Source organism: Silurus aristotelis, assembly GCF_946808225.1.
Source record: "Silurus aristotelis genome assembly, chromosome: 3".
Taxonomy (NCBI): Eukaryota; Metazoa; Chordata; class Actinopteri; order Siluriformes; family Siluridae; genus Silurus; species Silurus aristotelis.
In genome coordinates, this window is record NC_139576.1 from 14,155,347 (window position 1) to 14,227,435 (window position 72,089).

The 72,089-nt window shown below is 36.9% G+C and overlaps 4 protein-coding genes across 8 annotated transcripts in view; 3 read left to right on the top strand and 1 right to left on the bottom strand.

The window, feature by feature from the left end:
- The first annotated feature begins 598 nt into the window (after window positions 1-598).
- nck2a (NCK adaptor protein 2a) lies at window positions 599-43,292 on the top strand. 2 transcript variants are annotated; one of them, XM_083535888.1, is made up of 4 exons: window positions 599-836; window positions 36,382-36,623; window positions 40,845-41,626; window positions 41,886-43,292. In XM_083535888.1, the coding sequence occupies exons 2-4, from the start codon at window positions 36,398-36,400 to the stop codon at window positions 42,078-42,080; spliced, it is 1,203 nt and encodes a 400-aa protein (XP_083392014.1). In that variant the 5' UTR covers window positions 599-836; window positions 36,382-36,397; the 3' UTR covers window positions 42,081-43,292. The 2 variants fall into 2 exon arrangements, with proteins under 2 accessions (XP_083392014.1, XP_083392015.1); XM_083535889.1 differs by lacking the exon at window positions 599-836 and adding an exon at window positions 10,492-10,549.
- Window positions 43,293-50,111: 6,819 nt separating this feature from the next.
- On the top strand, window positions 50,112-53,621 carry LOC310724163 (otospiralin-like). Of its 2 annotated transcripts, none has more exons than XM_083537898.1 (5): window positions 50,112-50,231; window positions 51,390-51,625; window positions 52,390-52,466; window positions 52,930-52,980; window positions 53,079-53,621. In XM_083537898.1, the coding sequence occupies exons 2-5, from the start codon at window positions 51,600-51,602 to the stop codon at window positions 53,291-53,293; spliced, it is 369 nt and encodes a 122-aa protein (XP_083394024.1). In that variant the 5' UTR covers window positions 50,112-50,231; window positions 51,390-51,599; the 3' UTR covers window positions 53,294-53,621. The 2 variants fall into 2 exon arrangements, with proteins under 2 accessions (XP_083394024.1, XP_083394025.1); XM_083537899.1 differs by having other exon boundaries at window positions 50,197-50,280.
- Window positions 53,622-57,722: 4,101 nt separating this feature from the next.
- ecrg4a (ECRG4 augurin precursor a) lies at window positions 57,723-61,177 on the top strand. The gene is made up of 4 exons (XM_083535909.1): window positions 57,723-57,892; window positions 59,651-59,698; window positions 59,869-60,032; window positions 60,430-61,177. Exons 1-4 carry the CDS (start codon window positions 57,820-57,822, stop codon window positions 60,577-60,579), a joined length of 435 nt encoding a protein of 144 aa, XP_083392035.1. The 5' UTR covers window positions 57,723-57,819; the 3' UTR covers window positions 60,580-61,177.
- Window positions 61,178-61,250: 73 nt separating this feature from the next.
- uxs1 (UDP-glucuronate decarboxylase 1) overlaps window positions 61,251-72,089 on the bottom strand; it is a 204,109-nt gene continuing 193,270 nt past the window's right edge. For 2 of the 3 annotated variants that reach the window (XM_083535882.1, XM_083535883.1), the window contains exons 8-16: window positions 71,560-71,664; window positions 70,235-70,294; window positions 69,437-69,558; window positions 66,399-66,518; window positions 66,211-66,254; window positions 65,144-65,204; window positions 64,712-64,769; window positions 64,497-64,600; window positions 61,251-62,006 (exon numbers count right to left, since the gene is read on the bottom strand). In XM_083535882.1, the coding sequence (XP_083392008.1) occupies window positions 61,875-62,006; window positions 64,497-64,600; window positions 64,712-64,769; window positions 65,144-65,204; window positions 66,211-66,254; window positions 66,399-66,518; window positions 69,437-69,558; window positions 70,235-70,294; window positions 71,560-71,664 (806 nt within the window). In that variant the 3' untranslated portion in view covers window positions 61,251-61,874. Of the gene's footprint in view, window positions 63,216-64,075; window positions 64,601-64,711; window positions 64,770-65,143; window positions 65,205-66,210; window positions 66,255-66,398; window positions 66,519-69,436; window positions 69,559-70,234; window positions 70,295-71,559; window positions 71,665-72,089 lie in introns of all 3 variants that reach the window. The other variant, XR_014532592.1, reaches the window with a different exon arrangement.

Consider the following 72,089-nt stretch of genomic DNA (forward strand, 5'->3'; position numbering starts at 1 on the left):
ATTTTCTGGGGTACAGTGTTACACTCAGGTTTAATCGGTTTTTCACATGGTATCATACACACACATATTTATGCCCACGGGCAACCTATTGGTATGCATATTAAAGGTTAAAAGAAACCAGAGAACCTAGTTACCACACACACACACACACACACACACACACCGAAAAAAGATGCATAAAATCCAGAGAAAACGAACGCAGTCCGAACTCAGGATCAAACTGGGTAACTTGAAACTATGAAGCAGCAGCTGTAACTGCTGTAATGACGTTTTGGTCTTGATGCATGCGTGATGACGGATTTTAAATTACAGTTCTCGGATGATTATTACAAGTTTACTAGTGACTCATGACTGTTTGGGAACTCCATGACGGAGGGGTTTATTTTTATTTTTATTGTAATTTTTAGGTGAAGATTCGGTTCTGATGGACATTAGAGGATAATGAGAGTTGTGATGGTTAGTTCCGGGTGGACAGTAGTAGCAGTAGCAGTGTTGGAAGGATAGGGATGTAGATGTACGGATGCTCGTCCCAGTAGCCGGCCCACACTGGGCGCTCGCGCGCCGCCCCTCTTTTGTAGCCCGGCCCTGGTGACGTCAGTGGCGGAGAGTGTCGCGCGCAGGGAGCACTCCTGCCTGCCTGCCTGCTTGGGCCCGCACACACATACACACACACACACACTGTTTCTCACGCGCGGACACCAAAAACCCTGTGAGAAACCGACACCAAACGGATTGACGCTACATTTCCGTGCCAAAAAAACCCCCAAAACCAGGTCACTCGAGTGTTTTCCCGGATCGCCTCTGAGCGCGAGCTGTCTGTCCGGAGTTGCTCGACGGTAAGCGCAGGCGGAGATCTGAACTTGCTGAAGTTGGTCGTACTGCTTTCTTTGGAGGCGAACCGTGGCAGACATGGTGCTCAGTGTCATTTGCTTCAATCGGTTTTATAAGATTTCGTGCATAAATCTTACGAAATAGCTGCGGTTTTATTTCCAGTTTGGGGTTTTTTATATATATATATATATATATATATATATATATATATATATATATATATATATATATAGAGAGAGAGAGAGAGAGAGAGATAGAGAGATATAGATAGATAGATAGATAGATAGATAGATAGATAGATAGATAGATAGATAGATAGATAGATAGATAGATAGATAGATAGATAGATAGATAGGTCTAGGTCTAGGAATAGGAATAGGAATAGGAATAGGACACCTTTTCTACAGGAGCTCCGGAATGATGGTGTGTGTAAAGTGACTTGCATGCCGTATTGTCAGTGCAGGTTTTGTGTGTGTGTGTGTGTGTGTGTGTGTGTGTTTGTGTGTGTGTGTCGCCCTGACTGTGAACACACACGAGATGAGGAATGAAATGATCGTTGGCTGAGAGAGCAGTAAAGCCTTTTGTCACACGCGCTGATTTCTGTTCCAGCTTCTCTCTCTTTCTCTATCTCTCTGTCTTTGTGTGTGTGTGTGTGTGTGTGTGTGTGTGTGTGTGTGTGTGTGTGTGTGTGTGTGTGTGCGCGTGTGTGCGTGCTCGCGTCTTCTTTTTCTCGCTAAACTGTTTGCTCTGTGTGTGGATTAATGAACGGAACTACCCGAGATGCCTGTCTGTAGCACCTTTATGTCTATTAGACAACGTGTTGGTGCTTATTGACAGCGTGGAGAGATTTAACTGCTCTCTCTCTCTCTCTCTCTCTCTCTCTCTCTCTCTCTCTCTCTCTCTCTCTCTCTCTCTCTCTTAACCAGCTGTTCTCCCTAAAATTATTTGAAACTTCAGCACAGGGGTTGTAGGAAATAAATAATAAACAAAGCGTTTCAATAATCTTATATATAGAACAAGAGATTTCCCTGACTGCAGCTTGAGGTCTTAATGTGCAGTGTATTTTGATATGATTGTTTTCACGCCTGTTTTCATGAAGCCTCTGAATTGAACTGTTGCGCCTGAAACGTTAGTGTTGTTTTAAACAAATACTGTATATAAAATATCTTTTCGAAATAATATCAGTTTGGCTTGCAAATGTGTCTGATAAAAGGTTGCATTCACACTGTTAGGAAAATTATTTTACTCATCTTGTAATCTTTAAAAAAGAGAGTATGAATAAAAGAATATGAAAGAAAAATGTGTTTGTATTGAGTTGAATGTGACCGTGACAATGACTGCCACATGACTTAAAAACACAAGTAGTTTTTTAAACATTGCTTTTTCTCTCGGTTCACACTACAGAGAAAAAGACAGCATTTTCAGATGTATCCAGTTGGGAGAACGTTTTTTGACAAAGCTCAGTTTTTCCTACACAGAAACACTGCCTCGGTGTGCAGAGAAAATCTGGGTTTTCATAATATTTGAATTAATGACTGACCAGATTTGGGCATTTCCATTGTCGCAGATTTTTGTATTGGTGGGAATTCATTTAAGATGAATCCTTGTTTGTGAACCTTGAAACTCCCTTCAGAATGGTGTGGCATGTGAATTTTCACATAACTGTTTGCGGGTTTTATTAATACAGTTTTCACGCTACTTGCCAATTACATAGAGCATTTCAACATTATGGAATGTAATGGATGTGGAGTAAACGAGCAGCTTCAGGGAGTGGAGAAATCCAAAATCCTCCAGCTAGCTCACTTGGCAAGTAAAATCCTTCAGAGTGCTCCAATTTTATTTTGTGTTTTCTGAAATCCTAGCTGAATTGTCTGCCAAATGATTTAAAATGTCTAGTAAGATTGCATTAATACAATCTGGTGTTTTGGCTTGATGTAACATTATTTGTATTAGGAATTTTCATTTGATATTGTTATAAATTATATGTCATACATGAATGAAAGCAAAAACTGTCAGTGCTGTAAAGTGCGTAAAGATTATTAGATATTAAACATATCAAATTTCTATTGAAAAGTAAGCGAAACTGTTGACTTTGATATCTTAACGGTTGCTTGATTAAACCAAGCGTACAAATGTGTTTGATTGCAACGTATATAGTTTAATGGTGTAGTTTTTATGCGGTTGGTGCTTACTAATGTTGCAAGTTAATAAATGACTGTTATCACTCTTGTGCACTAAGATTCTTGTCCCTGTTACTTTGGATGTCTTCCTTTTCTTCCTCTCTTCACTAAACACACTCTCAGACCTCCTTGCATTACAGTAATTAAATTGTAAACCAGTTAGGGTACCACCTGCTCAGCTTCTGTGCTGTTAGTGAATCGAATAGTTCACCACTTTGAAGGCTGTAATGCTGTATTCATAGGCTTATAAGGAAACTTAATTGGAGAGTTGATAGATCAAACCTGCTTATCTGTTTCAATGCTCTTGCAAGAATCCTTAGGTCTAATGGTAAGGAAGCTGCCCAGGCAGTGTTCAGTTAAAGTTTAACATATTCTCCTTTTTATGAAGAGTAAATGATGCATTATTCATCAGTATAGAGTTTATCACAGCTTTGCACATTTGTGTCCATTTCGGTTGATGCTCTTGCACAATCTCTTATTTTGTACAAACTCAGGACCATGAGTTACAACAGCAGTACACTGACTAATACTTGTAAGGTTTCCAGTACTTCCCTTAATAGGGAACAAATATCAGTCACACTGCTAGATGACCATTGTATAATGCTGCAATCCAAACATCACTGAACAGAAAGAATTAGTCTTTCTGAACTGAGTAAAAAGTGACTATGAGCCAGTGGGTATAAAGATGCTCAAAGTAAAAGGGTGTTAAGCACCGCATTCCTGCACATCAATTTATGAACAGGTACATAAATTACAGATAGTTTATTTTAAGAGTCGACAATGCTCATTTTTTGCTCATAAAATCACAGTATTACAGGCAGTAATATAGAAACTGTGTGATAACTTCTGATTAAGGCACAGCTATCATGTGCTTGCCTGGGTGCTCTGTTTCTTTGTTAAACTACAGTATGATATGTGGATTATGAACAGACACACAGGTTATAAAGTACTTCTGGTCTTACTTAGCATTTACTCAAATGCTAACCAAGTAACAGCTTGTTTATAACAACTCTGCTGGAGAGGCCGATCAGATCAGAATATGAGTCCATGTATGAATATTGCGAACCCAACATTGATGTCACCTTTCAGTGGGGTTTTATATACTCATATTATATTGTTAGATGTAAAAAAGAAGAATTTTTTTTACTAGTTTGTGGCTACTTGTGATTTTTTTAATGTCCTGTGATCTGCATCAGACATTGTGCACTGCATGATCACTATTGGCTGAAATGAATAGGTGTTAGATTGTTATTGTGCTAGATATATGTAAACTCAAGCCTTTTATTTATATTGATAGATTTCTGAGTAAATTGCTCTCTTCATTGTTTGTTCTGTTTCAGGTGAACAGGGTGTTATCTGGACATTGTTCTTTAAGTCACACGGTCACTGAGAAAGTCTAGTCTGTTTGCTCTGAAATGTCAGATTAGTTCAGTTTCTCCTTGTAAACTGTCCTGACAACATTGAGTTTATATAGGAATTAGGGTCCAGTCAAAGTAGACTTTCAGTATGTGATAATTTCTTCGGATACCTGCTGCGAAAATGACATCACTGACATGATCAAATATTCCATCTGTTCCCGTAGCAGCAACATCGCAAGCCCGACAAGTCTCTTGTTGACAGAATATATATTTTTTAATTCTGTGTTGTAAAAAAACGAGATGGTTTGACACCATATTGAAGTTTTTTTATCTTGGATTTTCTAAAGTGGTCAGGCTGTAATGTTCAGATCTTTTAATTTGTCAATACTGAACTGCAAAATGTCTTTTCATTAAGATGAATCATTTAGCATTCACATGCATATGACTGGAAGTCAATTGTTCAATAGTACACATTGTGTGTCGTGTTACTAAAGAATTTAAGGGGTAGAATTGTTGTTGTTGCCATTTCTATGGACTAGGGATTAAATGAATGTCGACTGTGATGGGCTAAATCCTCCTAAATAAAATTCCAAATCACATTGGTGTAAAAATACAATGAAAATGAAAGGATTGCTGATTTCATAAATGATAACAGTAGGTGAGGGAACTGGACATACAACTTCTCAGCTGTAGACATAGTTTCACATCATACTCACACTCAATAGAGTTTTGAATAACCAAAGCAGCATTTGATTGTGAGTCAGTTTTAAGTACGATTTAATAATAATAATGTAATAACAATTACAGACATTTCTCTTGTTAAGCAATGATAATAGGATGCCTGTGGGTTAAGCAATGTCTGTAATGAGTGTCTTTATGTTAACACCATGTTTATTACATATACACCACTAACAAAATGAGTCAGCGTCTAATATGAGTGAGTGAGCTGATAATTAAAGTGAGAACTTGTTTCAAATTTTACTATTTTTTTTATTTCTTTAGAATTCGGTTGTAAGTGTAGACACGAGCACGGTAGCTTTCATTGAAAATATAATGACATCTTTAAAATCAGTTTTTTTTATTATAATGAATTTCTGAGGTAAGCAAAGCTTTGAATGCTACACAGTGTGCAAATAAGGCAGCAATTTCAGTTCAGGAATGTGTGGAGATTTCAGAATTATATAGAAAATGTCAAAATTAATGTGAAGAGTTTTTTTCAGGCTGAGAGGCATGGGGTCAATTTCTACAGATCCTTTACAGTAGGGAAAATACTGCATAAATTTTTCCATGCACAGGGCTGCTCAGTGTGTAAAAATAACTGACACTGCACAGTCGAACAGGAGATAATCAGCTTCCCATGTGAAATTATTTCAGTGTGAGCAGGGTTTTAGTGAGGTCTTAGGATCTGTTTTTAGAGCTAAAATCCATTGGAAATTTCTTAGTTTTTTTAGACAGAAAAATAACAATTATAACGATAGGATTGACACAATTTTTTTTTCTGGTTAGTAAGGACCCAAAGACGTATGTGCACTCAGGTGTATGCAGCATTCCTATTTTGCAATCATCAGGTTTTCTCGTTTCCAGAACCATTTTTTTTACTTTTCTTTTTAGAATTAATTAGAAATTAATGTCTGCCATAAGCTGTTCAAGAAGAAATAGAATGACTGCTATCTTGTCTCTTTTAGGGACAGAGTCTTTGAAATGCAGGAGATTTTCCAACTTCCCTTTTTTTTATGGTTATTACTATATTACTTTATTAATACTATATTATATATATATATATATATATATATATATATATATATATATATATATATATATATATATATATATATATATATATATATATATTTAGGAAAAGACTTTGATGAATTAATTCAGAAGAATACATTTATCAATTCATTCTTCTGAATGTAGAAATGTAGAATTGTTATTGTTAGCATCTATTAGCTTGTATTTTCATATTTGTGAAAAAAATATATTTTTATCTTTGTAGTTTAGTGATGTTTGGTCTAGTATATGGTCTTGTTATCTTTAGTATTAATGATGAGGCATCCTATTGGGAGGATTTGGCTGTTAAATATAAATGAAATGGTCATCATGATTTTTTTCCATATTCCAAAATGTTATGCAGTGAAATTGCTCTGAATATTTAGGAATTATTTTGGTATTTTGTGTTAATCAGTGAAATTGTATATGAAAATAACTTGTGTTTATTTGCATAAATGTGTGATTTAGAATAAGGCTGATCCACAGTCACAATAGTGAAACGAGTCTTTAGAATACAGTTAGACACGTAACTGCATTCGATTGCAGTATCTTTAAAATAAACCAGAATCTTGCTGTTGGTTTGAACTGTAACCCTGCTGTTATGAGGCTTTGTAAACTTGTGTCTAGGACCTTTGAGTACCAGTCACCGAGTTCAAGACAAAGAGCTTCTCGCTGTTTTCACTTGCTTTGTGTGTGGTTCACCACTCCCTAGCTGATCCCCTGAACCGTCAGCATTGTTTGGATTGGATCCGCCTCACCCATGATATACAAGGTTAATAATACTGAGGACAGGCACATTAACCGTGGTCCTGAATAAAAACAGCCTGCCATAAACGGCCGTCTGAGATCCTGTCTGCTTTCACACCACTTATGTTTATCAAGTGGTCTGGATTTGAGTAAAAGGATGAACAGTTCAAACAAAGAAATACCCAACTTAGGCAAAAAAAAGGTTGAATTAGCATGCCGCTTCAGACATGATTTGTATAAAATTATAGTGTGTGTCCCCTGATAAGCGTATCCAACTGTGAAATTTGCGAAGCTAGTGTTTTGCGTGTCTTGCAGCTAGCTTACTCAAATCTCTCCATGACGAGATCCCTCAGCCCCATGACCTAAATATACTTTCAAGTCTCTAGAAATTGACTTAATTACAGCATTCATAGACTTGGCCATGTTTTAAAAGAATACAGCCAAACCCCAGATATTTTGTGGTTCGGATTTTTTTTTATATATATTGATGTATCACATGTTAGCAGTTTAATGTGCTTTTGCTTTGCTGCATGAAGGATTGTTAAACAAATACAGTTTTAAATAAGCAGACCCTGAGCATTTCTGCACTTTTAAAAAAAATTATTATAACTTTTAGGCTCATGTGTGATTGTCTGGAGCATGATATTTTAATCAGACATTCATCAGACATTTACAATGACTTATCCAGCATGTTTTAGTGTGTATTCTATTTGAAAGGGGTCCGATATTTGTGGTGTGGAAGTGGAAAATTGCTTAATCTTTCAAACAGTGAACTGCCTATGGAATCAGTCCCAAAAGAGTTGGCTTCATTACAATAAGAAGGTTATGATTTCTAGCTTAATCATAAACCATTTCTTCTAACAGATCACTCAAATGATTTGTCAGAGCGTGATTATTTTTTACCTCAGTTTTTGATTAGGCTGCTGACTCATCACATTTCTACTAAGGTCTGCGTAAGGACTTTAAGTTAAAGGAAAGGTTTGATCACATTTATTTTCTACATGGTGCTATTGTAGCCTTTGGAAAGCACATGGTCTGCATTTTCTATACCAATGCTTATTTTCCAGGTTGCACTCATGATTCATTGCCTGATTTGGGAGCCAGTGATGTAACTATAAATGTTCTTGTGTTGTGAGTAATTGTGCAAATAATTGTCACACTGTTCCTGAACCTGTGCATGAATTCTTTAAAATGGCTGACTGTTAAAGGATTTTTATTCCCAGTGCTTTGCTGTTCAACCACATCAGCAGAAAGTATGTTGCTTGTAGAAAAGAACTGCGCTTTCTAAGACCTATGTTCACAGTCTCTTTAGCATTCCCGATACAAGCGATTCTCACGTTCTCTTTCTGGACGTTTACCACTGATTAGCTCTCACTTTACTGAAGGCTAATTGTAAGATATTTGCATTAAAAAGAGCAGTTGTTGCTATTAAAGTGGATGATGAGTGTACATTTGAACTGATAGGTTTTTAAAGTTTAGCGCTTATGTTTATTCATGCAGTTGTAAGCTGCATGATTTCCTTTTTGTCAGTGGGTTGTAGCTCATAAGGGAAATTGCATTTCAATTGGATTTTGATGTAGTATGCAACAATTCCATGTGTATCCATTTATAATCTTTACTCTCTGCTGGCCCTGCTATGATTGTATTAGGCTTAGCGTTGTATAACATTAAGACTGACAGAAGGAGTAGCAAAAAAATCTGCAGTTTAGTGTGAAGCTGTTTTTAGTTTAAGTCCATGGAGGCATGTTTTATAACCTTTTGTAAGATGAAAAGAGAAGAACTCAATTTATATTATGCCGTTCTTTGGTTTTACTTACACTATATGGACAAACGCTTGTATGCACCTAACCATAACCTGTTTAGGAACAAGAGTGTTAGTAAAGCCAGATACTTATGTTGGGGTGAGGAGGCCTAGGGTGCAGTAAGTGTTCCAATTTATCCCAAAAGTTTTCATTAGGGTTGAAGGTGAGAGCTCTGTAGCAGGCCACTTGTGATCCACTCATGTAAACCCTATTTCTATGAAGCGTTATTGTGTGCAGGAGCATTTTCATGCTGGAATGACATTGTGTGCCTCCAACTTTGAGGTAACAGTTAGGGGGGAAAAACACATATGACTGGAAAAGTTAAGTATCTCAGTACTTTTGCTTATTAAGTGTTTATCAGTATGTATGAAATTTTGGGATACCAATAGTGTTGTAGTAGTGTATATGAAACCATTTGGGATTCAGCTTGTGTGAATTATTACAATTAGTCAGGGGATTTTCAATCAATTAAAATTTATTGATGTATTATACATTCTATTATTATAATAAAAAAAATGGACAACATTTATAGTTTGCTGTTAATGTTATAATTGCATTGAATTATGTAACTGCATCTCTATTTGTGACATCTTGCTTAATGAATTTATTTTTTTATTCTTTTACTCCTGCTTCAGCTCATGTACAGCTACACACCCTCATATACATACACTGCCATGTGGTTTTTGGGTGAAAAGTGTTTTCATAAGCTCTGTTTTAGCATTATGTGGTAAGTGAAGATCTCATACTACAGAAAACACCAGACACTTTTTTTTTTACCCTGTAAAGTGACTTGGTCGTTAATTCGTTCAGCTGTTATGAACACTTTAAAAGGGCATATTATAGGGCAATTAAGGGTCTTTCACAGGCTTGCACCCTCTCTTAACTGCATGGCTGGGTTTGAATTTCCTCTCCAAAATGGCTAGAGGATTTGAACTGTGTGGCCTGAGTCAGGGGGATGAAATTCAACACCAGCCCACACATGTCCAGAGACGGCCAGGCAGTTGGAGCTCTGTCTTTCTGCTTCATCTCCCTTGCTGATTGAACACCATTACATAAAGGAATGAATTAAAACATCCTAGCTAGTTTCATATCATATTAAAGCTATACTATACGGACAAGATTGGTACGTGCTTTTTGAATATTTCATTCCTCATTTATTTCCTATTTGCTGTTAAAATATCCTCCACTCTTCAGGTAAGATTTATCAAAACATTTTGTATTGTATTTGTGGAGATTTGTGATTATTCAGCTACAAGGGCGGTGGTAAAGTCAGGTCCAGATGTAGATTGAGGAGGCCTGGGGTTCAGTCAGCATTCCAATTTATCCCAAAGTAGGATTAATGGTGAGAGCTGGAACTGGTTCAATCAAGTGAATCAAGTGAAATTAAGTGAAGGGAATATTTTGGCATCCTTATTCAAATATGTGCCTTCAACTTTGTGGTAACAGATTTGGGAATAAAGCATATCGCTGGTAAGCTAGATATTCCAATACTTCTCTCCCTATAGTGAATGTCCACACATACAGAAATAAAGTGGTCAGGGAATGATCAAAAATAGATTGAATTCTGGCATTAGTGACAAGATAAGGGTATTTTCAAAGACATGACAAAGTTATGAAAAGTTGAACTTTATTTAAATATGGAGCAGCTTGTTGGAACCTCTCCAAATGGAAGTGAATACATTAGAGTGCACGTGATCCGTCTCCTGATTTGCGGAATGCTATTTGCGTCATCCACTGATAAAAGAAATGCCTACTGGTGACTTCATATTGCAATGACTGGCAACATTCAGTGATAAAATCACTGCACATATGAACATACTTAACTCTGTAAATACACATGCTTGAGAGACAGAGATTGAGGGTGAGCTTGTGTTTTGTTCTCTCCTGTAAAATGCTTTTAAACGAAAATATCCAGATTTTATTTTGGGGGAAAAAGCTAAATAGTAAACATATTTCTTTCCAGCTACACAAATCTTTTTTAGGTTTCCATTTAGGATGTAAGCTCTGCTTCATTACAGTAGTAGTGTTACAGTAACACACAAAGTCAGAGGAGATCAAAGTCACAAGACTTAAAGCGAGAGTAAAGGTCACAACCAGCAGTGTGCTGTCGAACTGAGAGAAAAGAGAAAAGCTAGAGTTTGAGGATTTTAAGAACTAAAGAGTAAGGGAAGAATGGGGAAAAGAGTGAGAAATAATAAAATAACCAAAATAACAAGCAATTTGCATATGCAGTGGGATAAATAGCATGTGTAAATATGGGGTGTGCTGCAGGCGATTTACAAACATTTTTTTGAGAAAATCATGTCACTGGCAAAGTGGAAGAGGATTACAGATAAACATTTATCAAAATATACGTTTTTTTCAAACCCTCATTCTAATTCTCTAGGGCAGGGACTTCCATTTTTGGCATTCTGCTTTTTTTTTTTTTTTTTGGGATATTTTATTCAGGGTGCTTGAGCTTGTATGAAGTTTTGTGGATGGGGATGATTTAGATTTGGATTAAGCTTTGCACTTTACTATGTGATTGTAGCATACACATGTGAGTATAAAGAATATCAAAATTACTTGGACTTTTGTAAAACGTCTTTGTTTCTATAAACACAAGCTTTCAGTAATTCAGGGCCTGAAAAAAAAAAAAGGAAAAGGAAGGTAAGGTTGGAAAATCAAATGATGTTTTGTTAGATGTGACGTTTTTTTTGCTGTAGTTTGGTGACAAAAGCTAAAGAGATCTGGTTTTCTGCTTGCTAGATCTGAGCACATTAAAACGGGTTTGACACCAATAAAATACCACTTGAGTGAATTTAATTCTTATTCTCCTGGAGTTCCTCCTCAGGTTTCTTGCTTCTTTGACTTCAGGCACAGGTATATAGTCACACTACAGTAAGTGGAGGTACCAGTTATTTGCGTTGTGCACAGCAAAACTGAAACATAATATAATCTACCTGACTCCAGCCTTCCTTCCCCTTTAAAATAACCTTTGAACATAGGCGAGGTTATGATTACAAGATTACCGTTGCCGTGCAACAGTTTCTAAGGAAACCACTCTATTTCACCCTTGCAGGGGTACTTTCGATGAAGCTATGCCATTGAAACTCACCTTTCTTTGACCTTGAAAATGTGTGACCACCATGTTTCTTACATTCTTCCTTTTAGTAATCATACCCTCCATATATTTCTAACTCCTCTACTGTCTTTACATTGCTAACAGTGTTTTATTATGGTCTGTCGGGTGTGTCATAAACCAGTGTATGTTATGACCTCATCACAGTGATTCAGGGATCTCAAGCTGCAAAGGGCTGAATCAGATTTGCTGGCTCAGACGTAGACATGTCTAAGTGCTAGCAATTATCTTATAAGAGTTGACTGTCAGCAGTCAGCTAATGAGCATGTGCTTACTATTCCTCGCCTGTTATGGTTGCTCATAGAGAGCTGTTGGAAACCGTCTGTGTGTTCTCCGTATTTTGTAATAGATATATGTTTTCGTGGAGGAATGGATGAAAGCTGCATACGCTCTTTTACTATTAGAGTTGCAGAACAAGGGCCAACTGATAATATAAACAGATTAATATTAAGGTTACTGAACAATACATATGTATATGTAGGAGTGGTTTTGTAATTACGGTTTATATTTATGTTTTTTCTGAGACAGTGTTTTATTTTTGAAGCATTAAGTAAAATCCTGTATCTTGGCTCCAGCTTCTCCAACACAACAATACAGGGACGAATCTTTTGTGATGAAATATGCAACTGACCTTATCATTTAACTTTGCGTTTTTTTTTTCTTTTTACTCAAATTACAGTAATCCACTGTTAATCGAGGTGGTTACATTCCAAAACCGCCAGCGATAAATGGACACCCCCCCAAAAATTATTTTATGTATACAGTACTGTATTAACATTTTATACAGGATAGAGGACCATTAGTTTCACCCCAACTCAAGTTCAAAATACCAATGGGAACTATTGTATTTCTGAAATACACTCAACATGCAACCTGTTCAGTTCCTTTTATTTTAATACAAAAATACAGAATGTGTGCACATAATTCGCTTTTTAAATGCTCTCTCTCTCTCTCTCTCTCTCTCTCTATATATATATATATATATATATATATATATATATATATATATATATATATATATATATATATATATATATATATATACAGTGAGGAAAATAAGTATTTGAACACCCTGTTATTTTGCAAGTTCTCCCACTCAGAAATCATGGAGGGGTCTGAAATTGTCATCATAGGTGCATGTATACTGTGAGAGACATAATCTAAAAAAAATCATCCAGAACTCACAATATATGATTTTTAAACTATTTATTTGTATGATACAGCTGCAAATAAGTATTTGAACACCTGTCTATCAGCTAGAATTCTGACCCTCAAAGACCTGTTAGTCTGCCTTTAAAATGTCCACCTCCACTACATTTATTATCCTAAATTAGATGCACCTGTTTGAGGTCGTTAGCTGCATAAAGACACCTGTCCACCCCATACAATCAGTAAGAATCCAACTACTAACATGGCCAAGACCAAAGAGCTGTCCAAAGACACTAGAGACAAAATTGTACACCTCCACAAGGCTGGAAAGGGCTACGGGAAAATTGCCAAGCAGCTTGGTGAAAAAAGGTCCACTGTTGGAGCAATCATTAGAAAATGGAAGAAGCTAAACATGACTGTCAATCTCCCTCGGACTGGGGCTCCATGCAAGATCTCACCTCGTGGGGTCTCAATTATCCTAAGGAAGGTGAGAAATCAGCCCAGAAACACACGGGAGGAGCTGGTCAATGACCTGAAAAGAGACGGGACCACCGTTTCCAAGGTTACTGTTGGTAATACACTAAGACGTCATGGTTTAAAATCATGCATGGCACGGAAGGTTCCCCTGCTTAAAGCAGCACATGTCCAGGCATGTCTTAAGTTTGCCAATGACCATTTGGATGATCCAGAGGAGTCATGGGAGAAAGTCATGTGGTCAGATGAGACCAAAATAGAACTTTTGGGTCATAATTCCACTAAACTTGTTTGGAGGAAGAAGAATGATGAGTACCATCCCAAGAACACCATCCCTACTGTGAAGCATGGGGGTGGTAGCATCATGCTTTGGGGGTGTTTTTCTGCACATGGGACAGGGCGACTGCATTGTATTAAGGAGAGGATGACCAGGGCCATGTATTGCGAGATTTTGGGGAACAACCTCCTTCCCTCAGTTAAAACTGAGGGAAGGAGTCGAGGCTGGGTCTTCCAACATGACAATTACCCGAAGCACACAGCCAGGATAACCAAGAAGTGGCTCTGTAAGAAGCATATCAAGGTTCTGGTGTGGCCTAGCCAGTCTCCAGACCTAAACCCAATAGAGAATCTTTGGAGGGAGCTCAAACCCCGTGTTTCTCAGCAACAGGCCAGAAACCTGACTGATCTAGAGAAGATCTGTGTGGAGGAGTGGGCCAAAATCCCTCCTGCAGTGTGTGCAAACCTGGTGAAAAACTACAGGAAACGTTTGACCTCTGTAATTGCAAACAAAGGCTACTGTACCAAATATTAACATTGACTTTCTCAGGTGTTCAAATACTTATTTGCAGCTGTATCATACAAATAAATAGTTAAAAAATCATACATTGTGATTTCTGGATTTTTTTTTTTAGATTATGTCTCTCACAGTGGACATGCACCTACGATGACAATTTCAGACCCCTCCATGATTTCTAAGTGGGAGAACTTGCAAAATAGCAGAGTGTTCAAATACTTATTTTCCTCACTGTATATATTCTCACAAAAGTGAGTACACCCATCAAATTTCTGCAACAATTTTAGTACTTCTAAAAAGTCAACACTATAGAAATTAAACTTGTATATATTTTTGTCAATGTATATTAGTACAGATTTACTGTCCTCTGAATAATACTTAACAATCAGCCATTATTGTCAAACTAGCTGGCAACAACAAGTGAGTACACCCTCAGTGAACATGTCAAAACTGTGTCCAAAGCACTGCCTTAATCCTCCTGGGAATGGAATTCACTAGAGCTGCACAGGTTGTTGCTGGGATCCTCTTACTTTCCTTCCCAATGATATCACGGAGCTGTTGGACGTTAGACACATAGTGCTTCTCTACCTTTCAATTATGAATGCCCCACAGGTGTTCAATAGGGTTCAGGTCTAGAGACATACTTGGCCATTTCATCACCTTCACCTTCAGCAAGGCAGTTGTTATCTTGGCAGTGTGATTGAGTAATTTTCATGTTGTAAAACTGCCGTTCAGCCCAGTTTCTAAAGGGAGGGCATCATGTTCTGCTTCAGAATGTCACAGTACACGTGGGAACCGCAGCTCCCCTTTACCAGCAGCACTCATGTAGCCCCAGACCATGATGCTACCACCACCATGCTTGACTGTAGGCAAGACACAATTTTCTTTGTACTCCTCACCAGGGCGTCACCACACATGATGGACACCATCTAAGCCAAACACGTTTATCTTAGTTTTATCAGACCACAGGACATGGTTCCAGTAACTCATGCTCTTGGACAGGTTGTCTTCAGCAAACTGTTTGCGGGCTTTCCTGTGAGCCAGCTTCAGAAGAGGCTTCCCTCTGGGACGACAACAATGCAAACAGACTTGTTGCAGTGTGCGGCGTATAGTCTGAGCATCGACAAGTGGACCTTCCGTTTATGCAACCTCTAAAGCAATGCTGGCTGCACTCAGGCATCTGTTTTTTAAAGCCAACTTCAGCACCTGACGCACAGCACGAGGGCTCAACTTCTTCGATAGACCCCGTCTTGGAAAACCTCTGTATGACCCTGGCCACTGTACTGTAACTGAGTTTCAGGGTACCAGATTTTAACTGCTCTAATACAATATACACAAATTTGTATAGTCCTGTCAAGCAGACAAAAACATGAACATGATGAATAGGACATGTGGGTTTGCATGGTTAAGAGATGTAAAGCTGTTATCAAATAGGGTGTACTTACTTTCGTTGGCAGCTGGTTTAACAATAATGGCTGTACAGTATGTTAAGTTACTTTCAGAGGACAGTAAATCTGTACTGCTATACAAGCTGTACATTGACTACTACAATATACGCATATCAGTGGTGGGCGGTCAGGGCCAGCAAAGCTTTCTCTGCTGGCCTTAACACTATCAGAAGCACTGGCCTACATTTACAACCTAAATTCTAATATTTGTTCCATGAAATTGTATTCATTTATTCTGAACAGCTTATTCTCTTCATTTTGTAGTGTTTCTCTTGGCTGCACTACCTACAGTACGTGTTTGTGGATGTTAGATTTTTTTTTCAATCAGATTTCAGCCTCTATGTGCTGCCATGTCAATCTAATCTGCCCAGGGCCTTGAAAGTCAGTACTGCTGGCCTTTTTACTTTAGAGAATATTAGCAATAATTCTGTTTCTTTAACCAATCAGATTTCATATTCGCCTCACAGGGCAGCTAGCTGGCCCAGAATAGCGTCAGCATTTTTCCGTCCTCTGATTGGTTGGTCAAAAGGGGAAACTGTTACAGCCAAGTTTGACTGGCAAAACACGTGTGTAGCGCGCTGCACACATGAATATATCTGAGTTAGTCCTTTTTATGCCTACGGAAGAAGAGAAATTGATTTGGTCTCGGACATACTTAAAAATCCATTTTCAAGAAAAGCTAGACATCACGAGGGGAGGTTGGCCAGTATTTCAGTAATTTAATTTAAAATCTAAAACTCATATAGATTCATTACTCACAGACTGATATATATTTCAAGTGTTTATTTCTTTTAATTTTGATGATTATGGCTTATGACCAATATATTACTGAAGAAAAAAAACATTACCCAAGAAATGTTGGACTAAAAAGTATGAACATGTACAGGACTCAATACTTGGCCGGGGCTTCCTTTTAATGAATTACTGCAGCAATGCAGCATGGTGTGGAGGAGATCAGTCTGAGGCACTGCTGAGGTGTTATGGAAGCCCAGGTTGCTTTGATAGCGGCCTTTAGCTCTTCTGCATTGTTGGGTCTGGTGTCTCGCATCTTACTCTTCACTCTACCCTATAGAATCTTTAGGTGGTTTAGGTTGGGCATGTTTGCTGGCTAATACCCTAAACCAGGTATCAGCACTTTTGGCAGTGTGGGCAGGTGCCAATTCCTGTTGGAAAATGAAATCAGCATCTCCATTAAGCTGGTCAGCAGAGGGAAACATGAAGTGCTATAAAACTTGATGGTAGATGGCTGCGCTGACCTTGGACCTGGTAAAGCACAGTGGACCAACACTATCAGATGGCATGGCCCCCCCAAAACCACCACTGACTGTGCAAAACCTCAAGCAACTTGGATTCTGTGCCTCCAGACTCTGGGACCTTGATTTCCAAATGAAATGCGAAATTTACCTACATCTGAAAAGAGAACTTTGACCCACTGAGCAACAGTCCAGTCCTTTTTGTCCCAGGTAAAACACCTCTGATGTTGTCTCTGGTTCAGGAGTGGCTTTGAACAAGGAATGCGACAGTTGTAGCACATGTTCTGAATACGTCTATGTGTGGTGGCTCTTAAAGTATTGACTCCAGCTGCAGCCCACTCTTTGTGACTCTCCCCCAAATTCTTGAATGGGCTTCAGTTCACCTTTTACTACCACATTTTTTCCTTCCATTCAACTTTCAATTAATGTGCTTAAATACAGCACTCTATTAACAGCGAGCTTCTTTAGCAATAACCTTTTGTGTCTTACCCTCCATGTGCAGGCTGTCAATGATCATCTTCTGGACAACTGTCAAGTCAGCAGTCTTCCCTATGATTGTGTAGCCTGAAACAGACTGAGACACCATTTAAAAGCTTAGGAAAGTTTTGCATATATATATATATATATATATATATATATATATATATATATATATATATATATATATACTGTAACTCTTTCCATAACCCCAAATGATATTTTGCCCATTTAAAACTTTCTTTTCAGCTTCTCCCGTTAGGGGTCGCCACAGCGGATCCTCCGCACATTTGATTTGGCACATGTTTTACGCTGGATGCCCTTCCTAACGCAACCCTCCCCAATTTATCCGGGCTTGGGACCGGCACTAAGAGTGGCTGGGGATGGTTCCCTGACCGGGAATCGAACCCGGGTCGCAGCGGTGGGAGCGCTGCATCTTAACCACTAGACCACCAGGGGACCTTTTTATTTTGCCCATTTAAAACAGCATATATTATTAATTTATTTTTTTTGTGGTGAAATTATCCCTTTAAAATTTCATGCATTAATGCAGAGAAAAAACAAGAAGAGATTAAATTGGGATTCATCTTCAAATCATTTGCACTTTTAAAAATTATAGTGTAATGCAGCATAGAACAAGCACTAAACATACGTTGAGGTGCTGAGTAGCAATAAGTCAGTATTTTCTGTGTATAAGTACAGTTTATTAGTAAGGGAAAGTTATTAGCAAAATAAAATTAAATTCTTGTGGTATTGCTGGGATTTGAATTAGCCATGAGCACACAGAACAAGAGAAAAGTAATACTTTTTTTTTTTTTTGGCAAGGTTGCATTAGATGCTTGTTTAAAAGCTATGCTTACTTATACACAAGTAGTATGTCTTTTTGCATTGTTTATAAGTCTGTAGGCTGAGAAGAGCCTGGAGAGGTGGAGGTACGCACTGGAGAGAAGGGGAATGAAAGTCAGTAGGAGTAAGACAGAGTACATGTGTGTGAATGAGATGGAGGGCAGTGGAGTGATGCGGCTGCAGGTTGAGAAGGTGGAGGAGTTTAGGTACCTGGGGTAAACAGTGCAAAGTAATGGAGAGTGTGTTAGAGAAGTGATGAAAAGAGTGCAGGCAGGGTGGAGTGGGTGGAGAAGAGTGACAGGAGTGATTTGTGATAGAAGAGTATCTGCAAGCGTGAAAGGGAAAGTTTATAGGACTGTGGTGAGACCTGCGATGTTGTATGGATTAGAGACAGTGGCATTGAGTAAAAGACAGGAGGTGGAGCTGGAGGTAGCAGAGATGAAGATGTTGAGGTTTTCGTTGGGAGTGACGAGGATGGACAGGTTTAGAAATGAGTTTATTAGAGGGACAGCACATGTAGGATGTAGGCACATGTAGGATGGAGCCACCAGGAGGGAGGAAAAGAGGAAGATCAAGGAGGAGGCTTATAGATATGGTGAGGGAAGACATGCAGGTACTTGGTTTGAAAAAGGCAAAAGACAGGGGGGTATGGAGACGGATGAGCCGCTGTGGTGATCCCTAAGCCAAAAGAAGAAGAAGAAAAAGATAAGTCTGTTATTTTCTGCCATGGACATTTATATCTGCAGTCATCGGAATAGCCAACATCACAGACTGGTATTAAAAAAAAAACAACTGAAGAGACAGAGGGAGATAAATTAGATTTGTTTCAATAAATTCCCCAGATATCAATATACAACTATTATAGCTGTGTTTTAGAAGGCTTTGAGTTTGTCTGTTCCAAATAGAACATTTACTGTGGCATGTTTATTATACCTAGTGTAAATTCTTCCATTCATTGATTTTATTTTTAGATACAATACATGGGGTGGTGAGGAAGTGTCCTGCTATAAGGAAACCATAGACACCCTGCTGCCAGCCTAACAAAAGCATTGCGTGACAAGGTTTTCATATTGATCAGATGTTATTACACCAGAGTACACTCTTTTCTTCTCCATTAGCATGTGAAGGACAGCATATGCTGATGAGGCTGCCAGCATACGTTGGACTGATGCCATGGTCTTGCACTCAGGGTGTTTTAGCAGGTTTGCCTTGTGTTTATTAAGACAGCGTTTACAGCTTTAATTATCTGCTTGCTTAGTGCTTTAATTTGGCTGTATAAGAAGTTATGCAGTAATTTTTTTATAAGCATCATATCTTTTCTGCGGCACATTTCAATGGACAAATAAATACTAATACTATTGCCAAAGCTGTGAAAGCAAACATCACCTCAGATGATAATTATAGAATAGGGGCTAGACATGGCATGAAGATTATTTTAGTAATTGAGTGTTCTAACGATTATTCCAGCGATTAATCGAGTAATCCGGATAAGAAGTACTTTTTCTTTATTAAAGATCAGTTCAAAATAAGATGGAGAGTGAATCAGACAGGTGTCTTGAAATTAACAAGTAATTTATTTATTTATTTTATTTTTTTATTTTATTGCTAAAATTGCATAAAAGAATATGGGTGAAAATTTAGTGCATTTAATAGCCACATTACATCAAAATACAAATACAGTTGCGTTAAGTTAAAGGGAAATATATTTGTTTAATGAAACAAAATTATTCTCACTCGTATTTATTTATCAATCTTGCACAGTATTGTGATGTTTTCTTTTCTTCGGAAAAACTGCTTGAAATTTCCCACTCACTAAATTTGTGTATTTATCTGCAGCTTTAAAATGTGCTCCACTACCTGCTCTACACGGCCACTGCGGAGGGACTTTTCGGTCTGTATGAAACACAGTGCTCCTTGTTTAGTTAAATAGACTAATCGAAGCATTGCCTTGATGAGTTTTTGTAATCGAATTGCTTGAGTTACTCAAAGAAACGTTACAGCTCTATTTGGGAGTGGTTAAAATGCTGAGAACCAGAAGGGCTGATGGAGTGGCGAGAGCTCTTACATTTCGTCTGTTTGAATGAGCTGACCTCAACCTGCTGTGCTGAGATCAGAGACTTGGGATATTGCCAGATCCGTCTGTTTCTGCTAAGTGAGCCAGTGCTCCACAGCCAGATATAGAAATTTGTACACTTGTCTGGGTTTTCTTTTTGCTCCATTGTATACCTTCAGTGGCAATAAGACTTGATTAAAGTTAATAGCAGTTACTGACTTAGCCGTTAGGCACTATGATTACTGCTTTGCCCTGAGCCTCCATCTTTTTACTCTCACCCTCTCAGCCTCACTCTCACATCTTCGAATCCCTGATGACTGTAATATAGCCATTATTTGCACAGGAAGTGATACACTCTCTGACCTCTCCATTTCCTGCACAAGCATGTGTTTGTCCATTTGGTCAAAAGTCAAATTCCGTGTGGATTTGGCAACTTATGCACATATTGTTTCAGAGCGAGTTGTCTGCTTTCACTCCCTTTGCCTTTCCTGTTCATCTTCCAATATAATCTTTTTGAACTTATTTGGTTACCTAACAACATATTCTTTATGTGGTTTAAGCAACGTTGTAGAACTTAACCTTAGATGGTTTTATACCAAACTATACACTATATATACAAAAGTATGTGGACACCTGAATATCCCCAACATGTTGCCACAAAGTTGAAAACAGAGAGCCATATATGATATGATATACTTCACTAGTACTGAGGGACCCAGACATGTTCCAGCAAGTGAAGACATGATTTGCCAAGAGCCCTAACCTCAACCCCACTGAATACTTTGGGATGAACTAGACCATGAAGTGCACATTCTGCCTCCTCACCTGCCATCAGGGCTTGACTTTTCTAATGCTCTTATAGCTAAAAAAAAAAAATTTAAGTGGGACGGAGTCTGGAGTGCGATATAAATAAAGCACATTTAGGTACACATTTGCCTATTTCAGTTTGCTTCTAAATGGAGTTCTTGTATGCCTTGAAGTCTACATCAGGTTCTTTTAACATATTCAAGGCCACATTCACTTACTCAGGGCTCATCTGAGTGCACCAGTAATTATTGCACTTGGGGTCTGACTAATACACTTACATCCTTCCCCATTATTGGCTAGAGCAGTCTTGTGAGCAGTCATGTATCAAGTTCTCTTTGCATTGCGGGCTTATTAGGCAGTGGGTAAGAGGAATCGACAGCTGCTTAACGAAGCAGAGACATTGGGAAGCTGAGGTGTGGGATTAAGGGACAAACACTTCCCAGTCTTTGAGCAGAGCTGTTTGGGAAAAGTTCTCAATGCTTAACTGCCAGTTTACTTGTAAGTTCAAGTCAAATCAGTTTCAATTAGGAAGTGAGTAAAGTAGAATAAGGCAAACAAATTAGGTTGGTGCAATAAAAGAACCAAAAGTTGTCCTTTTTAGAGTTTATAAATTCCACATATCCTCCACTTCCAGCACTCAATGTGCTGCTATTGCTCAATAATGTAATAATAATATTGCTCAATCATATGCAGAAAGATAGAGATAGAAAACAAGATTGTGAACGAAGGCCAGAAAACTAGGGGATGGACTCCTGGATTTGTCAGTGGAAATTGCATGCTGATCGTGTGTGTGTGTGTGTGTGTGTGTGTGTGTGTGTGTGTGTGTGTGTGTGTGTGTGTGTGTGTGTGTGTGTGTGTGTGTGTGTGTGTGTGGTTGGCTTGGGATAAAAGAATGAGAAAGTGTAAGAGGGCATATATAAATAGCTAATATCTAGATGAAGTGTATAGATGGGATGAGATGGGATGAGTGTTTCTGCTGCTTCAGCAGAACTACAGTGCATTAACTCTTGGTGCATTCTTTGTGTTTGGACACGCTGCCAGACGGAACACAGTAGGAGGTAAGAACACGATCTGCTTTTGATGCCTGCCCACTAATCCCTGGTTTATTGTAGGGGAGTGACTAATTACTGTTATGCAGTGATAGAATATATTGTCTGAGCAGCATTGAGCAAAGGACCTGTATAGAAAAGCTGGTTAATTAATAGGGAACAATTGGTACCTTAGTTGCTCTGCTTTACTGATAGAAAGATAACGATTTTAGTTTTCAAGCCACCAGTGTTATGTAACTTTAACATTTATCCCCTTTAAAAATTTTACATAATCAGTTAGTTAGACAGACACATTGAAATAACAGTTAGTATATACAACATGTATAATATCACTATTAAATTATACTGTATGACCAAATGTACATAGGTTCCTGACCAGTTACCACTATATGCAAATGTTAGACATCCCATTCCAGATTTTTGGTGCCTCTTTGAATTGTAATAACCTTCACTCTTCTGGGAATTTTTGGAGAACGGCTATGGAGATTTGTTCATACAACCACAAGAGCATTAGTGATACCAGGAGGGGAAGTTGGCATGCAGTCAGTGAATTAATTCATCCCAGAAGTGTTTATTTGGGTTGAGGTCAAGGTTCTGTGCAGGCAGATTCTTTTCAACCAACATCATATATTCATGGAGATCACTTTGTGCACAGGGGCCTTGTCAGGCATGAACCAGGGTTGAAGCTCTTAGATTTAGTAAAGGAAAATCGTGGCCACAATTTGTCCAAGGCCCACAAATGGGACATCATGTGATGATCATGTGTCTGTATACTTTTGGACAAGTGTCACATACTTTATTAGTTTTAGGTTGAAATTCCAGTGGTCCTGTTGTGCCCTGATCGTTGATCCTTTCTGTGCTATAGGTGTGCATGTTGACAGAGGATGTTCAAAGGGAATTATTTAGCATGCTAAGCAGAATGAGCACGATGGAACAAACGCAAGGTGAAGGGCAAACTCAGTGTGAGACAGCTGATCAAGTGCTGGGTGTTTATTCACTGTTCAACTTGTCTCTCACATATAGGATAGGATCCATCTGCATCCTGTCACAGATATGGATTCTGTGGTGTATGTTGACATTCTGCTGTTTCTGCATATGAGAATAAATAGCTTTTGTCATGTTTCTCTGCAGATCCACAGAGGCCCGGTCAGCTTATTAAAGAAATTATGCACATGTCTGTTTACTGCTTTGGGTTATGCTCGGCAAGCTCCAACTGGGATTTACTGTCTAAATCATAAACGAGAGGAACATGCAGACATCCATATGGACTATTGGAACATTTCCTCCCCTCAAACTGGAATAAGCAGATCAACATTTCTCCCCATGTTGTCTGTCATGGGAGAGTGGTGTTTCAGTGGTGAGAAAATGAACAAATATACATCTCTTGCTTCAGGGGATTATGGTGGATGTCTTGTGGCAGAATTTATTTGTCCACGGATTGTGCACAGCAGTGTGCATTGCTTCAGATATAATGCCTTGGGAAATGCACCATTCTGAATGAATACAGTTGATCTGCGTTCACATGTTATTCGATGCTCAAATTAAATAGAAATGCCTCTTTTTATCCCCTGTACTCTTTCTCCAGTTGTTATTGTAGAACACTTTGTGTAAAATACATAATGTATGTTGGTTTTGTATTGTTGGATGTAGAATGTCATTTACCAAAGCAGGGACGGGAGACACTAATGGCGCATTCTTCTTATATCCCACGAGTGAACGCGATGTGAGACAGTTCTGTGCTGAAGAGAAATGTCTTTAATCTTAGTAGCTAGCTGCAAAATGTTTCATTTGCTTCGATTGTAGGTTCTAAATGAACTGTTTGAGTTTTACAACCTTGACTTTGCAGTCAATTTACATTTACATGGACATTAGATGTGTTTTAAAACTATTTTATGTATGTTAAAGGAGTGCTTTTCATAAAAAAAGGTATCATAAAAACTAGACATTGTTGTGTAAGCAATGGCTTTCATTGGTTCAGCATTTACACAGGGAGTTAATTAACATCATTTGTGTACGTAAGAAGTATTTATTTATTCCTTGGCAGAACTCCGCTTTCCATATACATATACAATATATATGTACATGTAACATCTCATTCTTTATTTAGTCCTTTGCTCTTCTACTTACCTCCATTCTTCTGGGTTCCACTAGATTTTGAAGATTTGTGCTCATTCAGCCACAAGACTTTTTTGTAAAGTCAGTGTCAGCATTCCAATTCATCCTAAAGTTGTTCAACATGGTTAAGGTCAGAGCTCCGTAGCAGGTCACTCAAGATCTTTTGCGCCAACCCATGTCAAGCATATTTTAATGTATCTGGCTTTGTACAGTATTGACATGCTGGGACAGATTTGGGTCTGCTAGTTAAGTGAAGGGAAAATATTATGCTACCACATCCAGAGGCATCCTATACAATTATGTGCCTCCAACTTTGTGCTTAAGGTTTGTGGAAGAACCATATACAGTTGGAAAAGTCAAGCGCCCCAGTATTTTTGTCCAAATATTGTATATTATCTATAATATAGAAAAGGACCCAGGAAGTAAATGTAGTGTACTTTAAGGACGATAATGAATGTGGTAAGATTCAGAATAATCTTTATTGGCAAGTATTATGGGTTGCATGTACAAGGAATTTGTCATGGAGTGCTGTTGCTATGAAAAATATTACAAATATAAAAACCTATAAAACTACGAAATTAAAATAATAAATAAAGATAAAGACATGAACTATATATAGTTTGTGGAGGGTATGTAAAGTGGGGCAGTGCAAATAATAATTTAAGAGACGCAGTGCAATTATAATTTTTCCCTGAATATGTCCAAGATTTAGGGTAGTCCTTGTTGATTGTGTTAATGTAACACATGAAATGAACAGTGTTTACATTACTGTTTACATAACTGTAATGTTAGTGTTTATGGAACCAGGTCAGAGATGATGGAGGGTCCTTGGTGTTATTGATGTACCTATTAATAAATGGTATTATCAAAAAGATTATTATTAACAATAAATATTGCTATTATTAAAAATAGAGCATAAAACAAAGGTTACTAGAGAAGCAAAGTTTTTGTGATGCATTCAGATGTACTTTTGATGCTGTATGAGGTAAAACCTCTGCTCTTAGTTCTCCTCCTTCAGCCTTAGAAGCACTTTGCTTGCTCCATATGAACAGTATGCACTGTCATTCATAAATCTGTAGACAGTGAGACAATTTTCTCAACTTTGCAAAGAAACATCGAAAAAAAGGCCACGCCTGATCATGAAACTGCTTATCCATCAAGTACTAAATGTAGCAGTGTGAGGAATGCGAAGACGTTGCGCTTCCCTTTTTCGCTCTTCCTTTCAATTCTTTTCTTGAATTGTTTCATCACCACCACCTGTTTGGATAATATCTCCCCTGCGTAAAAAACACGTAGGAATGAAACAGAACCTGTTGCCACTAGTCCCATTCAGTTGCCTTTTCCTGTTAAAACCTGTTTACTGTATGACGGAATGTTTTATTTATATGCACTGGCATTGTTTTTCTTTGTGGGTTTTTTTTTTTGTGAATGTGTGTAGACTTATGAATGTCTCTCTTAGATGTGTTATATGGAGGGAGTCTGAGGAACTCTTCTTCAGGCCCATAGCAGCCATTTGAGCCTTCAGGTGTTTCCTTTCCCCTCTGCAGGTCTTTCTGTGAGGCAATTAGCTACGCTGTGGCGGGGAGATGATTCTGTGAGACATCAGCGTGTCTTTTGCATTCTGCAATGTTTCATGGGACTGAGGTCTTCTCTGGAAATGCCTGTTTTTAGGTGCTAAGGTTCTGCTGCTGTGTGGCCTTGGCTCTGTTAATGCTTTGCAAGGACATGCTTTAAATTTGACTTAATCACATGCAAGAGAGAATCTATTTTCTCACAGCCTAAGCTGAAAAAAATACCTCAATAAACTGAACTTGTGATAAAAAAACAGCAAGGCAGTTTAGAAAGAGGCCACACAGGAAGTACAAATAATTACTGAAAACACAAATGTGCTTTAAGCAAATTGAGTTAGAAAGAAAAAGGAGAAGATTTGATTGGCAGGTCAACTGAGGTCCCAATCTAGCTAGTTAAGCATGAGTAAGCTGTATGGGAGAGTGGTCTTTTAACATGCATAACAGTGTGTTAGGTATAAATGATCTGTTCATTCTTGTGTTAATTGTGATTCAATATTTTTTTATGTTCTCATTTATCTCATAATGAATTTCTGGTGCATGCTGTGAAATAATTAAATCTGTCAGCATCATCGCTCAAATGCAGTGGGTGGAATTCATCATGGAAGTAGATCAGATAAACCTCAGTCCTGACTGGGGATGTGCTTGCTTATTGAAACCCCCGGCTCACTTCTCGATTACAGAAATCACTCTTCTGCAATTTGTCATGCTCCATGTCCACATAAAGTCGTATTTTGTCTCTCCGCTGGGAGTGGATTTTTGGTGGATGCCAGACAGTACTTTATGTTCTCTAGGAGCAGTCATGATGCGAAATGATTTAACCATTTAAGGTTATTTTGCTATTTTAACATTTATAAAATATTACTTTTAATACTGTGGATAATGATTTTTATTATGATTATGTATTATGATGCTTATTAAGGTTACCACCACTGTCTATTTATAACTCTTAAATGCATTTGTATTTTAACGTTATACAGAAGGCATATGCCAGACACATTTGCATATTTGACAATGAACAATCTATTTTGTCCGTTGGGTCACTGCTTTGAATGGGAAAACGTTTCTGGTTACAATTTGCATATCCAAGTTATTATTATTACTGTTATTATTTGAAGTGTGTAATAATTACCCATTTTCCTGACTGAGTGGCTTCTTCTACAGAAACTGAGGGACCATCGTTTCTGGTGCTCAGTCATTAACTTATCAGTTACCCGAATCTTTCCAAGGCAGCACAAACTGAGCTCTTTATACAGGATCAGTGTTTAGGGATTTTTAAATTAGATTTAAATCATAATCATTCAGAGGAATCCATAACAAAAAAAGGGAAGATCATCATCTTCAGAATGTCAACATTTAGAATCTTGTTCAGAATCTTTTCGGCTTTCTGGAGTTGCTGTATGCTGTAGCATTGAGAATGCCTTCCTTAAGTTCAAAGGTAGGCATTCTCATGGCTACAGCATTAAAATAATGAATAGTAAAATGAATAATTAATTATGTAAATGAATAAATGTTAAGAAAATTTTACATTTTTTACATTTTACCATGTATATATAATTTGCATCAGAAGATTATCATTATTATACTGTGGTATGAGATTGCTCTCTCTTTAGTAGAGGCCTAATCACAACATCGCCAGAAATATTTATTCAAAGGAAATTAAATCAGCTTTTGTTTGTTTCTATAGATGCTTTGACTTTTGTACAAGCAGTCCTCTGTTTAACACCTCAGTTCCACTTAAAACTGGGACTCCCCACCGTTATAATATTTAAAAAGCATTTAGGTCCAGATGCTCAAGTTGTTCAGTTATTATATAACACATGAACTATATGGACAAATGTTTTGTGAATAGATGTTTGAACATCCTATTCTACATTTGGTCTCCATTTGCTTTTTTATTACCTCCATTCTTCTGGAAAGGTGTTCCACTAGATTTAGATTGTGCTTGTTTAGAATTGTGCCCATTCAGAAAAAGGACATTATTATAGTCGGCATCAGCATTATAATTTATCCTAAAGGTTTTCAACATGGTTGGAGCGCTGTAGCAGCTCACTCAATATCTTTCATGCTAACTTATGTAAACCATATCTTTGTGAAGCTGGAGCATGTGCATTGTCATGCTGGAACACCTTTAGGTCTCCTAGTTTAAGTGATAGGAAAATGTTATGATAACACTTCCACAGACATCCTATACAGTTGTGTGTGGTCAACTTTGTGATTTAGAAATTGTGAAGGAACCATATATGGATGGAACAATCAGGCATCCCAATACAGTGTATATCATCCACTATATATTCAAAAGGATGATAGTAAATGCCATAAAAATGATCCAACAGTATATTATTATTATTAGTAGTATTTCTTTTTTAGTCATACAAGTTATTCATAGTACTTTCACTTAGCCTGTTTGTGGTATGATAGTAAATTAATTGTAAAGGTCAGCTTGAATGTCCTGACCCTTTTGCTTGCCCTCATGCACTGCCATAGCAACACAGCAAACAATAGTCGGAGTGCTAGAAGGTGGGTGAAGAAATGTTAAGGGGGAATGTAGGAGAATGCCGAGGGCTAGAACAGGGATCAGGAGTTTGGTCTGCAGTATGAGCGTGAGAGCTGTCAGACCTCTGACATGGACTGAGGATATATAGTAAAGGTGGTGGATGTAGTCAGAGTGGCACAATGATCCTGCCTTGTTCTTGCATTTAACTGACTGTGATTGTCAGCCCTGATTGACTCGTTTTGTTCATGACATTTTCATTTACGGACACACACACACACACACACACACACACACACACACACACACACACACACACACACACACACACATTTATACTGTGTATAGATTCGAGCTGAAGCATAGAAAGAGAAGAGTTTAACACTGAAGTGTTTGAGTAAAAAAAATAAATAAAATACAAATAAATAAAAAAAATGTAGTAGTAACTGATACTCAGGTTTTCAGTAATAGGATATTGAAATGGTCATATATGTTGTTAATACCTAACGCATTGGTTTTCATAAAAAAAAAAAAAAAAAAAAAAAAAAAAAAAAGTTTTTTAGTTTTTAACTTATAAATTTAACTTCTATATTATTGAATACTGTATATTGTTGACTATTGCATTGTTTTCTAATACAAAAAATCATAAAAGGCTCTTGACCGAAAGAATTTCAGTTTGTTCATTTCCGAGGCCGAGATCCCAAAGACAATCGTCACAGCATTAAAACTCGTGCTGACAATAGAGATTTTGTTTGGTACAACAATAACACATTCATTAGACGAGTGGCTAGGATGAAAACTCATAAAAGAGTAACGCAAAGAGTATCGATGTTTAAAAAGAAAGAGATGTGGTTAAATGTGACTAAAAGGCACAATAGAAAGCAGGCAAACCTGCAGCATGTTGACTGACTAAGCATCATTTTGTGCACAGAATCAAGCGGTAAATGCGGTGTTGTAATGTACAATGCAGCTCAACTTAGTTATTTATTTATATATATATATATATATATATATATATACATTTATTTATTTTTTATTTATTCAGTTTTATGGTCAACAGGATTGTTTCTTTTGTACTAAATTATGAATTGACTTCCTGTAGGTCTTTTTAGGACTGGGCAGGCTTTCGTGATTTGAGGACACACCATTATTACGTTATTATGCTAACCAAAAAGGTTTTTTTGTGTTAAATACTTCACATCACGATGTAAAATGTCATTGAATCATTCAGGCATAATGACATTTAGAAATAGTGACTAATAACACCGTGACCTTTTCTCATTTGTGTGCCATTCAAACAGCAACTTGTTAGTCATTGTGCAATCAATAACACATGACAGAGCGGATGGTTATTCTATACTGGACTGATATCACAGTTTACACATGCACACACACACACACACACACACACACACACACACACACACACACACACACACACACACACACACACATGCTCAAACACTCCCAAAATCTTCATGTCACATCACAGCCAAAAATTGTTTCATTAATTGTTTCATGAATACCAGGCACTTCACACATTTGTGTGTATTCTGATTTAGCGGCATGGAATTTAGAAGGCTGTTCCTGGTTTCAGTTCTGTTGTAGCAATGATGAACAGCTGTTTTTTCACCAGTATCTCCATTTGTCTCTGGGAACATATGAAAACCGCTCCCAAACATGTTAATCTACCAGCAAAAATGTATAAAAACAATAGAAAGTTATTATTAACCTGTTACAGTCAGACCAACTGTACGAGTCCAGTACAGTAACTCAGTGTTTATGATATTGGATTCTGGTTCTGAAGACCGCAAGTTCAAATCCCAGCACCACCAAGCTCCCACTTCTGCACTGTTAACCCTCAACTGCTCAGATAATTGTAAGTCGCTGTGGATCAGGACATCTGCCAAATATTCGATGACAATCTCACATTACATTCATAAATCACCTATAAATGCTTCAGTCAGTTTATTTGTAAACTGAAGAGGCAACTAAGGTAACTTTGCATTTGTTTTCAGGGTGTGTTTGAACAGCTGCATCATAACTACTTAAGAAACACTGCCACTGACTCGCTGTCAGAGCTTTTTATCAGCATCCAATTAGCAGAGAATTTATTCAGTTATTCATCTTATTTTTTGTGTGTTTTTTTTTTTCAAGTCGTATAATGCCCATGTGACGGTCAGCATAGTTTTTATGCATTGTAAATTTGCAGTAGTGTGTCACTCTTTCCTCCTTTTCTTTGTCTTAGACAAAATACATTTATTTAATAAACACAACCAAAGACATTCTGTGAGTGTGAGCTTATAGAATATACGGGACAGTGTTCAGTGTACTGACCTTAAACCTTAACCTGCTCACATTGAGCCAAATGGTGCTTTTCTTCTCTTTTAGCCCAGTTCAGGAATGTTGACGAAGAAATGGTTCGGTTAAACGTGTTTCTGAATGGCGATAAATGTGCTGGTTTTCTTAGCATAATGGAATTGAAGACCGGGTACAAAATAATGAAAAGAAAAGGAGAGGTCAGGGTCATTCCCAATTCAGTTTGACCCAGAAGGCAAACACAAGGGATCTGCCAGTTTTTTTCCTTTTTCATTTTGTCTCTTGTGTCCTCTTTTTGTAAAGGGCTTTGTGCACAAAGCTTGATAACTCAAGTGGGTGTGAAGCGCTGATGCAGCCAAAAGGGGACCGATTTCAATCCTCTTTGAGGGTTCATGCCAGGTCTGTGGCACTTTAGTTTAGTTTCAAGCAATTTTTCCTTGACCTCAAATTTTTTTTATTGGTTTGCTTGGTTTACATGATTAATGTAAATTTATTGTATTAGCATATTTATGTGTTAGTTGACAGACGTATGAGTTCAAAGCATTTGAAAATTAAAAAGGAGTGTGACACAGAGGGCCTGGTTAAAACGCGGGTGTTGAGATAGCCGAACTCAAGCCTCACGGATGTATTATCTGTATTAAATGCTTTAATCCTCCAGAGTGCAAGACAGAATATGGGACTGTTAAGTGCTGCTGGGTTATGGGAAATGTTTTGTACCCGAGAGACCAAATCTCCTCAAGGTCAGATTATGGCTTTTCCATTTCCTTGACAAAAGACAGTTAAAAAAGCTCTTTTAAACAGCACTGTTGCATCTTGTGTGTAACTTTTCTACTGTGCCATATGTGGTCTATTTCATGTTCTCTTCTTTAAGATTTTTTATCTGAAATATGGTAACAATCTAGATACAGCTCCTAACTGAACGTGCAAGTTTTTATATGCTTTTAAGGTGACACTAAGCCAAGGGTGATTGATCGCTACCAAGTGGTTTTGGATTAATTTTCAGCTGTCGGGATTGATGTCCTTCTCAGTGGCTAAGGCATCGCTCTTCTTAATGATCCTCATTATTAAGCAGGCGTACATATTTGAGTGGGCATGTCTCCCCTCCCCCTGATTAGTTGCTCGATGGCCATCGATCATCCTGCCATTTCCATGGAGACCTAAGTAATGCTGTGAAGGAGTGAGAAGGCCAGGGAAATAAACCCCCTTTTACAGACAGAGAGATAACACAAGGATCTACCGAGGGTAAAGGCTACAGCTAATAACTAGCACAGGATGTATGTTGATTAGAGGTTGACCCATTTTACCGATACCGATAGCTAGGTTGGATCATACTTGCCGATAATCGATTAATGAACCTATAGTTTTTAAAATGGGTACTGGATAAAAAAACAAACATAAAAAAAACCAGTACTGGATAATGAAAAAGTTCTAAATAAAATACATCTGAATATATGAATAAATTAATATATTTCTGTAATGAAAAACTTTTAAATAATAAATATAATGCTCTCTGTGTAGCGCGCAGCCTAACATGTGAAAACAAACAGCACATGGCATCAGAGATTCACCTCTATTAGCTGCTCTCATAATGACAGGAAGCCGGAAAATCGTTTTTGATTATTTTCTGTTAGATTGTTCCAGAAATCAACTTTCTGACAATTAAACACTAATGAATCGGTCAACCTTAAATGTTGATGTGTTACATTTATGCTTTCAACACATGCAGTAGACAAATATTCTTTCAATTACAATCCAGCACTTTGATCTTTTGTTACCTTCCATCCTGTTTCCATAGTTTTCATTTTACATAATGAGATAATGCTTATTACAATAAGGTGTAATGTTTCAAGTTGTGGTGTATATGATTGGGATAGCACAAGCGTAACCACATTCTCTAATATCAAGTTTTATCTATTATCTCTGCCATGTTAGCATCTCAGCTGGAGCAGTGATTTCTTTAGTTTGGACTGAATCAGCCTTAAAATGCTTCAGGAAGACTTTGCTGTGTTCTGGATCACGTTTTCAGTCCACCAGTGTTTACGCTCTCAGTGTCCTAGCATTCACAGAAGCTAAAGTTCTCCCACGCATTCGATTTAAAAACATGTCGAAAGTTGTATTCTCGGTTGTTGTACCCTGTCCATGTGCCAAATCCAGTACAATAACCCCTAGCCACAAACTGTAGCAGCTATCTTGGAAGAAAAAAGAAGCTTTTTCTGCTGCGGCTGCCTTTGAAGTAAAGGCCAAGTAGCGTTTTCTTTTTTTTTTTTCTGGGAGAGTAGGAGCAGGAATGGAACTGTAGATTTGCAAGTATTGGATTTACAGATATATTATTAGGTGCACCGTGCATTTCAAAAGGAAATGTGATACCGTTAGAAATGGTGTTGACTGTACCAAGGGGGCATCGGCTCCTTACAACAGAAAAGCGTACACCATATCATCAGGAGAGCATCTGCTGAAATCCCAATGCTATAGCCATTGGGATGGCAAATGCTCTCTTCTCTGTTGATTACACCAATACTAGCCAATAGGGCTGTAACAATAAACAAATTCATACCTCGGTTTTTATGTCACCGTTTGGTACAATTTCAGTACAGGAAGAAATGCAAAACATAAAATTGCTTCCCTGTTTTTATTATCACAGTTTATTATTATTAACATTTGGGAACATCGAGTTTTTTTTAATTTTTTTTCCTGTATTAATTAAATACCTGCTTGGTTAAATACTATATAAAATAGTATTTTATAAAAAATAAATATATAAAAAAGTATATATTACACAAATTAAATTAATTAAATAAAACCAAATATTTAAAAAAAAAAAATTCACTATCTACTTAACTGTTTCACTTATTTCAGCATACTTTAACAAATGTCTTTATTCCTTCCACCCTTCATTCATTCTCTCCCTCAATATGAAATTTTAAGAGAAATTCTTGAAGCAAACACTAAAGAATCCATATACAAATCATATTTCCAGAAGGGAGTGAGTAGCCACAGTGACACTGCACTAACTCTAGTTTCTTTTTATACCCCTGGCATTGTTATGTATGTTTTCAAGTTTATTAATAATAATAATAATAATAATAATAATAATAATAATAATAATAATAATAAAATGTGCTAAAATGACTAAAGACTAAACTTTCCTGAAGGAACTCAGATTTGAACTATGCTCTTTTTAATTCTGAGATTATATGAGGGAGAAATCCTAATAGGAACCACAACTAAAAGGGAAAGCATCATTTGATACTGGATAGTATGATTATAAATAATTCCCTTTTATAGCTGTGTACTATAATGGTCAAAAATAGAAAATAACCAGGAAAGTAATTATATTTTTCACCTCATTCTATTCAGTTGAATACCATCTGCAGTTATCTCATGTATCTCATGTAACCTGGGGATCTGTGACCTTTTACTGTACTGTATTATGCTGCACTGTGACTAAAACAGTTGAAGCAGTTTGGAAAGATGTAGTTGGTTAATGGAAGAGAGCTGACATGTGGCTAGGTGTGGGTGGGTGAACAAATTGGGAAGTAATAATAAAAATGTAACAGTTTACATATATTTTGTTATTTATTCATTTTAATATCCAATATTCGAGTTTTTCACAGAAGCGAGTCAGAAAATCGTTTTCCTGTTTGGATATCTGATCTAGGATTTTATACTGATATCGCTCAAATATGGCACCTACATATCAGGTTTGCGTGATCTCCATATACAGTGAAGAATAAATGTTTTGTTAGGCTCAGTTTTTTCTCAGTTGATGACCAAGTAAGTGCTTAAGTGCTAATACATCCTCCATTCTGTCTTTTTTTTTTTTTAATTGACACTTGAAGTGTAGCCTTGTCCATATTTCTGTCACACTGTGTGCCAGCAGAAAATGAATGACACTTCAGGTCTAAATTAAAGCTCAGGCTCAGTCTTAGCACACTATTGGCCATTGTGAAGTGAAAGAAAGGATAAAAAAAAAAAACGGATAACAGCACTTTTGTAATTCCTGTGTGGGTTTGTAATGCTTTTTTTTTAATAAAAAAAGGGTGCTATTTTACAAAATACAGTTTCCCCTTTAAAAAAAAAAAAAAAAGAAAAGAAACTGATTATTTATTTATTTGGGTGAGGGTGTGTATGAGTAAGCATGCATGGTTGTGGGTGTGTCATGAGTGTGTGTGTGTGTATGTATGTGTGTGTGTGTGTGTGTGTGTGTGTGTGTGTGTGTGTATGGCATGTCTTTTTTTGTGTGTGTAGATCAAATAAACGCGATCAAATGAGATGGCATCTTAATTTCCATATGCGTCATCTGAAATGAGGCCACACGTTACAACGTACGCTGCTCTTTTGTAAAAGCCGGGATTACACGTGTCCACACATTTATAGAAAGATGCGCACAGATGCTTTCAGTATGATAGCCCTTGTCTTTAAACATACACACACACACACACACACACACACACACACACACACACACACACACACACACACACACACACACACACACACACACTTAAACATGTTCACTGCTTCCCTAATGGCTGTTTTGACTGAGTGGCCATGCCTGAGGGTCTCTCGCAACAGGAGCGCAGGGTTTTAAGTGTGCTTGCCTGCAATACCATGAATACTTAATCACTCAATTACTATTCAGTGCATATTCAGCCATGCAACAGTGCCATCTTATAACCCATGCAATCCATCTGAGAAATGTCAGATTCATTAACCATTTTACTCATTTATAAGCACCAGCTGCAGCTCGGTGCGCTCGGCTTTAGGTATAGAAATATGGTTTGAAAAGCTCTGCTCATACTTTGACAGGATGTGTCATTTTTAATATCTCTGTTTGAAGACGCATCTATATTTAATGCCATGAACAGAATGGATTAAGTAACCAAGTCTTTGTAAATGTACATTATCTTTCTCATTTAAAGCACACATGCTCACAGATGTCCTCCTTCCTTTGTGTAACTGTTGCTCATAATATCTTTCTCACTTTCTCATTCTCATTCTCGTTCTCGTTCTCGTTCTCTCTCTCTCTCTCTCTCTCTCTCTCTCTCTCTCTCTCTCTCTGTTTATCTACCTACCTTTCTATCTCTCAGATTGTTTCAGGCATTTTCTTGCATCTTTTTTGTGCATATTTGATGCAAAAAGAAACTTCTGGGTTTTTTTTGTTAGTTTGTTTCAGCCTATAAACTATCATTATATTAATCTTTGTGTGCCCATCTAAGAGTAAGGAGAGGAGCTCATGTCACCCTATTCTATATTTATATGGTGAACCTAGTACAAAGCTATACACACAGAAAAGAAAGATTGAATGGTGACTACAAGAGAAATAATGTGCTTACCTGGAGAAAAATACACAAAGGACTGAGATAAATACTTTTGCATGAAATGGGTAGAGAAAGGATATAGCTCTGAGATGGAGTGGTGTACCATAACTGACCTTAATCATTACTATGATTCAGACAAAAGACAGACTTGATTATATATGCTCTATTTAACATGGCTGTACGATCAGGTAAGCTAGAGAGAGTCAGCTGGAGAGAGAAAAGGTTATAGGGAGTGAGAGATGTTTTGAAAACATTTAGTTTTTTTGTGGGTAGTACACCTTGTCTTTACCAAAGGATATGTCAAAAGGACATCACGACTGTGCAAAATATCACACCTTTTTTTTTTTTTCAGTTGTTATAATGTTCCTGATATAGTCGTTCTCATTCTTTCTTTCTGTGGCTTCAGTGGGACTCGATGAAAGATGACAGAGGAGGTGATTGTTATAGCCAAGTGGGACTACACCGCTCAGCAGGACCAGGAACTAGACATCCGGAAAAACGAGCGCCTGTGGCTCCTGGATGACTCTAAAACCTGGTGGAGAGTCCGCAATGCGTCCAACCGCACAGGTTATGTCCCGTCCAACTACGTCGAGCGCAAGAATAGCCTTAAGAAAGCCTCGATTGTAAAGAACCTGAAGGATACACTTGGTAAGTGATAGGGTGTTTTAACATGATTTTTCTGTCAAGTCTGAACAGCCTAAAGCTGTAGTTATAGTTTTGTTCTTTATATATAGAAAAGGTTTTTTCATCTTTATATTATGTATATAAGCTAGTTTTGTTTATGTATCAGGAATTGCAAACATTGCAACTGAAATTGATCGAAAATGTAATATTCATGATCCTGGTTTATAAAGAGCTTTGTCACTTCAGCGCACACTTCCCTGTGAATGCAGTAGTAACATTTATTCACACAACATTCCCACTTACATGTCCCTTGACTGGTATAAATAAGGTTGGTATCTTATAGGAGTTTATTTTACTTATAGGGAGTTTTTTCTTGCCCCAGTCGCCATGGCTGCTCATCTGGGATTAATTTACACTATTCACCTTATTAACTCTTTAAATTCTGTAAAGCTGCTTTGAGACAATGTCTGTTTTGAAAAGCGCTAGAGAAATAAACTTGACTTGACCTAATTTCACGTCTTTGTTAATGAGACAACCACGAAGCAGCCACTAATTTAAAAACTTTCTGATATCAGACAATTAAAAAAACGTTTTATATACAGCTTTCTGGGAAAGAAGTGTGGTATAACATTTATTAAAAAAAACAATAGCTATACTGAGAAATATCCAGCTTTTATTTGCATATTCATATTTTGTGGGGTTTATGATTAAATATTGGGTGTAATATTTGCTCGATTTGACCTTATACGTTCCCATAATGGCGATAAATAGTCTACCTCTCTGGCTGTATGAAATGCAGATATGCTTCATAAAGATTCAAAGCGCCCAATGTGACATTTTGATCTTTTTTTTTCCCCTCGTGTAGGAGGAAAGGCAAGAAGCACAGTGCCACTCTTTTTAGCTAGTCTTTGAAAGGGCCTCCTCACTCACCCTTCTTGTAAGCGGTCCTGTGTGCTGAAGCTAAGTGGTCAGTAGGGAAGCAGCCTATCACAGCATTTTGCTTGAGGTGGAGATGAGTGGTAGGAAAGGGTGGGTCCAGACTTTGTTAAGTACTGTTATTCACTCTGAAATAAAGCTCCTATAAAATGTCTTTGAAAACGTATTATGATCATCATATTAGACATAATCATGACAGTAGCTGGAGATTTATTACAAGAGAGTAAAATACATAACATATTTAAATATATGAATATAAATAACACAGTAAAATTTTTAGAGGAGACCAAAGTCATTGGTTTAATTCAGAGTTTGGGGTTTGGTGTGTTATAAAGCAGCTAAGCCCTATTCACACAGCTTTGCTGATAAATGTTTTATTAATTTACTAGGACAGGGTTAGTTTATGACTCAATCAAAATAAAATCAAATGAAATACTGCCAATTTGCCTGGAACCAGATCTAGTGATATTTTGAGGTCTTTAAAGAAAGCATAACATTTTATGTTGCATTTGTACTAAGACTGCTGTCAGGCACTTAACACGAAAAAAAAACCTAAAAAAAAACCCCGTTTAGGTTTCTGTAAAGATCATTTCTTTCCATAATTTCTGTTTAATAATAAGTATTGGAGAGGTTTTGGAAACTATAAACGAACAGACAGTCTGGTTTGAATATTTCAATAACTGCTGATTTGGAAATTTTAAATTGAATAGGCTCTAGAGTTCTGGTGCAAAAAAGAAAAACATTTGGTGAGCAGCATTTCTGCATATGTAAACACTTCGATGAGCGGTCAAAGGAAAATGGTCAGACTTGCTTGAGCTGTCAGAAAGGATTGGATATCTTGCATAACCAAGCTATACAAATGTAGTGTACAGAAATTAATCTCAAAATCCAAAACACATTGAACCTTGAGGCAGATGGGCTACAGCAGCAGGATACCACATCAAGTTCCACTTCTGTCAGTCATTATCAGAAAGCTGAGGCTGCAGTGGGTACAGATACAAACCTGCCTTGTGTCTATAGTCCAAGCTGGTGTAGGTGGAGCAATAATTTTTCTTGACATACTTTGGACCTGTTTATAAACACTTGGATGCCACAACATTGAGTACCTGAGTGTTGCTGCTGACCATGTGTGTCCATTCATGTGCACAATTTACCTTCTATTAAGAATCGAGGTTGAGAGCGAAAGCTGGCCATACCCAGCCCTCACTGAGAAAAACTGGCCCTCGTTGAAAATATATATATAAATATTTAACCATTTTTTAGCTTTATAATATGATAGATTTTGTTAGAATAATTCTAATGTGCAATATGAAAATTATTCTTACAAATACACATGTTAAAGCATATTTTGTCTGGCAAACATGATACATGTTCTGTGTGGAGAACAGGCATTTATTGTATTTTTTATGGAGATAAGCTCTTCTACATTCTTAAAGCTTTGGTCACTTAGGAACTTTCTCCTGCTGTCCTGAACCCTTTCTCAGTTCTTTAGTCAACAGCTTCTTCCCTGTGCAACTTTGTTCAAAAGAAACTCTTCATAACAGTTTCTGATTATGTCACGTCTAAGACAGCCAGCCCATAATATTCTTGCGTTCAAGGTCTTTTTTTTTCATGTCTCTCCTCTTTTATTGTTTTCAGAAGTTCAGCTCACGTATTGAATGCACTTGGTGGGACGTGCTTCTATTTTCTGATTTCCCGAAAGCTTTTTGTTCTGTTTGCATTGTTGCCTTCATTCTCTGTCAGCAGAAGCCTGAGAAGTACAGACAGCTCCCCAGGAAACACACTCTCAGATCACTAAGAGAGCAAAAGTTTTGACTGGTACTTTGTTTGAACTGTATGTTGTTCTTTGTACGCACTGGGCCATGTCCTCGCTCTGCAGGCTTCCGTCTGCCATATGTCATGAGTGAGTTGGATCAATAATGTCAATGTCTGTTTTTAGACTTGAACAGCAATTACTCAGCTTAAACTAAACCTTCCAGACCTGTAGTTTTAGACTTCTTTTTCACTTCTCTGTTTATTCTTGTAATTGTGCAGCTACGTTAGGATATTTTCCACTTTGGTGCTAATGCTACATGTACTGTTCACCCCATGTCATGTCCTGAGTTGAATGTTCAATCATAAACTTCACCCTCATTCCAAATTTTAATGTTACATACTGTATAATGATGCAGCCATACCGACTCTTCTAAAATGTTGTTTTTTTTTTTTTTATACATTTTTGCGCTAAATGCTGATATATCCAGAAGGGTATAATTTGCAAATACACTGGGGGTGGGTGCACTGAAAGGGCAGATGTAAAAAGCCTTTCAGTTTATATGATGGCTTCTTCGAGTGTTGTGACAGGCATCAAATGTTCCCCTGCGTCTACACCTCTGTTATCGTATGGGTCAATGCCTGCCAGATCGGCTTTTTTATCCTGCTGTGATGGCTTGACAAAATGAAGCCCTGACACGTTCAACTTCTACCCCCTCTACCCCATGCCCTATTGGCTGGTGTGCTTAAATCAGTTCTCTTGCCATCTATGCATTTTTGTCATTATGGTCAGCAGACACACCCCACAAACAGACACTCCACCAGCCGGTCGGTAAAAATATTCTCGAAATGAAACTGGTACAAAACTGGTAGTGTACAAAAGGTTGGAGACCTCTGGTTTTAGAAGGATTATATTTCTTGTCTAAGTGTAGGATATGCCTTATATGCCACTATCTGACAATAGAATGTGTCCTACTTAGCACAGGTAATGTATCTGTCCCATTTGCAGGATTTAAATAGATGCAAGTACTTTTTCCATAGGATGTGTGGAAAAAGATGTGTGTTTCGGATGCATTCTCTCTCCTGTGTCACTTGGACAACATGTGAGTCTGCACAATGCGGCCAACTTTATCTCTTTATACTCTAAATAAGCTCCTGATAAATATGCTAGTTTAAGGAGAACTGGCTTTGACCCTGACCCTTTCCTGCTCTCTATATCATCTAATCACACCACTATAAAAGCATTTACTAAAGATTCTGGAGCTCTGATTCAGCTTGCAGTGCTTTATTAGATCTATTAGATAAGAGTCTGTCTAAATGGCTATCAGCTCTCTGCAGCCCTTGGAGCCAGAGAAGGAATAAATATTTAATGTGTAAAACAAAAATAACATGACCACAGGCTCATATAATAGTTTATGTTGCATAAAATAATTCAACAACAGATCAGTGTAAAAAAACTAAGTGTGGATGCCACAGCACTCTTAGAGCATACGTCTAAATGAGTTCAGTTTTTTTTTCATGTATGCCCACCCGACCCACACTTCTCGTGTGTTTCAGGTCTGGGCAAAACGAAAAGAAAGACAAGTGCACGTGATGCCTCTCCCACACCAAGCACAGATGCAGAGTACCCATCCAACGGGAGCGCAGGAGGCAGTGGAGTCAGTGGGGCAGAACGGATCTTCGATCTGAACATTCCAGCAGTGGTGAAGTTCTCCTACACAGCAGAGCGCGATGACGAGCTGAGTTTAGTTAAAGGAGACCGGGTGATGGTGATGGAAAAGTGCAGTGACGGCTGGTGGAGGGGGAGCCATGACGGACGTGTGGGATGGTTTCCTTCTAACTACGTCCGGGAAGAACCGGCGTATGCGGATACAATTGCAGGGTTTGGAGGGGACACGTTGGGGGGGATTCGCTCCCTGAGAGCAGGGCAAGGAATGGGACTTGCCAATGGCCGCTTGACAGGCACCGTGAGTACAGTATTTCATGTGGTCCAGACTCTGTACCCCTTCAGCTCGGTTACTGATGAGGAGCTGAACTTTGAGAAGGGTGAGACCATGGAGGTGGTGGAGAAGCCTGAGAATGACCCTGAGTGGTGGAAGTGTAGAAACAGCAAGGGCGTGATTGGCCTTGTGCCGAAGAACTATGTGGTTGTGCTTAATGAAGGGCCTGCTGTGCGCAACCTTGCCTCCCCTCCAATTAGCCACATGGGCCCATCCCGTACAGGCAGGTTTGCAGGCAAGGAGTGGTACTACGGTAACGTAACACGGCACCAGGCAGAGTGCGCCCTCAACGAACGAGGAGACGAAGGAGACTTCCTTATAAGAGACAGCGAGTCCTCGGTGAGGATCAACCTTCTTTTTTCTTTCAAAACAGGAAGCACACAAAACATATACTAATGCTGATATGGTTTGGTTTTTTCTAAAGTGTTTTGTCTGCTAGTAAAAGCAGCAAAAAAAAAAAGCTCATCTGGGTGGTTATGTTCAGCAGAAAAAGATTACTGCTGCCATCTTGTGGAGAAGTGTTTAAAATGCAGTTTTATTGTAATATTGTTTTACTTTTCTCTCTCTTTTTCTCTCCCTCTTTCTTTACCATTTACAGCCCAGTGATTTCTCAGTGTCTTTGAAGGCAGTAGGAAAGAATAAACACTTCAAGGTGCAGCTGCAGGATGGAGTCTACTGTATTGGCCAGCGACGTTTCAACAGTATAGACGAGCTGGTGGAGCACTACAAAAAAGCTCCCATCTTCACCAGTGAACAGGGAGACAAACTCTATCTGGTCAAGCCTCTTGCATGAACTCGACTCTATTCTACTGGATTAATTTTGCCTTTCTTTCAGTATTTCTTTTGCCCCTTTTCTCCTCTCTACCTGTATCCTTGTAGGACTTTAATCAAGCCTTGGGGCTGGATAGCAGGATCCTGTTATGAGGGAAAACATAATTATTTTGGCTTAAAGCCCTTTGCTCTTTCACCAGGCTATTTTGAGGAGAAACTGGATTTTCTTTTAAGTTGAAATACCCATAAGCCTGTTAAACATTCTTTGTTTCAAGGCTGAATTCCAGCCTCTGAGGATGACCTAGAAAGAAATATGGTCTGATTCACTGTGTGACCATTGTTAGCACTCCCTCTGCCTTTGGGCGTACAGCTCCTCTGCTCCTACTGGCTTTGCTAAAATAGCATCTGCGTTCAAAACCTGTTTCACTTCAACTTAGACTGTTTCAGATACTTCACTTTGTGCATTAATGAGAAGCAGATCAGGCCAACAGTAGGATGGGTTGATTTTAGATTTATATTTTGCACTATTTGATGCATATGATTTTAAAGGGTCAGCGAGCATGAAGCGCACAGTGGGATGCAGCCCAGATTGTGTGTCCACCTAAAGAGCCGATATGTAGAGCACATTAGCTTCTTCGCATGTCTGCCACTGTATCAGAATTCAGTTTTAATGTATTTCAGCACTGGAGCTAAATAGACCAACTATTAATTGGAACTGTGCTCTCTCTCTTATCCTCCCGAGACTGTTTCAGCCTAGAAGCCAATCTCAAAACGCTGACTTCCATTCATGCCAGCTCTCAATCTCTCCGACTCAGTGCACACAGAGAACTTTGGTTTCTCGGTTTTTACTGTATTCAGCTCAAATGTTTACCGCGAACACTAGTCGCTCTTCAGGGTTCCTTTAGGTTCAGGGTAATAATGAGGCTACATCTATCAGCCTTGATACACTAGGAAGAGGAGGGTCTAGGCATCTTTATTGACCCAACCTGGGGTTTGAATGTGTTTCCTACCACAGCCAAATGTGCCACATATCTCCTGTATGACAATGCTTAGTGCTCTTAACAACTCAGAGTTCCCTCACACACACACACACACACACACACACACACACACACACACACACACACACACACACACACACACACACACACCTTCTCTTTTCTTAATAACATTCACACTTGCCTAGCTGACTGTAAACACTAAGAGTAATAATACATATTATTAGTTATTATTAGTCAGACTGTTTTTATTCTCTTTCCTTTTGCCACATCTGTCTGTTTACCAGGACGACTAGTGTTGATCGAGGTTTTTTCTTTTTTTTTTTTTTTAAGATATGTCTGAATGTTATTGAGCAATGTTATTTAATTCTTCCTTTTACAATATGTACATATATACATAAATAAATAAATATATATATATATATATATATATATATATATATATATATATATATATATATATATATATATAAAGATAAGTTGCATTTATGAATTGTTTAGATCCAACATTATGGTACTGTACTGAGGACAGTGTGGTGAGAATTTAAATACTTTTGTTCAATAAAAGTTTTGCAGAATAACAGAAAATGATTTTGCTTTCATTTCACTTTTTATCAAGTTTTATCAAGTACAGTGACTCAGTGGTGAGCAGACACGAATGGCCCACTAGAGATATACCACTAAAGATCATTGCTTGATTTGTCTGAGCCTTAGTACTGCTTACAGACTACACACACTCACAGAACACTTTATTTGGAACACTGTACTAATACTTTCGTAGGAGGTCCTATTGCTCTCAAAACACTCACAAAACTGAATAACATGGATTCTCCTTTGAAATTCTGGTCCATGATTCTTGTCCATGATTGCGTCACATAATTCCTACAGATTTTTTCAGGTGCCCTTAGGTTTACCTGCAATTCTCTGGTTCAGGGTTTAGATCCAGGACTGGGAAGCCTGCTGAAGAACACTGAACTCATTGACATGTGGAATTCATACTGCTCAGCTCAGTGTTTGCTCATCACAACTGTTCAGAGCAATTATCTGAGGTACTGTAGCCTTTTCAACAGTTCAATACAATCTGGCTATTATCTATTGGCCTCTCTCATCATTAAATTGGTTCCTTCCACAAAACTTCCACTTGAAGGGTTTTTTTTTTTTTTTTGTCTTACTATTAAATCCAGGAGACCAGAAAATATAGACATATTTAAACTAGCCGTTCTGGTACCAACAATCATGCCATGGCCAAGATGATATTTATTTGCTTTCTGATGTTCATGTGATCAGACATTGCACTGCTGCCACACAAATGGCTGCTTAGATAATTGAATGGGGGTGTACAAGTGTTACCAGAAAAGTGTTTGGTTAGCGTCTGTAACACGCTGAAAAGCAGTGTACAGTCGAGTCTCGATTCAGAGATTTCCAGGAGCAGTGATCTCATCTTTCCTCAGTAAAAGCAAACCACTTAAAAATACGAGTCTTCCACTTTGCATATTATTTGAATGTGTTTTACACAGAGCACACACCAAATGTGTGCCAGCATTAGGCTATACAAAATTGTTTGTGCTGTGTTTATTGTTATCATGTTACAGCACTGCAGTCAATAGCAAATGTTAACAGGTATTTTGTTTGCGGTGTTCATTATAAAGTTACAACACTGGAAAGTGATATTCCTCCCGCTGATCTGACGCAATTGTGCAATTTATTATTGCGATTGTTTAAGCAATGAAGCTGCAACACGACAAGTGATACCACAAGCAAGTTTACCAGGCCAGATCTAAACTGTGCATAAATTGCTCTGCTTAAAACAGAAAGGCTGGGCCAAATTACTGGCAGTAGACTTTAAGTCTTTTTTCCCAAAGAAGTAAACCAACATACAGATATTCAATTCAATTCTTTTTTATTTGTATAGCGCTTTTAACAATGAACATTGTCTCAAAGCAGCTTTACACAGATAATGCGGTGATTAAAAATGAATATGTTCTTTATGAGTAAGTTTGTCCCTGATGAGCAAGCCGGTGGCGACTGGCGACTGTGGCAAGGAAAAACTCCCCGAGATGGCATAAGGAAGAAACCTTGAGAGGAACCAGACTCAAGAGGGAACCCATCCTCATCTGGGTTACACCGAATGTCCATTTGTGGCGGGTATACAATGTTGCGGGGTGCAGTGATGATGATCAAAAGCGAAGTGTATAATCATTTGGTGGGAAAACTACACCCTATTATTCAGTGTCATGTAGAAATCTTAGCAGCATTAAGTTGACAGTAAACATTTTCTGTAAAAGTTCAACAGCTTTTATGATTTTGAAGAAACACTTTTGCTTTGGGTTCAATTGATGTTTGAGGGCATTTATTTATGCACAGTTTTTTTTTATCTTGCCTCTCAACTGGTTTAAGGTATAAGTATTGACCATCCTAACACCTTGATTTTTCCATTTTTAGAACTCAGGATGTTGATTTGCTTGTGTAACTGGAATAATTGTCTGTTGAACAACCCAGATTAGATTGCTAGATTTATTTTAAGATTTGTTTGTTTTTTTTATTCGTGTCCATCTATGTCTCGATGACTGCAAGTTTCCCAGGTCATGTGGCTGCAAAACATCACCGTGCCAGTGGTGAGTGTGTGGAGGGTGGAGCCGGTAACAGGTGTTACAACAGATTCTGTGAGCATCGTATGTTGTGACCCTAGAGGGCGCTGTTGCTAAAATGCAGCTTAAAATAGATCATCTAGAGAAGCTCGACCCTGCTGTAAGTCTTTTTATTCAGCACTTTATTACCCAATAACAATGATTCAAATGTTTTCCAAATTCCTTTATTTGGAATAACAATAATAATCTTATTGTTGTTAATTTTATATATATATATATATATATATATATATATATATAAATAAGTTTCTTTTCGGCTTCTCCCGTTAGGGGTCGCCACAGCGGATCCTCCGCACGTTTGATTTGGCACGTTTTACGCTGGATGCCCTTCCTAACGCAACCCTCCCCAATTTATCCGGGCTTGGGACCGGCACTAAGAGTGGCTGGGGATGGTTCCCTGACCGGGAATCGAACCCGGGTCGCAGCGGTGGGAGCGCTGCATCTTAACCACATATATATATATATATATATATAAAATATAAAATAAACATTCATACACAATGTTAACATAATGAATAAAATAAAAAAAATATATACAATTAACAGTTTAAAGTATCCGCATCTGACTACATGTCTTTTTATTAGCCTTAATTAATAAATAACATTCAGGGTGTAACAAAAAAGCAGTCATGAAAATAGAGAAGGCAAATGCATTTCAATAGCTTTCTTTTTTTTTTTTTTTTTTTTTTAATACTGTTAATTACTTTTATGAACAGTTAATGGGACATCCGTGCACGGCCCCAGGCACGTTCTCGCACCAACATTTAATGAACAGTGGACGCTGATGTTACTACAGATGCATTTTTTGCTTTGAGAATGTTGATGGAGAAGTAGAGAAGATCATTGTGTGTTTGTGGATTTAAAGTATGAAAGGGTGCCAAGAGAGGAGTTGTGGTGTTGTATGAGGGAGTCAGGTGTGTCAGAGAAGTATGTGAGGGTGGTGCAGGACATGTATGAGGAGAGTGTGAACAGTGAAGTGTGCAGTAGGAACGACAGAGGTGAAGAAGGTGGAGGAGTTCAGGTACCTGTGGGTCAACAGTGCAAAGTAATAGAGAATGTGTTAGGGAAGTAAAGAAAAGAGTGCAGGCAGGGTGGAGTGGGTGGAGAAGAGTGGCAGGAGTGATTTGTGATAGAAGAGTATCTGCAAGAGTGAAAGGGAAAGTTTATAGGACTGTGGTGTGACCTGCGATGTTGTATGGTTTAGAGACAGTGGTACTAAGTAAAAGACTGGAAGTGGAGCTGGATGTAGCAGAGCTGAAGTTGTTGAGGACGGGATTAGAAATGAGTTAATTAGAGGGACAGTGCATGTAGGATATTTTGGGGAGTAAGGGAGAGAGGCCCGATTGAGATGGTTTGGACATGTGCAGAGGAGGGACATGGGGTATATCGGTAGGAGAATGCTGAGGATGGAGCCACCAGGAAGGAGGTTAAGAGAAAGGTTCAAGGATGTGGTGAAGGAGGACAAGCAGGTAGTTACTTTGAAAGAGGCAGATTTAGAGAAGAGAGGAGAGAGTAGTATGGAGGCGGATGATCCGCCATGGCGACCTCTAATGGGAGCAGTCGAAAGAAGAAGAAAGACGCTGATGTTTGATTTTATGCTGTTTGCGTTGCGAATTTAAGATTAACTAAAAATTTTCTATTTTAAGATTCATTTTTAGCAACAGCACCCTCTAGGGTCACAGAATCTGGTGTAACACCTGGCCCATTTTCTTTAAAATTACTTTGTCTTTTTTTAATCATACAGATAAGAGCAATAAATCATTCGAATCTGTAAAGGGTCTTCTTTTATTTGTATGCACTTATAATAACAACAAAACACTGTGCTTTTGTAAAATAAAGAAAACAAACAGGATGCCCTCTCTGCCGGTCTGTCATCTCCCTTCACAAACACATAAATAAAACAATTTGAAAATGATTGAAAATACTTGCCTCACAAACATAATAAATGTATTAATAAAAAGCTAAACCTTTTAATACAATTTCACATCAAAAACAAATATCCTCTGATTATGTAATCCGTATGAAAGTTAGAAGAGCTACAGTTTCACTTCATTAACCGTCCGTGTGGAAACAACAAAGGTTCCTTTGGTGTCCTGATTATTTACGTAATTTAAAATACCATAATTAGTTTAAAATATTTTTACAAATCTTGTCTTTATGTTCGATATTAAATATGGTTTCACTACTAATAAACATACACTTGCATAAAGCATCCATATTTGTCCATGCCCATGTTGATTAGAGTATTAAAAACTTGAAGAAAAGTATTAATTTAAGGTCATTTAGAACAAATAAAAATGTACGATTAAGTTGCGTTTAATGTTAAGTTAACTCAGGAAAATTATGCCACTAATTGCGATTAAATATTTTAATTGATTGACAGCACTAATATTGAAGTGACATCCAGTTACCAGCGTGACCCTAATACATCAGTAGTAATGTATTTTTTAACTTAAATACATGTCAGAGCCCAAACTTCTTTACTTTACTGTGAGTAAAAAAGTATAGTCAGTACTTCAACTTTTACCAGAGTCTTTTAAAACATGAATATATTTACTTCTATTTAAGTGAAGGATGTGTGCTTTTGCCAATGAACATTGTTTCAAAGCAGCTTTACACAGATAATGTGGTGATAAAAAATTTATAAGATGTTCTTTATAAGCGTAAGTTTGTGAGCAAGCCAGTGGTGACTGAGACAAAACTCCCCGAGATGGCATAAGAAAGAAACCTTGAGAGGAACCAGACTCAAGAGGGAACCCATCCTCATCTTAGTTGCACCGAATGTCCATTTACTGCAGATAAACAATGTTGCGGGGTACAGTGATGATGATCATAAGCAAACTGAAGTCCTGAGCCAGTGTAGCAGACTGTTGACATTAAATACAGTCCAAATCCATCCTCAAAGCTCTCGTTCTTACTCCGGAATTTCATGGAACCACCCAAGGCATTGATGAGAAACATCAATCGAAGAGGACACTATCCAGAGGCAAGCCTGGACAAAGTGGAAAGATCTGCGAAGGGAAGAAGAGCAGGAACAGTGGTCACTTGAACCTCAGGAGCATGTTTAACTTGACTGAGAGAGAGAGAGAGAGAGAGAGAGAGAGAGAGAGAGAGAGAGAGAGAGAGAGAGAGAGAGAGAGAGAGAGAGAGAGAGAGAGAGAAGGGGTGACAGGAAGAGAAGGATATTAATGAATATGTGTTCTTATTGTTGTATGAAAGTTAAGGACACTGTGTAGTTGGGGACTCGGGCAAGACCAAGTACCGAGCCTTGTGGGACACCAGTGGTGAGTCTGCACGGGGCAGATGTGGATCTCCTTTATGTTACCTGGTATGAGCGACCTTCCAGGTAGGAAGCAAACCATTCCCATGCTGTTCCGTGGATACTGAGGCTCTTGAGGGTTGACAAAAGTGTCTTGTGGTTGACTGTGTCAAATGCTGCTAAAAGATTCAGAAAGATAAGTACAGATGACAGCTTGGCTGACCGAGCAGCATGCAGTTTCTCAGAAACAGCCAAAAGGGCCGTCTCTGTGGAATGTGCCGCTTTGAACCCAGACTGGTTTGGATTATGGAGGTTGTTGTGTGAGAGATAGACAGACAGTTGGTTAAAAACAGTGCGTTCCAGAGATTTATAAAGAAAGGAGAGAAGTGATACCGGTCTGTAGTTGTTGATGTCTGATGGATCCAGAGCAGGGTTCTTCAAGCTTGCTTGAAAGTAGTTGGTACATAGCCAGATGGTAATGACCCTTTGATGATTGTGTAGATGAAGGGCAGGAGATCTTGTGTGATGGTCTGACTAGTCAGACTATTTCACTGGACAAAGCGTTAGAAATCTTCAATCAGTTCATCAAAATACTGAATAACAACACATTGCATATTTAGACTTATACTCACTATTTCATTGTTGGTTAAGAAATTGCAGACAAATCCTCTCAGACAGAGCATGCTGAATTTAATTCAGACATGCTTAAAAACACACTATGTCCTCTTCCATTTAAATAATAATGTACTTGCTGAAACAAGAGCTTGATTGTACTTTACACTTTTCCACATAAAAGACCTTGGGTTAAACATTATTTGCCCACAATGTAGAGTGATTAGTGTAAGTACATGCTGTATAAAATGAAGCACAAAAGCATTAAATCCTTAATATTGATTTCGTGTTAGAATATTTAGCAATAAGTGGGTGATTATAGTTGTCTTGGGGTTTGGTTAAGCATGCATCATGTTCATTTTACCAGTGGGTGTCACTGTTACACACCACATCACTGCCTTCGGAAGAAAACCAAAACATACAGACAAAACATACACACACAAAAGACCACCAGCCTGTTGGTGCATTTAAAAAATATTATAATCCGATTGTTATAGGCTTAATGTTAATGGCGGCGTCCTTTTTATATCTATGCTAAGAATGTTGTTTATATATGTTTTGTAATGCTATACATTTACAATTTATTTCCCCAATATTGCTGTGAATTTTTTTTTTCCAGGGATTGTAGGGGATGTTCACCACTTTCCTCTTTGACAGTAGGTTTGATCTCTTCCTGTGTGAACAGAGTATTTCATTATATGAGATGTGAGATTCTCATTCATGTATGTGACAAATAAGATTCATGTATGATTTTTTTCCACATTGTTAACATGAACGTTATAAACCATTTTAACTACTGATATAAATGTAAATATACAATTGATCATACACATAAAAAGGTAGATGTAGATGTGTCAAATAAACTAATTAAGCCCTGATGGAAGATGTCTGTTTTGGCTTTTGTAGTTGTAGTAGTAATTTTGTGTCAGTCTTTTAGCATCCTAATTGTAAAACAACATAATGGCTTGGCTTTTGTAGTAGTATAACCAGAAATTAATTGTCATGAATCTACAGAAAATAGTACATAATATTACAAAAGTAGGGAAAATCTACCTATTTTTGCAAAAAAAAAAAAATTGTTATTATTGTTATTGATGAAACAAGTTGCTATAAGAAATCACATAATTAGTTGGATAGAGTCGGTCTGCTTGTGATTAGCTTATCACATGATCTCAGTATACACATATCTGATCTGAGAGACCCCAGAGTTATAAAAACATACCTGGAAGTTCTGGAAAAGTATTAATCAGGGTTTGGCTAGAAAAGCAAAAGAATTCCAAACTTTTCAGCATTTTACAGAAGACTGTTACATTCATTATACAAACCATGTAATGGTAATTAAAACAATTAGATCTTCCTTTATTTATGAAAAGAATATAGCAGACCTGTGGCCCTTCTTAGAGAATGTCCACCAAAGTCTGTGCCTGGATAAGCAAGCTTTAAAAACAAAAGCACCCTAAAGGCTGAAGGTAAAGCAGAAAAAGCTCAAAAGCTCAAAAGCTAAGATTTCACAAACTATACTGATATTACCATCCACTTAATTATTGTGGACTGTTGAATACATTCATGACATATAATGACAGTTTAAATCAATTTCAATTTTAGCTTGCAACATTAGAATATGTGCCTAATCAAAAGGGCTAAATACTTAAGCAAAGCACTGTATTCATGTTGCATGTTAGTATTAAGCATCGCAGGTGCGATGCTTAATACTAACATGAACTCTTGTTCTCATTGGCAGAGTTTTGAGTAAATTGTGAAGCTGTTTAACTGGAAATATGTGCTTATTTGGGCTCATCTCTCTGTCTGTACAGTCAAAGTGGGTCTTTCATCAGTGAAGGACTCACATGGGCATGTGGAGTCGACTGCTGGACTGGCACACTGCCCCTGGGAAAAGCAAACAGGGCACTTTGACTGTGAGGTGCCATGCAGTGGTCTACAGAGGAGAATGATACTAGCTTCTGTCTATAATTTTCCCATCTTGGGTTCTGTTAGAAAATCTCTCCGGTGTAGAGCGTTTTTGTATGAGCTGCACTGGTCTCATCTCCAGGTACGTCTTTTGTTTTTCTCTCATGTATAAGTAACTCCTACTGGTGGATTCTACTTGTTTTTACTTAAAATGACAAAAGACTATTGTGGATATTTATTGGTTACAGATTATATATTTTTTTATTTGCATACAATGTATTTCCTGTTTGTTTTTTAAATGATATAAATTGCAACTTTTAAACCATCACATTTTTTAAATATATATTTTTTAATGTAGAGTTCTTAAAATGTGTTTCCTTTTTGCATGCGTCAAGCATGCATACAAGATTCTAGCAAAAGCTGGTTACGGTCAAAAATGAAATGGTAGAAGGCCATATTTACAGTTTACATTTATTTGACCTGTTGCACTAATGGAACAATGGCCAATTAAAAAAAGAAAAAAGCATATTTTATAAATAAAATTAAACATGAGCTGGTCATCACTGATCTCTGTTGGCTCTAAAATCAATAGGGGAAAAAAATTAACTGATTCATTTAGTCTGTTTTTGCCTTTTATTTTACAGATTGTTCCTGCTGCATTTGTTAAACAGAATTTTACACACATGCAGCCAAAGCAATGTAGCCCTTTTTCATAATAATATACATATACATTTGAGGTATTCCCACATAAACTTGCTTATATCAAAATTAGATTTTTTTACTTTTAATTTATTCCCAGACCACCTCACAAATGTCTATTTTTATTTTATTTATTTTAGATTATTTTAGATTTTTCAGAGCTTTTTGCTTTTTTATTATGTATAAAGTGCATCCCATCGTTTACAGGTGGAATTACAGCATGTCTCATCAGAGAGTCTTGATGTTACTCTGCACTGTGATTCTGCTTCCTCTCTCTATAGCAGGTATTCTACCTGTATACTGTATGTAGTTAACATGGCTAAATACACTTTATGGCCAGAGGTTTGTGGGGACCTGACCATCACAGTTATACAGTATGTTGTTCTTCCTCAAACTGGCAAAAAACTTTTAAGAACTCAATTGTATCAAACTTTGCATGCTGTTTGCATTACAATTACTTTTCAGTGATACTTAGAGGTCCAAACTTGATAGCATGGCAATACCCAATAAGGTCCATGGAAAGGTTGAAGCAAAAGCAGTCAACTGAATAATATGGGTCTGATTGGTCAAGTGTCCCCAAACATTTCTTTATTTGAATTCTTTTTCTGTTCCAAATAATGACACATTTGTACATTCTTGGTAGATCCCATAGACCTAAATTATTATTACTACATAAAACTTTTAAAAATTTAAAATCTAAAATCAGTTCAAACTGAAGCAAACATTTATCATGTTTTTGTGTATTAGTCTCTTACTCAGGAGCTGAAAGTGGAGAGGGCTCTCTTGATTTATCACAAGGTAGGTACCATTTTAATGTGCCTATTTATTTTTAAAAGGTTCTATGCATATTTCCCTCAGAGATCTCCACAATGCACCTTTTCTTTCTTCTAACATAGATATTGTGAGCAAGAGCGACCACCAGGAGACGTACATCATGCCATACTGGAACATGTGGAGTTCAGACTTCTTTGGCTGGATGGAGGAGTTAAGAGCTCAAGGGGCATATGATACACTCGTGGACTTGGCAAGAACCTATTGGGCTCACTTTCCTTTGACCAGCTATTTAGGTTATGGCCTTTATCCCGAACAGTCAGAGGATACTAACAACTGACAGCATCTGGATATTTGTCTGTGTGCTTCCTGGTTCTTTAAACAGCTGAGTAGAGTTTATGATAGTTTTGCTTTGTATAGCCTCTTAAAGCTTTTATTAACTAAACCAAATTTACATACAACAATACACCTCTTTATTATTTTTTTTTAGTAGTATTTTGACAGCTACCTGATTAAAATAAGTAGATTGTGAAATTCATGTATTAGACCACGTAAGTGAGATTGCTTATTTATTACTGTGAATGTTTTACAAACACATTTACTGACACACTCAGCTCCATATTTTTTGGCATGCATCATAAATATGAACCAAGTGAGCATGCAATAAAATAAACTGGCCAGGCTTTTGAGTCAGTGATATATGATTAGATTATATGATAGATAGATAGATAGATAGATAGATAGATAGATAGATAGATAGATAGATAGATAGATAGATAGATAGATAGATAGATAGATAGATAGATAGATAGATACATACATACATACATACATACATACATACATACATACATACATACATGCATACATACATACATAGTCATTGCATAGTACAGGTACACAGCAACGAAATGCAGATTAACATCTACCATAAGTGCAAATAATAGCATTGTGCAAACTGACAATGTACAATGCACAACAAATAAATATAAAGGTCATGGAAAGTAAAACAATATGCAGAAGCTGTTGAGCAAATAAATTATATATATATATATATACATACACACAGACATACACAAACACCACACAAAGTGCATCCCTCACATTTCAGCAACCATTTTTGAATATACTTTCAAGGGACAATACTATGAAATGAAATGAAATGAAACTTATATACAGTTATACAGTATTTTTGGCAGCTCACTGGAACAAGTTGGGTTACATGGCTGTTGTCCCAGAAGGAAGCCTCTTCTGAAGCTGGCTCACAAGAAAGTCTGCAAACAGTTTGCTAAAGACAACCTGCCTAAGAGCATGAATTACTGTAACCATGTCCTGAGGTCTGGTGAGACCAAGATACACTTGCTTGGCTCAGATGGTGTCCAGCATGCGTGGTGACACCCTGATAAAGAGTACCAAAGAAATTGTGCCTTGCCTAAAGCCATGCATGGTGGTGGTAACTTCATAATCTGGGGCTGCATGAGTGCTGCTGGTACTGGGGAGCTGCAATTTATTGAGGGAAACATGGATTCCAACATGTACTGCAGAACATATGTTTTCCAACATAATAACAACCTCGAAAACACCACCAAGATGACAACTGCCTTGCTGAAGAAGCTAAAGGTGATGGAGTGGCCAAACAGAGGTGGCAAAAGTTTACACACCCTTCACTTAAGTAGAAGTAAAGATACGTATGTTTGGCATGATTGCCATGAGTTTACTTAAAATCAAACGAAACTGTTCTTAATGACCTTAAATTAATACTTTTCAAGTTTTTAATACTCCAATCAACATGGACTTGGACAAATATGGATGCTTTATGCAAATGTATGTTTATTATTAGTACTCAACATAGAGCATGAAGACAAAATATTCTTGTTAATGTTTTAAAGTAACTATGGTGTTTTAAATTACATGAATCATCAGTACACCAAACGAAACCTTTGTTGTTTCCACACGGACGGTTCATGAGGTGATACCAGAGAAAATGTACCTCTTCTAACTTTCATATGTATTAAAAAATCTGAGAATATTTGTTTATATAAAATAAGACATTTCGAGCTTTCCATTAATATAGTTATTATGTCTGTGAGGTAAGTATTTACTGTGATTCAGGTTGTTTTATTTATGTGTATAAATAAAACAAGAGAAACGTCTCCTCAAGAATTATCAAATTATAACCTGGAGGCACGCTATACTTCAATTTTGTTGATGGAAACAGGGGAATGCTACTGTTACATTTCAAAAGCTCTTTAGTCTTCGTGGCATTGGGGGTGAGGTTGTTGGTGGAACACCATGCTGCCAGGCTCCTCTTTGTAGGCCAATTCTTTGTTTTTGCTGATCTGGTCAACCACTGTGGTATCATCTGCATGCTTGATTAGAACGTTGGAGTTATGCAGAGGAACACAGTCATGGGTGGGAGAGATATTTCATTTCTCCAAGACACATGGAGTATAAGGCACATAAGAGTACAGCAGCAGGAGATAAGTGTAGGACAATTATATAAGAACATGCACAGTAAAGAATCATGTATTGTAGCAGTAGTATTGACAGTATTGGCATGTCCCATAAAGTAGGTTTGGTTTTCAGCCCAAATGAGTATTATGACTGAAAAGAATACTTTCTTTGTTCATGCTCACTAAATTGCACAATTTATAGCCAGAAACATTTTTAATTAATCTAATCATAATCGATATAATCTTTTTTATTATTATTATTATTATTTTTACATGGCTGATTCATTGGTGCATTTTCAGACACTGTTTAGGTGCTGTTTTGTTTATCACATTGGGAAAAAAAAGTCTTCTCTTCATAAGCAGCATAACTAAATGCTACTTGCATGAGAATGAAACCTCCTGTTTTACAATGTGCTCTAGGAAATCAGCCATTAAAGAAAATAACAGAGTATCAGTGTTTACCTCCCACTTTAATCACAAGTAGTTGCTTAAATTCTATAGCAAATAATTACTAGTCTTTGCCAGTGTCCTGCAGACATAACATTAATTAGTACATGCCTCGGAAGCTTTAGTAGCATACAGTACATCTTAGATCCAAGAGTTACATTGGGATTGCTGTGTTTTATTATATATTTTAGCTCATTTTGTGTTCGCTCTAAACAGTTGAAATAAAATTTTATCAGTTAGAGCCTCTTATTAAACGTTTATGGTAAATCTTTTATTTTTGCTTTTACTGGATTTTGGTCTCATCACAACTGTCCATTAAGAATGAAAGATCTACTGATATGATTTTATATATATATATATATATATATATATATATATATATATATATATATATATATATATATATATATATATTCACACACACACACACACACACACACACACACACACACACACACACACACACACACACACACAAACAGACACACACACAGACAGGTAGTCGTAATAGTTGCGTAGGTCGTAAGTCGACGACTACCTGTGTGTATATATATATATATATATATATATATATATATATATATATATATATATATATATATATATATATATATATATATATATATATATATATATATATATAAAATGATAAAATGTAAACAGTAATAATAAAAATAGGAAAAATAATAATCCTGTTGAAAATATTGTGACTCCTTTTTGGAGCCCATGACTTGGAGCTGGATTCGTTGGCACTTGTAACTGCTCAGTCCTTTTTTTCCTTTTATTTGAGAAAGTAAAGTAAGCATCTTATAAAAACAGCTACATCATCCACATCTGTATAACAGGAGTAAATAAAAATGGCTAGTTTATTTCCCCAAGCTATTGTAGGTAATGTGCAGTACAATGTGCCCTTGAGTAACCTGTGAGTGAAGAAAAAAACAGTGTGAAGAGTGCAGTGCCAAACTCTTACCCCTTCACAGGTAAACACTATACAGACTGACCCCCTCTTCTGTAATTCTCTTCATCCTATACAGTCTGTTAGTGTAGGTTCAGTCAGAATCTATCTCTGTTCCACAGATTATTATTTTTTAATATGTGTTAAATTAAAACAACATCCAATGTTATAAGTTGTTTGTTACATTTTCTATGTCAAATAATGCTATACTGCACTACTTCATGACGTCAGGGATGTCCAAACAGCTTTCACTGTGGACTCGATTAAATACAATTATGGAGTCATAGACCATAAATTTAAGGAGAGAAAGAAAAATAGTATGAAAGAATAGACCTGCTGAATTACCTGACTTGATTTTAAGAACAAATTATTGAATGGGGAAAAAGAAGTCAAGTTTGTAATGTAAGCAGGACATTTTAAATATTGTTAGCAGAAATATTTTATTTGCCTCTGCATTGTGATATTTTCTAATGAATGTAGTTCTGTTTCAACAAGCTATTACCTTAAATGAAAGTACCCTGGCCAGCTACTTTGCATTGTGCTCAATCCAGATTCACATTTCAATGTAGTCTTTGTTTCTGTCTGAAAAGTTGCTGAGGGAAGCAAAAAGACTTCACAACCTGAACTCATTGCCAAGAGAAATGTTAAAACAGATTACAGGTTTTGTGATCCCCCCCTCTCTTCTAGTTCAAATTTCTACAGATGGAACATCTGGAAATGAGCTTTTTGTCTGTAAGAACAGTAACTACATTTATTTAACCTTTTTTGTGTGTCGCACAGTCTCTATGCACATATTATTATTGGTTCACTATTAATTATTTAAAAATACTGTGACCCAAATATCCAAAACACACCTTTTTTCTTTTGTTTTTGCGGTATTTCTCCCCTCAGGCAGGAGAGCAAGTTTCCACTGGGAGTATTTGCATAGCTCCTCTCCCCTTCTCTTTCCCTCCACTGCACCCTGACCCACGACTGTAAACGAGTGCAGTCTGAGAAAAAGAAAAGGAGTCCATGATGATGTACCCAAAACTTTACCTACGGCTGTTTACTTTCCTGGCAATAATAACTCTATTGGCTCTCTCAGGTAAATGCTTTTCTCTAAACAATGCTTTTTACACACATCTGTTTAAACTGTCCTGTCTGCCCATTAGCTATCAACATTACAAAATGCACTTATCTCTATTCTGAGACACTTTTGATTGGAGGAACTGATATGCTGCACTTTGAAACCTATTGTAGATATGCATGAACAATAAATTGCAGTGAAATGCCTAAACCTACACTAAAAGTAAAAGTGCGTTCTTAAGAGTTCTTTGTTCAGCAACTCGAGCTTTCACCACAAGTTCTATACATAGCATGGGATTAGTCTCATTGATTGTTATGCTATACTTAATTAATTTATTTATTTTAAAAAAGACTTCAAGGATACACAAGCAACTTTGTCAAAGAGTACAAAATAAAGTCAGTGTGAAATACAATGAAATTATTACATATAAAATCTTAACAAAAGAAACACTGTTTCTTACTAAAAAAAAAAGTTCTGTGTTTGGTGTTTTGCTAAAGAAAAGAGATGAAAAATACTGTTTTTGTCTTCGACGTGTTGTCAGAAGTGTGAACAGAACACAGTTTGTTTAAAGAAACAAAAAGTGATCATGTTCCAGGCAGGACATATTGCATCACACACACACTAGAAAAACATTTAAAGAACCTACAGGCAAAAGGGATGTCCAGGTATAGGACATCTTCTGTTTGCTTTTCATAAAGACTGTTCTGCATGTAAAAAATTAATGGTCTGGTCCTGCTACAAAAAAGTAATTAATTATTTAATACATGAAAATGTTATAGTCTTTCATAAAAGGTTTGAATTTTAAACACGTTGAACATGCAGCTGTTGTAAATATGTTTTATATATGTTTTTGCTTGATGCCAAGTATTTGTTTTATTGCAAACCATCAGAATGAAATGTAATACATTTCTGAATAGAATGCAAAGTGGACGTGCAGCCAGACTCTCTATTGTACCCAGAAGCTTTTCTTTTGCAAGCTATAATAAAAAGATGAAAAAAAGAAAATTGGGTATTAGATTACAGAATGGATTATGTCTATATACATGCAATACCTACTTTCAATACAAAGACTAAAAAAAGGGCTCAGATTGCTTACAGTTTCCTGGCAAAATGTGTGTTTTGGGAAATGTGGTTTTGCTAAAAAGTTTTGATAAATCTGTTAACATGGTTAACATTACCATGTAAATGTTAAAAATGATAAATCTGTTAACCTGGTTATTACCATGAACATAATAAAGGTGGAATAAAGGTATGTCTACTGGATGCATCTTGTGATAGTGCTGGGTTACCCCAGAAATTCACTTTAACTAGCAATAGCATGGGTAATGTTTATTAGGCCTTATTCTTTGTCCTGCTCCTCCTAAATATATGGAAAGGAGCCACAGCTATTAATGTCCAGAGTTTTTACAGAAGACAAAGAGACTTTAGAGAATTCGACCAGTTCAGTGTTGTTTAGAAAATGGCCATAAGTATAATAATACGAGATGACATTTTGAGATCATTCATTCATTCTGGACTATTTCAGTACTGCTGTATATAACTGTTGTTAAGGCTTTGTTTGGGGCACCTGTAAACAATCTCTGCTAAATACCTCCATATGCCAGTAGCTGTTCAGTAAGTGCTGAGGAATGTGCAGCGTGTGCATTTTATGGAAATCAGTGCTCATGAATAGTGGAGTGATTCAACTGAGTTTGTATGGAAAATTTGTCCAAAGTAAAGTAATGTGTTTTGCTGAAATTGTAAAATAAGTCTGATTCAATTCATAAATGTTTCCAGATGCATCCAAGCAGAGCACTTTGCACAAAATCCTGAAGAAGAGAGAAGGTATGTAAATATCCCGTGTCAACTAAACCTAAACTGCCCTCGGCCTTTCCAGCTCTGATCTTGATACTTATATTTAGACAGCTCTATACTTTTTCATGGCTTTAATGTGACCAAAAAAACCTATTTCCACACTTTTCCTCTTTAACTGTCTGCTCTCTGTTACTCTCTAGTGGAGGGTGAGGTAAAGGCTGCAGATGCTGTGGCAGTTCCTCCATCCAAAGCCAAGCAGTTCCTGGCTTCTCTTCGAAGGCCTAAGAGGAACCTGTGGGACCGCAGTCGTCCTGATGTGCAGCAGTGGATCCAGCAGTTCATGTATATGGGGTATGATGAGGCGGTGAGTTAAAGGCCTTAGTATAATTACAAATCTGTGAAGTTGTTCATGATGTCCATCTTCATGAAGGGTGTTTATGTAAGCAGAACTTATTGTGAATTATCTTATAGAGGACAAATACAAATCAATGGCATTTTTAGCTGCATTCTCTGTATGATGTTTAGGGAATTTCAGAAAATATCTAATCTAATCTAATCTAACTAAATTTTCTTATCCTTAAAACAAAAAAAGGATTGATATATTTTTTCATTCAGCCTGGTCATTTTCTATTTCTACTGCTTTCCTTTCAGCTACTAGTTACCCCAAACTCTCTCACTGATGTTCATATAAAATCACACAGCAATTGAATGCCCTTTATAAACATTCATTGTCTGAGGTTCACATTTTATTTTTCTTTCAGAGACTAGAGACTGACCTGGCATATTGGATGGACCATGCTCGTTCCACAGATCAGGGACGGCAGCATCACTATGATGAGAATTCTCCCATGGGGCCTCGCTATAGCACCTCTTACAGACACGGAGCAAATGTCAACTATGATTACTATTAGCTTTTGGCTTCTCCTCAGGAATCAATCCATGTGAATCAATTGAATGCAATTCTGTGGATGAGCAGAGCCTCTTGTGATAAAGAATTTTCTTCCTACTCAAATATTTTTTAAATGCGATTTTGAGTAAATACTGTGCTTGTTTACGTGTTTTCTGGGTGGCTGCAATTGTTTTTCCCAGTGCATGGGGAAAAAAACACTTTTTTGCCTGTACATGCCTGATTTCCTTCCCAGAGCAATCTAATCACATACATTATTGATTATCTTGGTCACCTGTAATGCAGTAGTTTGGTCAATAATCTTATTGATTAGATGGACTCTAAATAACTAATAACTGCCTTAATAATCTCAGAAAATTTGGATAATTTATAAAGAAATCTTTTTATGCTTAGTGTAACAAATTATAAGCAAACTATATAAAAAACATCTGAACTCAATCCTGTTCAGATTGGTAAAGTTCACAAAACATTTACTTCATTGTGAAACACTTTTATATAATATGTCTGTTTTTCCCAATTTCTTCGTGTGTGCATGCATTTCTGTTCATTGAACATCTTGAAGGTGAAGCAAGAACAAATAAACTGGGTTATCATAATTATCATCACTGAATCACAATCATATCATAATCACATCACCAAATACACATTTAAAAAGTTGAGAGTTAAAGAGTAAAATAATGAACAGTGTAAATATTTTTATTAAAATAGCCTTTTTTTTTTCACCTGAAATCAGAAAAAGCACAAGTTCTCTTTAAATTGTGACAATGGCAACAGTAGACTTGGCTCAAAATGACATAAAAAAAAGAACGAAAGCAAAAACATGTTTCACATAGTTTTCTCTTTTCTTCAGAACAGCGACGAACGTCCCACTGCAGCACATTCAAGATAAATAAAGTGGATCACTACGCTCAATCATAAATCTCAAAACACTGAAACAAAGACATTATTTAAAAAATTATCACATCGAAACAAATCTGCATGGCATATATGCACAAAGATGAGTTTTTCCCAACATTTTCTTAAATAATAGGTAATTGACAAAAATCCAAAGTGCAAGATGTTGAATATAGCGTCTGTTTTTCTTTTCTCTCTTTTTTTTTATTTCTGAGGCACATTTATGGAAAGCAAGCAGAAAAGAGGCAGTTCTCGCTAGAGTTGCTTTTCCAAAAACCAGAGGAAAAAGAAGACCAAATCACGCAGTTTATTGGGAAGGGGAGGGGTTGTAATACCTCAGTGTAAAATGGCTGCTAGGGGCCACATGAGCCCTGTCCCCTCATCCCTGAGAAAAAAACCTGTTCTCTAGTTGTGTCTTGGTCTGCCTTTCTTCATACGGGCAGCCTTGGGCTTGGGAATATACTGATTATTAGCTTGATGTTCCAGTTCCTTGCTGAAATACTGAATAGTTTTGTTCAGCCCCTCCTCCAATGGCACCTACAGGAAAATCCAACACACATTACACATTAATTAATAGTAACATTGCCTAAAGGAAGTATTGGGATTGAAATGTCAGAAAATGTTTCTGCAGCTTTACAGGCTTTACTTTTACCAACCAGCAAATCTCTTTCTGTTTCCCTGACACAAAATTTGAAAACTATCTGCCTCTCTCATGTGGTTACCATAGTAACAGTAATGGCAAACATTGCACATGACCAGCAAGGACTGTGCAGTTATATTAAACCTACACACTACATATGAAAACCAAAAACCTTTTGGATATACAATTAAAAATGTCAGACTGCCTTTTCATGCGTAATTTCGGCCAAATATAAAGTAAAGAATGGGGACAAAGATGTTTTTCCACTTCAAAACCATTCTTGTGCTGCAGCATTTAGTTAAAGCTCCATCTCTACAAGGTGTCTAAAAAGGTAAAAAAAAAAACCCTTTTAATTAATATAACATTTAATGTTAAACTTACTGGCAAAAATTCCAAAAAAGGCAAAAGATTCATCTTTTAATGATTTTGAAAAATCACTAGGAGATTAGCAAGAATTAAACAAATACAATAGATCTCTCCCTGCTCCATCAATCTTTTTTTGGGTTCCATTAATAAGCTTATAAGGCCTGTGATAAGCTGAACAAGGTTTTCTACAAAATGTAGTACAATCTTACAAAAAAACAAACAAACAATACAACAATTGTATATACTCTATATGTACACCTGACTAAGATTTATATGTTCTTCTGAACATCCCATTTCACAGTTTATCTCCATTTGCTCTTATAATAACCTCCACACTTTTGGGAAGATGTTTCACTAAACCTAAAATTGTGGTTGTGGAGATTTTTGCTCATTCAGCCACAGTGGTGTTAGTTAAAAAAGGGATTGATGTAGGGTGGCAAGGCCAAGGGGTTCATTTCAGCTCATCTCACTCGAGATCACTCGAGATCTTTTAATTCACTTTTACTTGTATTGCACTTTCACAAAGACGTGCCTAGAAGTTTCTCTCTTAAAAGTTTATCCCTAATAAGCAAGCAACAACAACGTCAACCAATGTAAGCCATATGTTCATGGAGCTTTCTTTGTGCACAGGGGCACTGTGCTACTGCAATTGATTTAGGTCTCCTGGTTCGAGTGAAGGAAAAGTTTAATTCTACTGCATCCAAAGATTATCCTATGCAGTTGTGTGCCTCCATGATTTGCTGCAGTGAAATGTTTGGGGAAAATTTAAATATCGTAATTTCCGGACTATAAAGCGCACCGTTATATAAGCTGAATTTTACTAATATTTTTATTTTTAACATAAATAAGCCGCACCTGTGTATAAGCCGCCTACATGTCTACACTGAAACTAATGAACTTTACACAGGCTTTACCGAAACAGAGTGTCTGTTAAACGGTGTAAACTAAGGGTGAAATATGTTGTGGCTCCTTTAAGAGCAGAGCGCCATTTTGGGAACAGCACGTCACTGCATTCTGCCGGTATTACTGCGTGTGTGTGTGTGTGTGTGTGTGCGTGTGAGACTGTGGATTATGTGCTCATTATTTTCTGATGCTCATTTCTAAGTTTCTTTGACTAACCCATAACGCTGTTGCCAAGAAAAATAAAAAAAAGCATGATTTTGGAAGCCTGTCTGTGCTTACAAGATTTCATTTGCAACTAGAGTTAATGAGCCCTCCCTTCAACCAGACTCAACGCGTTACAACGGCTTGTATCTAAACAGTATCCGATCAAGTAAGTCATTGTTCACTGTCTTCCTCCTTCCTTTCACAACTACTGTATTTCTCTCTGGAGTTCATCTTTTTGCATCGTCGTGCGTTTAAAAATCAACACCGGTGAAAGTTTTTCTCCCGATACCGTGCAGCTCAGAACACAGGTGAGGTGCGTTTTTTTCGTTTCCGTTCGGAAATCTCATTGGTCTCATGTCGCTCAGTTTTTTGGCTTGAAGTTTGTGAAAAAGAAAGAAATCCATAAATTAGCCGCTTCGTTGTTTAAGCCGCGGGGTTCAAAACGTGGGGAAAAAAAGTAGTCGCTTATAGTCCGAAAAATACGGTTGTCTACTTGTATGCAAAGTATATAAGTAAATAGTATATAGTAAAAGTATATAAGAGGTGGGCATAAATGGTGGGCACAAGATTACACTTGTTTAATGTTGTTCTGACCGATGATGTGCAGATTTTGCTGAACATATTCGGATCGGCACATTTTCATAATTTGGTTTAAAGTTTTTCCAACACCCTATACTACCAAGGAATAAGACACAGCTACCATGTAGCACTTCAATCGAGGGGTGTAGGATTACCAGTATGTACAGTGTGGTAAGGCTCAGAAAAGGAAAGGTGTAAACCACTTACTTTAGTCATGCAAAATTAAGAATATTTCATGTAGTATCAAGTCTATTGTTTAAATTTAAGTAAACACCAATAATGGAGGCAATTCCTCAGTGCATGTTTGGCAATTAAGAGTGTGTTGTAGTGCTCACCACAGGCTCCCAGCCGAGCAGCAATTTAGCTTTGCGGATGTCAGGCCGCCGTCTCTGAGGGTCATCCTGTGCTTCTGGAAGAAACTGAATATGACTGCGGCTCACTGTACAGAAACAGAGCAAGAGCATGTGCAACAGGCATCAATTGAGAGGAACTGAGAAGAGAGAATATGTAGGCAGCTTTTTTTTTTTTTTTTACTCCACTTATTACTCACCAACCAGGCTTTTAATCATCTGAGCAAATTCCAATATGGTATGTTCTTCAGGGTTTCCCTTAAAGCAGAGCAAATATGCGAGGAAATTAAATTGGTGCCGGAGTGACAAAAGTTTAAGTTAACCTTTGGTTCATGTGCTCGGTGCTGAATGCCAGTGCAGTCGCCATGGCTGCTCATCAGGAATAGATGCACACGCTTCACCTTAACTGTTAATTTCTGTAAAGCTGCTTTGAGACAATGTCTGTTGTGAAAAGCGCTACAGAAATAAACTTGACTTGAAATAAATGCTAAGCAGGGACATTAACAAATATAAAATGCTCTGAAATGTCTAACAGCAGATTTAATCAGTATTGAAGTGTTACAAACGACTTATAAATCATTCAGTCGGTCAGTCGGCTAATCGTTCAAGCAATTCATTACTAAAATTCTCACCAGGTTAACAGGACTGCTGATGTTACTGTTCATCAGGGCCACAAGTCCATTCACAAGATCACTGAAAGAGAGGATGTTACAATGCAATACTGCACATTAAAAAAGAATGGAGAGAAATTATAAAACAGGCAGTATCAATAATTCTGTTTTTACTATTTGTTAGCAATCAACTCTAGAATACATGAATAACATACAGTAGTTAGCTTGTTACACCCAATTCACAAATTCCAAATATCTATTGTCTGGTCCTCATCACTAGAAGACCTGCACTAATAAAAAACTGAATGCATTTAAAACTGCAATATAATGATTACAGAGCCAATGATTGTACACTCAGCTACCTCTTTTCTAGGTACATCATCTTTACACAGTCACCAGCCATATTACTAAGGACACATTCATTCACGCAATTACCATATTAATTAATCATGTGGCAGCGGTGCACTGCTTTAAATTATGAGGATTCAAGTGAAGAGTTCAGGAAGTGTTCACAGAAACCATCAGAAAAGGCAAAAATTTTATCTCAGTAACTGTGACTATGGTATGCTTATTGGTGTCAGGGCTGGAATGATTCTTCTGTACCTTTATAATTACACTGCTGTTACATGGTTGGCTGAAAGGGTAATAGCATGCATGTGCAGTGCTACAAATGCTCCTATTGAAATGGCAATGAATGCATCTATATAAATACTGATTATAACCCATACTGGGAACATTCTCACTATCACCTATTCAATATGCTATTGAATAGGTGTTATTCAATAAAATATTGAATAACTATTCAATAGTTATTCAATTCAATATCGAAAAAGAACAATTAACTGTGCTCTAAAATGAAGAAAAATGGTCTTCTGTCATAATTTTTTTGAGTTATCTTGCTTTCTATTAGTTAGGATATTGTTCAGCTATTATGTGATTTCTTGGCAACTTGAAATTGTAATGAGTTGAGCGAGTCTCCTCATTAAAATTACATAGCAAACCAATTGGGACTGGTATAAAGCATTTTCACTGGTAGAGAACAATTCTAGGAGAGTTGTCCATTAAGATCAAAATCTCTGATGGCTTACCTGACATACTGAAATGCTCTCGTCTGAGATCCTGAACCATAAACCTTATGAAGAAAAAAAAAATTAGTGGCTCCATTCTAAAAAGATTAAAACATTAGCTTATAAGTGGTATTATGGACATCCAGCACACAAAAAAAACTTTACCATCAACATATTGTTACTTGAGAATAGTGTGTGTAGCAGCTCACCGTCAGGGGCTCTCCCTGTAGCGCTTGCAGGATAAAATTACTAACCACCCGGCCATCATTCATATGCATGCGAGAACCAAATGTGTTGAAGATCCGTGCTACTCGTACTTCTACACCCTCCTGAAGGACACAAAACATAAGGATTAATACATAAACTGTGTGCAAGAGTTATATATAAATAAAAATAGAAACATGTGTGAATAGATTTCAATTATATATTATATAAAATTTATTGTATATATTTAATAACTTTATATTTAACAGCATTATATTACTCCCCCCCCCCCCAATCAAAAAAAACAATAATAAAAAAAAATAAAAAAAATAAAAAAAAATAAAAAAAACCCCAGGAAAATTCAGGCAGGTTTAGGTATATTGTAGTGCAATAGAATTGTGCTATGCCAGGAAATTAGCAATCATATTCACATGAAACAGTACAGGAATATTAAGTTACCCATGGATTTGGATAAAAAAAATTCATATCATCATAAGATCAGATAATGTGGTGTATGAATGTGAATGAAGATCAGTGTGTTCACGCTTGTGTGAGCAGAGAGGTAATGTGGTAAGACTGCATGTGAGATGTGATCTGATATAACCTGATTAGACAAGGAGAGAACAGGAGAACTTGACTTATGTGATGAGAGTTTGCTAATAAAAGACTAGCTTGAAGCAACAACAAAAAAAAAGGTGTGTGTGAGACAAAGCTCTTTTTTTTTTCTTTTTTTTTTATAGCTGCTGCTTCAATACATTCCCTAACTTAAAAGAAGATTTAAAAAGAAAGAAAAAAATTAAGCAAGAGAAAAAAAAGCAAAATAATTTGTAACACCAATAATGAACAATCGTAAATAAATAGAAGAAAAATGGATTTTGTGAGTCCAATGCAATGATCAATTCAACGCATAAGAAATTCAATGAAGTAGTAGAAAATTTAATTGACTTCGATCAGGAATTCATTAGGAAAACGTTTACAAAAAATAAGCAATTTATGTATGTGCCTCTCATGCAAAAACGTCAATTAAACGTTAATGCTTCTGAATTCAATTGTAAATGTCAGGCAACATACCTTTTCATCAAAGAAAGCTTGTATTTTAACAAAGGAGTTTCAGATTCACCTCTATGGTGAATAACACGTGTCGTACAAATGGCAAATGTGAAAAAATAACTATAGATTTACTCTATATATGTACTCGTATCTGTCCTTCTGAAAATATTTCCAAGATGTCATGAAATTCTATGCATGTATGAAAGTCTGGGGGAAAGAATGTAATGACATTACACTGCAAGCATATCTCTGGCTGTGGTGAAGATGATAAGAAATGAATAGATGAATGGACAAGATTCCAGATGCAGTCTGATCTATCAAAGGCTGCTGCCAATCACTTAGATTGATATTCACACGCAAGGCTTTAAAGATGACTAAGAATGTCAAGAAAACCCAATAAAACATCTGTATGTAAATTTTAAGGCCACCAGACTGGCCATTTAAATATCATTCTCCAATAAGACAGCTCTCTGGATTTCATGTTGGTTTGTTCTTTTTAACCACAAATGCAGTCTTTACATGCAAACCCCAGGACTCAAATCAAAAGCAGATATTCAGAGTAATTAAATTTTCAAAGTAAGCAAGTAATCTAACAGGGCAGCACCAGGACAAAAAGATACACATGTGAGTCACAAATTCCAGTATTAAAGATCAATAGAGGAGCCCAAACAAACAGGCCAGTTAAAAGCTAAAATTCTGATTAAATCTCTCATATACAGCTTTTGATTTTAAAACTAAATCTCCAGGGAATACCAAAAACAATAGAATTGGCCATGACATCCCAATATTTTCAGAGGGAACTGAACATAACAGACAAAAGAAATGAGCAGAATTCACACACTAAACATTAAGTTATTATATATATATATATATATATATATATATATATATATATATATATATATATATATATATATATATATATATATATATATATATATATTTTTTTTTTTTTTTTTTTAAGGTTAAGGCTAATATGATAAAAATGCACATGTAGGGTCCATCTGGTGTTTTTCCAATTTTGTCCATCAGAGCTGTAATAAACCATGTAGATAATAAAAAGCTGAAATGTTTCATCTACAGTTGTAACCGGGCAAAAACACACACACCCTCCCACCAGAATTAGTTCTGCACGATAGATAAGAAGTGCTTATTTAACCAATTTACGGTTTTTGTCCTCTGTTTTCCACTCAAAGCACTGTACAATTGTGAGGCTTCAAGTATATAAAAACTACAATTTATCTTATATAGCAGATTAAGATCAGCAATGAAAAACTAACCCTGGAATAACCCAATAAGTTCACATCCAAAGATTACTAGGTTTGTTATATTTACAGTGTCTTCATTGATGAGTGTTGCTGTACATTAACCACAAGTTCTTTGGAAAAGAGAATTATTCTGTAACTTAACACAAATCTCGTTATTCAACATTTTTTCGTTATTCAACATTTTTTTTTTAAATGGATATTGAACAACAAGCATGAGACTTAAAATGGGTATAGTTACCATTCACTGCAGTATATCTGGACACTTATTAATGTTTATTATTTGACAAAAGTTATTTTACTTTAGATGTGGAGAGTTTTGACTGACAAGGGCAGCAAATAAGTATTATATTTAGACAAATGCTTTGATTTGCAGTGATAAATAAGACAAGCCAGCTACAGTAAGAACTTGAAAGATTAGCACTTTGCTGTACTTTTTTTATTTGGCTTGATGTATTTTTGTTGGATTTTTTATGGACTTTAAAGTGTGTGTATTTTTGTAACACTGATTGATTCTTTTGCAACAAGATAAATATAAATAAATATGCAGCTTTTTCCACAAAATTATTCAAAAGGGTAAGATTAAGTTAAAATCAACAAATCTGCTCAACTGCATTCCTTTCCCTCCTAAAAGTCCAATGTCTCTCTCACATCTTTCTCCTAGCAAAATTATACTGTAGAAATTCATTATTTATTAATGTACTATGCATATCAGGTATCAGACATACCTGTTTCATGTATGCATAACACATAGTTTCAGCCACACGCTTTCCTTCATCATAACAAGCCCTCGGTCCGATCGGGTTCACATGACCCCAGTAGTCTTCATTCTGAGGATGCACCTCTGGATCTATAAGTGTACACAGACACAGGGCAAATCATTTACCCACAGGTTAATTTAATATGATAAGCTGTCCAATTACTCACAAACTATGTGTAGAATATACAAATAAGTACACAGCCCTAGGAAGCCTAATCTAAAAAGATATATATTTATTTATATATATATATATATATATATATATATATATATATATATATATATATATATATATATATATATATATATATATATATATATATAAATAAAAACCCTGCTGGTTTGCAGTAACAATGTGTGTCAGTTTGGGTCTCATTATAAGAAACTCAGTAGGAGTGTCAGAGTGAGACAGTCATTAACCATGTCCTCCAGCATTAGATCACCACACAACACCTGCCACTTTGTTTCAAATCATGCCATCATGCATGTCCTAAAGCACAGTTTTCTCAAAATCTTTACATAAAATAAGCAATAACTGTAGTGTTATAAATCGTAGGTCCTATAACCACAAACTAAGCAAGGAAAATAAAAACAGCCTGTAAAAAGCAAAGAATATAAACTTTGTTTTGTGTGTTATTGTTTTTGTTTTTTTCTTTATTTTAGGCATAATATCTGCTATTTGATTTAGTTTGCCTTTGGTTAGGATTTGTCTTTCCATGGCCACTGCCAATAACATAATTTTCGTTATTGAAGGACATTCCCATACCTCCATACACCTCTGATGTGGACGCAAGTAGCAGTCGAGCACCCACGCGCTTCGCCAGCCCTGATGATGAAAAGAGAGAAGAAAATCAATATCCTATTGTCAACTGGATCTCGTGTGCTTTATTGAACAAAATACAGCTATCATAAACCACATAATCCTGAATCTTTATAAACGAAGCACTTATACAGTATGTTTCAGAAGGCACCAATTTCTCCTATTGTAAACCTTATACACACTCCAGTCTGCCAAGGCCTTCACACCATTGTTTGAATCTGTGCTGGCAGGTGGATTAGGAGTGCAAACAGCATGCTCAAGCCATTTCTTATTATCATTTAAATTAAATCAAGTCGTAAAACTAATTAAAAAGTGCCCTGTTTGACTATTTTCAGCAGACCGTTTTAAACAAAATTCCCTAATATTAGGGATTAATAACCATGGATTAGTTATTATTATAAATCTATCCAATAATTAAAACGTGCAATTATATAGAGGTTATGTAGAATTGTATTGACAACCAAAATGCAAACGTGAATCTTTCAGGCGACAAACTGCAGATGAGAGGAGACATTACTAATGCAACACTGGAAAAAGTTGGCAGAGATTTCAGGGGATCAGTTTAATTCGTACAATTTATTCCAGATTCACGTGTTTGGCTCATCTGTTATGTTTGTTAGGAAAGTATCTTGGGATTACAAAGCAGCACACTGCTGAGTTTCTATACAAGATTTATCAAACTAGGATAGGAATGTGTCTGTTCATACTGAAAAGTTAGTTCTGTATATGTTCTAAAATACTAAATACAATTGAATTAATATCACAAAGTAGCAACAGTGGAAAGGTAAGGGAAAAGATTTAAGTAGAATGTCTTGTAGTAAAAAAAACACTTGTAATAAATCTCAGGATGCAGTTTAAAATATAGAAATTCACACTTATATATGTATATAATATACACAATGTGAGAATGTTGGGTATTTGTTTAGTATAAGCTATTACAGTTTTCTATTTTTTTTTTTGTTCAGTCAGGCAAATAGCTCTCTTCTGGAATATCCTGCTGCAGTCTAGACCTCAAAACTTGCATGTGTAAAATGATTTGTTCCACTTATCCAAAAATATCAGCAAAAGCTAATAACTTCATGAAGAACTCCTGTGCCTTCCTTCTTCCTGCTGCTTGCAGCTGGAGAAACTAATATAGAACTGAGTAAGGGGTCATTTAGACAGTAAATGGAATGCATTAGTGAAGCTAGAAAGGAGGTATTGGATTACTTTTTCTTTTAAGACACACAATATACACTTTCATAACTTCAAAGCTGTTTGACAACACTTACCTAGCATATTTAGGGTGCCAATAGTGTTGGTTTTTAGGGTCTTGATGGGATTATACATGTAGTTGGGAGGTGATGCAGGAGAGGCCAAGTGATAGATCTGATCCACTAAAATAGAAAAAATGCTTTAGTATTCAATAGAATCTTCTCTTAAACAACATGCTGCTTATATATAACAATATATTATTGTTATATAAATATAACAATAATCCAAACAGGAGCACATTAACTGTAAACAATATAAAGCAAATATGGATGACTAACTACAGTCAAAGTAAGAACATCCACTTTCAATTCTATGCTTCTATGCATCACAACATATTAAAGATCATCTGGTCCTTATCAGATCTTTAAAGAACATGGATACAACCTCAAATGAACAACATATAACATTACACTGTCATTTATTTATTTTTTTTGAGCCAAAATAGAAAAACCAAGTGTGAAAAACAATGTACATCCTTACTGCTTCTGTATGATTTAGGAGTCTAAGTAGCAGCCCGGTGATGCTAATGAAATGCCCTTGATAAATT

What these genes read in the sequence shown, in the direction of transcription:
- nck2a (XM_083535888.1), top strand. Translation starts at nt 36,398, where the DNA reads ATGACAGAGGAGGTGATTGTTATAGCCAAGTGGGACTACACCGCTCAG. An exon ending in GAACCTGAAGGATACACTTG is followed by an intron (nt 36,624 to 40,844) that starts GTAAGTGATAGG and finishes CGTGTGTTTCAG; the next exon opens with GTCTGGGCAAAACGAAAAGA. An exon ending in TAAGAGACAGCGAGTCCTCG is followed by an intron (nt 41,627 to 41,885) that starts GTGAGGATCAAC and finishes TACCATTTACAG; the next exon opens with CCCAGTGATTTCTCAGTGTC.
- LOC310724163 (XM_083537898.1), top strand. Translation starts at nt 51,600, where the DNA reads ATGAGCTGCACTGGTCTCATCTCCAG. An exon ending in GCTTCCTCTCTCTATAGCAG is followed by an intron (nt 52,467 to 52,929) that starts GTATTCTACCTG and finishes TTTGTGTATTAG; the next exon opens with TCTCTTACTCAGGAGCTGAA. An exon ending in CTCTCTTGATTTATCACAAG is followed by an intron (nt 52,981 to 53,078) that starts GTAGGTACCATT and finishes CTTCTAACATAG; the next exon opens with ATATTGTGAGCAAGAGCGAC.
- ecrg4a (XM_083535909.1), top strand. Translation starts at nt 57,820, where the DNA reads ATGATGATGTACCCAAAACTTTACCTACGGCTGTTTACTTTCCTGGCA. An exon ending in AACTCTATTGGCTCTCTCAG is followed by an intron (nt 57,893 to 59,650) that starts GTAAATGCTTTT and finishes AAATGTTTCCAG; the next exon opens with ATGCATCCAAGCAGAGCACT. An exon ending in AATCCTGAAGAAGAGAGAAG is followed by an intron (nt 59,699 to 59,868) that starts GTATGTAAATAT and finishes GTTACTCTCTAG; the next exon opens with TGGAGGGTGAGGTAAAGGCT.